The 72,089-nt window shown below is 31.6% G+C and overlaps 3 protein-coding genes across 8 annotated transcripts; 2 read left to right on the top strand and 1 right to left on the bottom strand.

Moving 5' to 3' along the window:
• The first annotated feature begins 4,241 nt into the window (after positions 1–4,241).
• Tao (Serine/threonine-protein kinase Tao) lies at positions 4,242–27,074 on the top strand. Of its 5 annotated transcripts, none has more exons than XM_065510178.1 (13): positions 4,242–4,844; positions 8,753–9,055; positions 11,585–12,089; positions 12,152–12,511; positions 12,614–13,210; positions 19,903–20,076; positions 20,153–20,515; positions 20,577–20,699; positions 20,756–20,872; positions 20,949–21,122; positions 21,192–21,413; positions 21,484–21,602; positions 25,930–27,074. In XM_065510178.1, exons 2-13 carry the CDS (start codon positions 8,826–8,828, stop codon positions 26,051–26,053), a joined length of 3,108 nt encoding a protein of 1,035 aa, XP_065366250.1. In that variant the 5' UTR covers positions 4,242–4,844; positions 8,753–8,825; the 3' UTR covers positions 26,054–27,074. The 5 variants fall into 5 exon arrangements, with proteins under 5 accessions (XP_065366250.1, XP_065366253.1, XP_065366251.1 ...); XM_065510181.1 differs by having other exon boundaries at positions 12,152–12,508; XM_065510179.1 differs by having other exon boundaries at positions 4,242–4,416.
• Positions 27,075–33,283: 6,209 nt separating this feature from the next.
• car (vacuolar protein sorting-associated protein 33A) lies at positions 33,284–35,507 on the bottom strand. The gene is made up of 3 exons (XM_065508185.1): positions 34,176–35,507; positions 33,933–34,064; positions 33,284–33,872 (listed from the first exon to the last, which is right to left on the bottom strand). The coding sequence occupies exons 1-3, from the start codon at positions 35,436–35,438 to the stop codon at positions 33,468–33,470; spliced, it is 1,800 nt and encodes a 599-aa protein (XP_065364257.1). The 5' UTR covers positions 35,439–35,507; the 3' UTR covers positions 33,284–33,467.
• Positions 35,508–36,665: 1,158 nt separating this feature from the next.
• Positions 36,666–57,051, top strand: Grip84 (Gamma-tubulin ring protein 84). Of its 2 annotated transcripts, XM_065508582.1 has the most exons (12): positions 36,666–36,822; positions 37,006–37,158; positions 37,226–37,376; positions 37,444–37,986; positions 38,194–38,322; positions 38,383–38,636; positions 38,820–39,310; positions 52,730–52,901; positions 53,009–53,183; positions 53,299–53,445; positions 53,731–53,835; positions 56,419–57,051. In XM_065508582.1, the coding sequence occupies exons 1-12, from the start codon at positions 36,752–36,754 to the stop codon at positions 56,653–56,655; spliced, it is 2,628 nt and encodes an 875-aa protein (XP_065364654.1). In that variant the 5' UTR covers positions 36,666–36,751; the 3' UTR covers positions 56,656–57,051. The 2 variants fall into 2 exon arrangements, with proteins under 2 accessions (XP_065364654.1, XP_065364655.1); XM_065508583.1 differs by lacking the exon at positions 53,731–53,835.
• The last annotated feature ends 15,038 nt before the right edge of the window (positions 57,052–72,089 follow it).

The following is a 72,089-nucleotide window of genomic DNA, read 5'->3' on the forward strand; positions in this document are numbered from 1 at the left end:
AAAAAAAACATACAAAAACTTTACAAACCTTTGTCTCAGTGCGCTGAATGCCAGAGAGCGCTACTCAAAAAACGCAAATACAAAATGAAGTGGTGTTAGTGTGCAAAGGCAATTTTACGATCTGCCGATGTCTGCTCTAAGCCGTGCTCAATGCAACCCACAACCTCATGCAGCTGACTCTCCACAGACTTACTCTTGAGGTATGCGTGCTAAGCATTTCTAATTAGGATGGTATCTATATTGTTCAGTCGCTCAAGAGTCTTCAACATATTACATAGCATAGCCGGAAAAACCCCGTTCGGACCCGGTGACTTGTACGGGTCGAAAGTATTCACCGTCCATACTAATTTTTCCCCTGAGACTATTTCCTCAATGCTACTAGAAATGTGACTGAGTGTCCCGTAGATGCAGTTTCAGTTGCTGTACAACCTGGAAAGTGTGTTTCCATATGAAGGGAGAGTGTCTTTGAGCTAGACTCTGTCCATGAGTTGTCTTCCCTTTGTATGTACCCTACGACTTTTGGATCTTTGGATAAAATTCGACGGAACTTGGACAACTCATTGACGTTATCATCGGATTCGCAGTATGATACCCATGAATTCAGTTTTGCCCTCTTGAGATCTCCTTTATACTTATTGAAGAATACGTTATAGTTGTTCCAGTCGCTCGAAACAAAAACCTTCTAGCCGTCGATATTTCAACGTCAAGTTCATTGGTCCACCATTTAGGTTACTTCTGCCTGCCTGGAAACTTCACCGGGCATGATAGCTCCCTTATTAAATGGGTAAACTTATTTACCACACTATCCATGTCAAATGGCGACAATTCTCGAAAATTTAGCTGCGTCATGCCATTCTGAACCTTGCTATAAAATGTTCCAATTTGTCTGTCTAGGATCCCTGAAGGGCTACCGTTGGGGCGCGACAAAATTCGACGAGAAGGTAATGCGACCGTGATCCGAATAGGAACAGTCGGTTTCCATCCTGCAATATCTTAATCCTAAACGTTGGTGTATTACCTTAGTTACAGTTATAAAGTTAAAAACAAACTCAATTCTTTTGTTAATGTCTACGCTACATCATTGACTATGATGTACGTTGGCATCACAACTCAAGATAAGGGTATCGCATCTCCTCCTATACGCCTTCAACTCCTGCACCTCATTACCTGGAGGATCTGTTGATTAGTATTTGTTAATTTTGTTAATCCAAGGTTCTTGGATTAGGGCCACGTCCGTCTTGGATTGGGTGATGAATTTTGCCAATACTGCCTCACAGTGGTGTAGATTTATCTGCACCACTAGCAACTTCTTTGGTCTTGTCATGTTTGGAGTACCGAAACCTGACAGTGCCAACACCAAAATTGACAACCCCCTTCAGGGTGCCCCGATAGTGTATACGGTATTGTGCTGGTCTATCAATCTGAGGGTAGCGGGTTCGATTCCCGCCAGAGACTCTGGGTGTATCTGTAGACAAGCAAAACGCTTCGCAGTTTGTTTTTTAAAAAAAAAAAATTTGCCTGCACTCTTCACCTTCTATCATCCACAGCTCTTGCCGACGCCCTGAGCGCTTCAGAAGTGGGAACACCGCCGATCTTATTTACACCTAAGCGACATTCTGACGAGGTCGCCGACCCTAAACCCCTACGAGTGCTTGTCTGGTCGACATCAGCATCTGCATGACACTCCCCAGAAGAGAACCAACCCAAAACTGCAGTTACAAGACCGTAAGTTCTTTGGAATTTACCTTTGGGGCCAGATAAGCTAGAGATTTCCTGGTTCCGATCTTTGCCTTCTCTTCCTACGATCGACCGGTATTCAAAAGTATCATGCTTGGCGACCTCAATGACGACCTTCTAATGATAGACTCTTTTGTATACCCTTGCCCTCAGGTAGTAGGTTATCCTTCTGGCTTCTGACCGTTATTGAATATTACAATGGTATCTAGGTTCTCGACAGGGAGCAGAGCCATCTCCTCGAAAGTTGCGTGGTACTAGATTCACCAAGAGTCTCTCGACAATCCCAGAAGCCAGTCCACATCCAAGACCCTAACATGCCCTTCATGCTCCATTATCCTGGCATGAACCTCCGTTAGGGTAAGAATCCCCTCTTAATGGCTATTCACACCATCCCCCACGGATTCCCTTTCGTCCCTGAAAGCCGTAGCATCAAACCCAGTTACCCCTTCATCAGTACCCTTAAACGGGCATATATAACCTTCCACTCATCGGTAAAGCCAATACGAAACCAGGAGGGACCTAATCTAAAGGATGGCCAGTACAAAATTCTATATATTGATAGCAGGACAGACAAAGGATGATATCACGACCGTCCCAATATCTATACACGATTTGTAACCTTTGGTCGCACACTGTTTTAAAATTCAGGGCCTCTTGTGGATCTGTTCTAAAGAAAAACCTGTATATAAACACAGGAAGGAGATCAGAAACACAGAATGCACTTCGCATCTTAACAAGATTGTAACCCAGGTGAAGGTATCGCTAAAAATCGTCAAAATTATGAAAATAATTTTTTTAATCTGGCAACAGTGCGCTCTGCTCAAATAATGTGGCACTAATTTAGCGATTTCTTAGTAAAATCCAGTGATTTTTAAATCACTTTTTTCAACAAAAGCAGTCAATCTGGGAACGAATTAAGATCCAAGTAACAGATTATATATAATACTACACAAATTATACAGATAATCAGCTGGTTTCAGAAGAAAAATAACAAAAGAAAATGTCAAAATGGTTGTGGTTTGAAAAGAGGGACAAATATATTTCACACTAGTTTCCTATTGAAATTATAATTTTTCTCTCGCTCTGCAAATCACAACCATTGAAAACTTTTTTGACAACTGTCATTTGTTTCATATCTGTAATAATCTGTGTAATACTAGCTGTCTCGGCAAACGTTGTTCTACCATACAAATTATTTCGAGTGAATATTTTGGTCCAGCTGTATGAAATATACTCCACGACCTATTATCATACTTACAAATTATACATACATAATTTCATAAAAATCGGTAGAGCCGTTTCGTTCGCGATTAAAAAATGTGTAAACTTGGGGTTATATGTATTTTTTGATGCCAACTAATGCGAAAAAAAAGTTTTTGTCAAAAAAATGGAAACAATTTTTCTGGATAGGGACCCCCTAATGACCTAGCAGTGTGAAATATACTTTACGACCTATTCTCATATCTACCGAACATACATACAAAATTTCATAAACATCTGTTGAGCCGTTTCGGAGGCTCAACAGATCGGTGTCACATTGTGACACGAGATTTTTATATATTTTTTTCAGTTCATATTCATATTTTCTGTATATCGAGCACCTGCTTCGCTAAATTTACTTTTTCTGTATATCAACATTTTCGAAAGTACTGTCATATAAATTGTAAAAGAAATTTTTGGTTCACAATGTTAATAAACAGTATCATATTATATATCATATTAAAGGTATTTGATACCCATAATGATCAGATTACTTTCCAAATATAGGAGAAATTTACTATTATGACTTTAAAATCCTATAACTCTTAAACTAAGAGAGAGGGGGCAAAAATGTTAACCTTTTTGTGCTTATAATTATGAGAGCTATCAACACCACAAAAAGATCTTTGAAACAGCTCGGATTTTAATAATTGTTTTGGTGTTGATAGCTCTCACAATTATAAAAACAAAAACGTTAAAATTTGTGCCTGCTCTCTCTTAGTTTAGAAGTTACAGGAATTTGAAGTCAATATATATAATAGTAAATTTCTCATATATTTGGAAAATAATATGATCATTGTGGGTATCATTGAATAGTGCGTCAAAATACCTTTTATATGATATATAATATTGTAGGTACTGTTTATCAACATTTTGAACCAAAAATTACACTATTAATTTATGTGACAAATTTTGATATACAGAAAAGTGATTTTAGCGAAGTGTTCGACACCCCAGGATTTTAAGTCCCTTCACCCGGCCGAATGCCGGCAATACAGAAAATGTCAATATTAACAGCAAAAAAATTATGAAAATATAAATTGTTACTGGGATCTTGATTTGTTTCCATAATTTATTGAAAGTAATTTATCTTAAAAATTTTGTTTAGATTTAAGATGAATTAGTGGAAAAGGTTATCATCATTGGAAAGAACATCGATAACTTTTGTAACGAACGACATGTGTACTCGGTAATTCAATTATTCATTACCTTCAAGAGACTCGCCATTTTGTTTTGCAAATTTCACCACTTGGGTGCATAGAAAAATTTCGGAGAAGGTTTTGTGTCAAGAAACGAAAAAGTTTTTTTAATGTGTTAAAAATATTTTTTACATTTAATTAAATCTTAATAAAGATAATTATTTAATCTGCGCTCGTGTAATTGTTGAAACACAATCGATGTAGACATGAATGTGAAAATGTAACAAAGTAGAATAAGTAAAAAACCAGATTTTATTTGTAATTGCATACGGGACGGTCTGTGATGTAGAAAAATCGTGAGTGTGCGTGTGTGTGTGTAGGAAAAATGTCTTCGCCTTTAGTGTGGTGAAAAAAAATTGTTAAAATAAAAAATATTTAAAATATTTGCTAATTTATTTTGAAAAACTGTAAAGAAAAAACATAGTTTAAATCTGAACAACACCGTCTCCTTACAAAGGTGTTGGTGACGAAAAAAACAGCGATGTTTTATATGTCGCATTGAGTCTTCCAAGTTGTAAACAATTTTGCAGTTTTTTTTATATAAATTTAAAACTAAAAGTATTAATTTTGTATATTATAAACTATTATTTAATTATACATAAATAAAGCCACAAGGATTTTTTATACTTCAAAATCGTTTAAAGTAATGTAAGTTATATAAAATTACAAATAACATTTTGACTATTCAACATTAACAATTTACTGAAATAAAAATTCATTATTATTGATTCTTGAAAATCTCATAAATGTTAATTTCTATGATACTTAGTTTGCTCTGCCCAATTGTATGAAAAAAGTGTCAAGGTGTCAAAAGGGTACATTTTCGTTCTTGTCTTGATTTTTTTTTCTATTCTCTCGTCTCATTTTGTTCGTAAAAGGGGGTTGAGAGGTGAATATTTTTTTGGAAAAATATTAAAGGTAAAGAAACGTAGAAAAAAATATTTGTTTATTTAAAAAAAAACTGCAATATCCATATAATATTACAATTAAAATCTAATGAATATTTATAATTTGAATGTGTTCGAAATGTGTGTACGAAATTTTATAAAGAAACAAAATTACTTAAAAACTACATGGAATGTTTATTCACCAAAATGTGTGTATAAAAGAAAAGAGAAGAATGAATTCAGTTAGGAGAGTATTGCACTTTGTGTACGAGTAATAAAAAAGTGTCTGCAAAAAGCAGCACAACTGCGACAAACTTAGCAGACGTCATTTTTTCAAGTCGTGAAAAATATTTTATCTTGTTTTATGGAAAAACTAAATCAATAAATTTTGCAATAAATTTCTATATACTCGGGTATAATTACAATAGAAAATATAAAGTGAAAAAAACTGAAATGAAAATATTCATTGCCAGAAATTAAAAACATTCGCTGTTTGTATTAATTACTAATCAATGCGGTGTAATCGTCGTACCTAAACGCCCGCACCCAAAAATTACAAGAATTGAAAAAAAAAACATCTTCCGTATAGCGTTTGGAGTAAAAAGATATTAACTAATTTTGCTACCGTAACCGGTAAGCTACCATTATCCCTATAATACTCTTTTTAGATAAACTACCGTTACCGCTAAGCTAATGTTACCTAAATAACTGCAATTAACGTTCCCGATATTATCGAAAATATTGTTACCTCTAAAAATCGTTATTCAATAAATAATTTAAGTTATAAAAATACAAAATTTTAAATTTAAATAATTGAGTTTAATGAAATCTACAAAATTTAAAATATTAATTTAAATAAATAAAAAAAATTTCGAAAAATTAGACAACAATATTACAAATTAAAATATATAATCACACAGATACGTACCCACTCTAAAATTGGAGTTTAAAAATAACCCTGTATTTCTGATCGATATTTTTACTTGCTTTTGCAAGGCATGGACACACTGTCAAAAACTAACTATAAAAATTCCGGTTAACTTTCCGGTTATTGCACTTTTAAGTTAAAACTTAATCTGCACAGATAATTATACGTACGATACCATTTGTAAGCAAGTTCTTAAAGAATGCAGTAATTCTAAGAAACAATTTTACGTTTTTGTTAAAATAAGTAAGAAAAGGTGGGAATTCCTTGAGTTCAATTGCTAAAATTGTTGGACGTGTCAAGTCTACAGTGCAGACTAATAAAAATTGTGTCTGAGTCTCAATCTCTAGCAAGCAAGCCAAAAACTGAACGTACACCCAAAATTTCACCACGATTTGAGCGATTTATAAAAAGTGTTGTTAGTAAAAATCCTAAAACAACAGTCGTGGAGAATCGAAACACTTTGGAAAATTACCACAATATTAATGTTCATTCAGAAACAGTGCGTAGTTTTTGGCGATAAAGCGGATTCCCTAGTCGCGTACCAAGAAAAAAACCATTAATAAGCGAAATAAACAGAAAAATAGCGACTAGACTTCGCATTTAAAAATGCGGACAAATCAAAAGATTTCTGGTTGAATGTGTTTTTTAATGATGAAAGCAAAAGTACAATTTATTTGGAAAATTTGGCGCAAACCTAATGAGGAGCTGCAACCGAAGAACCTCATTCCAACAGTTAAGCATGGTGGTGGTTAGTTAAGCATGGTGCCTGGTATTTCCAGCAGAACAACGACCCAAAGCACACGTCGCATGTTGTCAAGGAATGGCTGCCGTTAGCTCTAAAACCGTTATTCAATTAACAATTTCAATTATAAAAATACAAATTTTAAATTTAAATAATTCAGTTTAATAAAATCTACAAAATTTAAAGCATTATTTAAAATAAATTAAAAATGCTTCATATTGAAGATAATTTTTAATATATTTTTATTAAAAGATTTAATAAGTCTGATTAAGGTAAAAAAGTCGTTTCGAAACAGAAGTTTTACCAATCTAAAGCAATATTAATGCCATTACATATTTTCTTTAAATGCGAATATCCTTAAAAGTTTTAACATTGGTCATCTTAATAATTCCTTTAAGAACTTAAAATTTCAATTTGTATTAGAAGATCTACTAGAAATGTTAAGTTTCCTGTTTTTGTCATACAGAGAAAATAGTTTTTGCTTGTAATTAGGGTTTGGGGTTCGAGTATTCTCGGCCGGTAATTCCAGGAAAATAATTGTAGGAAATTCCCGGAAATTTAAAATTTTTGTAGGGTTTCCCGACAATTATTTTAAGTTAAATCCCGGGCGGAGATTCTCGAACCACAAATCCAATCTATTGGCGAATTTATTGGTAGTCAAATGATTCAGTCTAAAAAAACATTTTTTGTGAAATTCCCGGGAAATTGTACATGATACCAAATACCTTTCAGTGATGAATATCATCGCTTAGGAATGCATCGCTTAGAAATTCATAATTTAAATCATCTTAACGTAAATGAAGTACCCACGGCAATGAAGTACCCAGCTAAAAATAATTTAAATGAAGCTTAACAATCCCTTTATATCATATGAATTGTATAATATAATAAATTGTTTGAATTAATTTCCAGTTTATTTTCTTCTTTTTGTAGCATTTAATTAAATTTTTTGTTCCTATTATTTGTTTTTTATTAGAATTGTAAAATTTGTTTGCCGTGAAAAATACGCATTTATAATTATATTTCAGATGGGTTTGGTTAATTTAAAGATACCTACGGAGACCTATAGCTCAATCATTCAAAACAATTTTGTTTTTTGGGAATATGTCAGAACAATAATAAATCCATACGTATCCTATTATTAAGGTCGTACATAATTCTATATCTATCTAGATTCTAGATCCAGTAGCAGTCTGGTATCTGCCTTATTCAGTCTGGGCCACAAGGCCCTTGATATATGTTGCCTAATAAATACATTTGAAATACCTATACTTATAAATTAACCGATTAACCATTATACAATTGTATTTACGTCACTGTTTAAACAGACCTTTTTTTAACTTTTTGTTTTTGCAAAATTTAGCTACACCACAATAGCAACAAACACATGGCGATTTATTTAAAACTCATTCATTCATTCACTCACTCGCCACCTTTGTTTTATTTCTTACTTGGAAATACATAATACACAAAAGCATTTGAATCAACATTTTTTTTGACATTTAATTGACAGTTTGCGGTAAATGAGTAAAATACACAAAACACGAATGAAAATTGTAAATATTTTGTAAAAACTGCACCAGCCAGAAAAATATAGAATTTTATTTTAATAATTTCGTAATTTAGGCTGTACAATAAATTAATTCTTTTAAATTGTATAAACAAATATTCTAACAGTTGTCTTTAATTTTCAATTCAAAACACACGAACACAATTCAAATTGCGAGCAAATAATTTGACACACATGTTTTTACTGAAAGAAAGTTTAAACCAAAAGATTAAATAAAATAAACCATATGAATCATGCAATTTCCAATACATATGTACATACAATGTATTTTAAAAAAGAACAGCGAACATTTGTTATTTATGCGATAAGAAATACTTACTGTTCAATATAAACTGAATGAATATGTAAAATACCTTAAAATATACAGTATCTAAACCCTTGATGTATTAGTACTAATTTTTAGGTACTCTGTTTTGATTTCTTTTACAGGAAATACTATTGAAAATTTAGTTAAATTTGTTCAACCAGAAACCATTTAAAAACTAACAGAATAACATGAGCCATGCCTTCGGCACGTCCTGGCAGCCTCAAAGATCCGGAAATAGCCGAATTATTCAATAAACATGATCCCGAGAAGATATTTGAAGATTTACGAGAAATTGGCCATGGCTCCTTCGGTGCAGTTTACTATGCACGATGTAATCTTACCAAAGAAATCGTGGCCATCAAGAAGATGTCCTATACGGGCAAACAAAGTTTGGAAAAATGGCAAGATATACTCAAGGAAATCAGGTAAGATTTAAAATAAACACAAATGGTAAAATCCCAGAATTTTTTAATATTTGGGTATGAAAAAAATTTAGATTTTTTTACGGCGTCATGTAAATATCCTTTCGAGTGGACTAAATATTTTTAAAAGATTAGAAACTCATTTCTTAACATTTGTTAAAAAATATTTCAGAAATCAGTAGTACTACAAAAATGTGTAGATATTTAAAATGTCCTTTAGAACGTTTTGGCGAATTATATTGGGTTTATGACTTAAAAATGCGGATTTTTTTTTAAATTTTTAGATTTTATTTTAAAACATTTGTACAATATAAATTTATTCAAAGTATTGGCCATTGTTAGCTATGACCCTTTTCCATCTTTCTTGCGAGATATGGATTTCGCGCTTAAAGTACTGCTCATCTTTTGAGGGCAAGTACGAATCAAGCCAATTTCGGATAATCTGTTCCAAAGTGAAGCGTATCCCAGAAAGATCGTTCTGCATCGATCGAAACAAATAGTAGTCGGACGGGGCAAGGTCTGGACTATAAGACGGTTGAGACAAAACTTCCCAACCAACTCATTATGTGGCCGAGTGTTGTCATGATGGAATTTACGGTTTCAAGTTTAGCCGCATATTCTAGGCGTTATTCGAAAAATGTCAAGTTGCGTTCGGTGCAGGTTCCATGTGATGTTCTGGCCATATTTCAGCAGCTTATGCTCCCACCAAATATAGATCAGTACCTTTGCTTCATAGATATTTGGCTTTTGAACCGAACAAACCATTTCTCGCACGTTGAAACCGATGGACACATTTACCATAAGCTTTGGTGAGCAATCGGTGTGCTTCAGCGGCACATTTTTCAAATTAAAGAAGTAAAGCAAAACTTCCCGCATAAACTTCGACATTTACAAATCAAAAAAAAAAAACTATAATGTTCAATAACTGAGAATAAATGATAAGTAAAAGTTAATGCAATTCAAAGTGTTAATTTGTTGACAAAATTGAAATAATTTGTATGAAAAAGTGAATGTTTTTCTCTTTTATTTTTGAAATGGTAGTAATTATTCTGTATGGAATTTTAACAATTTTGTCAAAGGTGATTAAATTAGATATCAAATACCAATTTAATGAACAAAATAACTGTATTTTTGTCTGGTTTATGCACCATAATCCTAAAGGTAGGGCCACACATGGCAAATATTTGCTCAAAAAAGCGTAACCACTTTTTTTTAGCACAAATTTGTTTGACGTGTTTACTCTTACAATTGTTTTGTAAGATCAAACAGCATCAAATAAAATAAAACTAATTTTTTTTGTTTTAAATCATCCAAAGTAAAATATGTTTTTGAAATAAATGAAAGAATTCAAATATATTTTATTTAATGGTTACGTCTTTTTCGTCAAATATTTGTCATGTGTGACCCTACCTTAAGAAATACCGAAATCGGAAATTATAAGTATTTTTTTTTTAACAGAGTTAAGTTTGTGATACATAAATTTATCAACAAGTTTATGCATATTCAATGATATTCACTCAATAAAATTGCAAAAATTTAGTTTGCACTATTTTCCATCGGCTTTAGTGATAATGGTTATTTCGTAACTAGCACTAAAGCAAAATAGTGATAGTGATAATTTTTCAGTATCACTAAACGAAGATTTAGTGCAAAAATCTGCACTACAATCAATTAGTGCAAAATTTTAAATATTTTTTGTTATTTTTAATGAAGTATTAGTCTGAAGTTTTAAATTAGTGCACAAAAATAAACTTAAACCATTTTGAACTTAAAAATGTAGTGCACAATTTGAAGTTGCACAATTTGAAGTGCAGAAAAAAAAGTTTTTTAAATCAAATAATTTAATTTTGATTGCAAAATTTTTTAACTCACTATCACTAATGTTTAGTGAGGCTGCTAATAACTCAGCACTAAACATCAACAAAATGATTGCACTAATTTTGCACTATCACTAAGCAAACTGCAAAATTAGTGCACTACCACCATCTATTTAAAATCAAAAGATTTTGTTCCTCGCATTTGAAGATTGAGTAAATAATTCCTCGATATATTTTCCTATTTTCTAGATTATTTTAATTTTACTTTCTGAATACCCTGCGCTTTTTTTGTACTTTGTAAATTTATTTTCTTAAGTATATTTCAATAAATAACTAAATCCCTCCATATTCGCAAATAACCAAAATATAGGATGGAAATCGTAGCAGGAGTCACTAAACATATTTTTAGATGACCATTTTTAGTTTGCATTCTGATTTGGCTGAACATTTTTGTGAACGAGAATTATATCACGTGTCAGCGGTTTTATTCTGATATGTCTAAAAATATCGATCACGCGATGTTCTAGATCGATAACTACAATATGTATTATGAATGTGGCCCGCTAAAAAAAAGTTGCTAATTTAGAAATAATTTGCTAGTACATATAATAATTCAGTTTCATTGATGTGACAAGTGTCAGGGATTTAACCATATGTGTATATGTATCTGTGTGCTTAATTGTTATTTAAAATGTGTTCTCTATAATTCGCAAAGATTTCTACGTCAATTGAATCATCCCAATACGATCGAGTATAAAGGATGCTATCTACGCGAATCCACAGCATGGCTGGTAATGGAATATTGTGTAGGTTCGGCATCAGACATTATTGAAGTGCATAAGAAGCCACTGCATGAGGATGAAATTGCTGCCATTTGTGATGGTGTCTTGAATGGCCTTAGCTATCTGCACAGTTTGGGTCGTATTCACCGTGATATCAAAGCGGGCAACATTCTCTTAACTGACAATGGTGTGGTGAAGTTAGCTGATTTTGGCAGTGCAGCCATAAAATGTCCAGCTAATAGTTTTGTAGGCACACCCTATTGGATGGCACCCGAAGTGATATTAGCCATGGATGAGGGACAATATGATGGTAAAGTTGACGTTTGGTCTTTGGGTATAACCTGCATTGAGTTGGCCGAACGAAAGCCTCCATATTTCAATATGAATGCCATGTCAGCACTGTATCACATTGCTCAAAATGAGTCACCTACATTACCGGTAGGTTATACATATCATTTACACCCGGAAGTTTAATTAATTTGTTTTGGTTTTTCTTGCAGAAAAATGATTGGACAGATACATTTTGTGATTTTGTTGACTTATGTCTCAAAAAGAATCCCGCTGAACGTCCCTCGTCTACGAAACTATTAGCTGATCAGTATGTGACACGACTACGTTCGGATACAGTGCTGTTAGAGCTCATAGCACGAACAAAAGCAGCTGTTAGGGAATTGGACAACTTGAATTATCGCAAAATGAAGAAAATTCTTATGGTTGATACCTGCGAGACTGAAAGCGCCATTGGCGATACAGACGATACACAGGATGAGCATGCCGGAGGCGACAGCAGCAAGAGCAATAGTATTACGTCGGAACATTCTATACAATCTGTGGGTGTATCGGCGGCCAGTAGTCAAGTAGTACATAATCTCCAATTAGTGTCTTATAAAAAAACAAAAAATTCCCTTAGTAATGCGTTGTTTGTTTTTAATTTTATTTTATTTTCTGATACACCATTTTAGAGCTCTTCGTCTAATTCAATACCAGCGCAAAATCATCACGGCGGTGGTGGCGGTATGCATCAATACCAACATCAGCAACCCCAACATTTGGGTGCCATGAATTATCACCATCCACATCATCAACAGATGCATCAACATCAGCAGCAACAACAACATGGGCAACAACATCAACAGGCCATCAGCGGCGCTGTTTCGCGCAATTCATCGCGTCATCGCAATTTGCCCCCATTGCCCAGCATTATGCACAATATGAACAACAATGTTACACCCACAAATTCCACAGCTGTGGTGCCAGCACCCATGCCACACCAACAGCAAATGCAACAGCAGCAGCAGCAGCAACAACATTCGATCTTACCCATGTCCATGGGTGGAGGTATTAGTCTACAACAGCAGCAATCATGTTCGAGTATGTCTGGAGATCGCATGTCTCAACAGCAACAGCCACCACCAATTCAGCCTCGTTATCTATCCTCTCCGGCTGCAGCAGCGGCCGTATACGCAGCAACATCGTCTAATAATGAGCATGGTCCAAATAATTTTGCCACCATACGTACTACAAGCATAGTCACTAAACAACAAAAGGAACATATGCAGGTTAGTAATCCCACACTATATCATACAAATTCATTAATTCTACATACACAAAAACATTTTAAATGTATCAATATTTATCAAAAATGCATTTTAAATTCCAAAAATAAAAAAAAAATTACAAAACAAGTTAGGAACAGATTTTCTTAATGTTTTTTTTTTTGTAATTAATAAAAAAAGGCTAATTATTTTTGAAAATTTTCAAATATGTATTTTTAGCTGAGTAACTAAAAACTATAAAAAATTTTTACAAATTTTAATTGAAAAAGGGTTCAGGTACTCCAAAAACTATGTAGATTTAGAAGAAACGAGCTTAAAATATAAAATTTGAAATCCGACGACTTTTAAATATTTTCCTCAAAGAAATTTAAAAACCATTAAGAAAAAAACTTTCAGAAAGTAAAAACGCAACTTTCGAATTTTAAAGCAGATTCTGCTTCTCAGAGAAAATGCAAATTAAGTGAAGCGGTGCGGGTTTCATTGTCGTTTGTATTTCATAGAGTTATTTTATTTTTCTTCCTTGCCATTCACAAACAAACGGTGTTTATTCGTAAAATATATAAAAAGCATTGTCACTCTAACTGAGAGTGCTCGCAATGAAAATTAAATAGATTTCAATAGAGCGGCTTACTTCTGCGTTTTTAGTTGTCAAAACTTCATTTAAAAAAACAATCTCATGCCGGTCCGCAAGCTTGTGTTTCTACTAGACATCTGCAGCGAGTTAGTTTTTTCTTCATTTGTGAAACTCGCTGTCGAATGCAGTATATATGTATTTGTACTCTTACTCAGAGCACAAGGAGGGAAGTGAAGAGAATGTTTGCTTATTAAATACGAACAAGTATTAGAGTATCGAACAAAAAGAATATATGAAATGTGATCAACAAAAAAATAAGTACCTTAAAAACCATGTTGTGTATTATACAGCAGAGATTAAAGTAATGCATTAATGTAATTAAAGGCATTTATAATTTTAAAATATGCATAAGTGAATGAATGAATAAATAACTAAATATATAATAAACTTGCCTCATTTATTTCCATTTCTTATGAAGAAGACTTCACTGTTAACAAAATATTAAATTTAAACAAGTACCTCGTGAAGTTTGGTTGTCGTTTGAACAGGGGCACCTTTGAACAATGTTAATAAAATCTCAGTTAACAATTTTTTCCGACCCTTAACCAAGTTTTTCACATGGCAACCTTGTTTTCTAGCAACGTCAATAACTTTCGCTAGTTTTTTCAGTCGTCGACCGAATGTATTTGGGTGACCATGTTTTTGCAGTAAATTTTGTAAATTTTTTTATTTTTATGTAAGAGTTTTTTCTTTTGTGAAATAAATTTATTGTTTTTTATTTTTGAATGTTAATGTTTATGGTTTCATAAATAAATCGAATTTATTACATATAAAGAAAATAGAACTGTTTATGGTATTTTTGTACATAAACGCTACAAGATAAAAATTGCAGTTCAAAGCTGCCCCGTATGGGGGGCACATAATGACTTCATCCATTAAATAAATAAAAAAATATATGAATCGAACTAAAAATAAGTTACTTGTAGATTTAAACTAAAGTTAATTTCCATACATATTATTAGTTAAATTATGTAAAAAGTCAATAATTCAAAAACATAAATTTTTATGAGGCTTGAAATCAAAAAGTGTTCAAAGGTGCCCCCTTTCCCCTACTAGTAAACATAAAGCCGAGTAAAAACAAATACATATTCGATAATTTTGTTGATCTCAAAAATATGAACATTATTTTTAAGTATAATTCGAGTAAGTGCACATACTTTGCAAGTTCATATGTACTTCTTAACAACAAATCCATTCATGCAGAGGTTTAGTTTCTACTCAAAAGGAAATAAAGTTCTAAGTACAATCAGGTTTTCAAAATAAAACATAAATGCTATCTCTGTTCCAAAATTATGGAATGAATAAGTAATAGTAACTAAATTTTTAGATAGTACATATTTAGACGTACTTCTCTTATATTAAATATAATCTTATAACAGCAATAAAACAGAAAACGCTATATTTTTTCTAACGTTAAACCAAATAATATATAAACCTTTATAAAATATTACATTGTAATTTTATGGCAGATTTGAAGGATTTTACAAAAATTTACACATTTCAAATTCCAAAAAAGTTCAAATTTGAAACTTACAGAAGATTGATCTATATTCATAGATTTTTCTTTTTCACATTTTGAAATAACTAAATTTTTTCCTCCGTGATATCGACATTTTTTCAGTTGAAATGATGGCCCTTTTCAATGCCAAACACGACAGATTGTTCCAATCGTTGATAGTCGAATTATGTAATATACTTTTCGAAATAGTGTTTATCAAAAAATATTGTTATTGGATTAACATGTTTCGTGTTGTCTGATACAAATCACATACTATATCAATATTATCTCAAGTTAATAACTTTGATTTGCTGTAATATTATGTTGGTTTCGTTTCTGTTCCTTTAGAAGTGTTATAAAAAATGTACATTTCTTGTTTTGTATTTTTTTTTTCGTATGCCACTTAATGATTTCATTCAAATATCAACAATCACCACATCATGTGCATTCTTTATATTTCTGTCTTGATATTTTACAAAACACTAAACAATATCTATCTGTACAATTCTTTTTTCAACCTTTTTTTGCATTATTGTATTTATTTGTAATAGGAAAACTATGTTTTGTGTCCAACATTATGCGGAGACAGTAGTAATTGTACGATTTCATAGTCTCAGATACAAAAATGAATGAATGTAACTACTACTACCCACATTAAACAGTTAAACAAAATAAATTAGGCAACTTTACATGAAAAAGAATGAATGAATGAAAGATAACCCAAAACAAAACTAAAAAAAAAAATAAAATAAAAACAAAAACTCTTTTGCAGAATATGAACAATATATATGAGCAATGTTTAATGAAACGAATTGGATTATAATGATAAATACTAAGTAAATCTATTTTCCTAAATCTATTAACTATAATCAGACACACTGTTCATTTGTCAAATTATATATCAATCATAAGTCAATAGTCGTCCTGCGTTGTTAATTTTTGTTTTTATCAAATACTATTATAAATCATTTTGAAAAAAGTTACAAATTCCATTTGAATGCTGACTAAACATAATACATGCGTTTTTAGATATCAAACTTAATTTGAGTTTTATATGTTTACTTTGTTCTTGTACTCATCCGATTTACTGAGGCCGAATTACCGCATTCGAAATCGAAATTATAATAAAGTGTACATTTATTGCTCGATATCGAATGCCATAATCACTAATAAGAAAATTACGATCAGTTTTACTCGATATTGAATGCGGCAATTCGGCCTTCGCTGGTTCTACTCAGAAATAATAAATGCCAATTAGTAAAAACTACAAATATTTGTGTAAGGAAATGTTTTCCTGAAAATTTTAACTAAAGCCTTTAAATCTAAGTAGTACTGGAACAGAGATATAATAACGAATTTGTTTTTTTCTATTCTTTTTGTACCTCTATTTATATGTGGTTTATGGTGCTTCCTCATTGTCATAATAATGTGTTTTATGCATTTTTGTTTGTTATTATCAATAAATAGTATTTCTTCTTAAATTTAAGTATTGTGCATACGTACTTATTTATGTATAAACAATCATCCTTTCATTCATGGGTTTCATTGAAAATTATTTCGTGGTTAAAATAATTTTATAATAATTTTTTTGTTTGACTTGGACAAATGTTAATGTTTTATTCAGTTTTAGATTACATAATTGTATAGAATCCTTAGTTAATATGTGATTTTTTAATATGTGAGTGAATGAGTTTCAATTCGACTCAGTTCTCCAAGAACTTTATGTAAAACAAGAACATTTATTATGAATGCTTTTAACTAGGCTTTTAAAACAAGTAAAAACGCGACATGCGAAAGCCTCATTACGCTGTTATATGTTCTAAACACTGATTAGTACAGATATGCAACTATTTACAGATATAAAGTAAAAGTAAACTCAAACAATGGATGTAGGTATATTGCAGAGCAAAATAATACTTTCCTGTACCAATAATAAACAACTAGCGTGACTGTTAAATTTATTTTGGATATTTCTTCATAATAATATAATTAATCCACTAAACTTTCAAACAGTATTTTCTTTTTTTAAAATTGGAAAAAACTAGCACAAATTCTAATATTTTGCAATTATTGTATTGAAATCGTATGCCAAATATAATTTGTTCATTCTCGAAAAGACTTTTAAATGTTTGTGATATCCTTACAACCTTTTTGTAACATTTGACCATCTATTTTTAATAAAATTCTCATTTCAAAGGCCATCATTTTTTTGATTTATATCTAAGCATGATTTTATCAAGCATTTGATCATAAAAAGGGGAATTAATTATAGCACATATTCAATATATGTATGTATCGATTTCAGTGAAATTGGATTTATTGTTTATTCTACAGATCCTGTCATCCGACAATGTAATTTTATTTTTTTATTTAACTAAAAATTGTTTTGCTACTTGTATGACGAATAATGTTCGAAAAACATTGAACATTTTACATTTGATAGAGAATGATTTATTGTTATTAATGCAAATTTTCTAGGATTTAAATAATTTAAATTTTAAGGGAATTAACTCAAATTGTATTAATTTATTCGAAGCTCTACAGGTAAACCTATAACGCATTTAATTTCAGTTTCATAAACATACATACATTTTTGTAGAAATTTGCCAGTTGCTTTCCTGCCGTAAAGCGATAATAAAACCATAAACTGCTAATAAGTGCAGTCGTCGCTCATGACAAACAAGATTTTATCAAAAAGCGGAAACCCAATAGTTCAGACATTTTCTAAGACTAATTATATCCTTCACTGCATAAATTCGTCACTGCCTTTGTAATTTCTACAATTTTCATTTGCAACTTTATGTTCTGGATCATTAGAGACAGCGGCGTCGATTTTCTTTTGATTGAAATATGGTTTCCACGTACACATATATATCAATTTATCGAGAATAGTTAGGTGAATTTTGGTATTCAGCACAATTATGACAAAAACATTTTTTTTAACGTAGAATTTGAATATGAAAAATTGAGAAAAGGGAAAAAACACGGGGAATTTTTTCAAATTTGGGCTGACTAAAATTCATCAAAAACCCAAAATTTATACACGAAAATTTACTTTTGAAAGCTCAAAAATCACGGAAAGATCTAAAGTTCAAATCGGTACATAAATGACCAAAAAACCGTTTTTTGTTTACACCATATCCAATTGAATTTCAGAAATTTCTAATTGTATTTCTGAAATTTTATATTTCAGAAAATTCCAATTGAATTTCAGAAATTTCCAATTATATTTCAGAATTTTCCATTTGCGTTTCAGAAATTTCCAATTGTATTTCAGAATTTTCCAATTCTATTTGAGAATTATCCAATTGTATTTCAGATATTTCCATTTGAATGTCAGAAAATTCTAGAGCAATACCAATGGAAATTTCTGAAAAATAAATAGAATTGTCTGAAACTAGTCTCTTCAACTATTCTGTTAAGGTGAAGCATATATAAGATTCAGCACATGCCAATATATTACTGTGATTTGTTACATCATCAAGCATCGATGATTGAATTAAATTTTTATAAAATAACTCGTTGACATTTTTCAAAAATTAAACGAAATAAATTATTATATTAGAGAAAATTACTCTTCGTAGTATGTTAGCAAAATGTTTGGCATTGCGTGTATCAATCATATTGCAAAAGTATATGTTATTATTCATTTGTCACAGATTTTGCATGCTTTAACAGTAAGAAGAATCATTGTTTGTGTGAATGTTAAAAATAACGAAAATATTAAAGTTACATATTTTGTTTTGATGTCCCAAAATTGTATTCGTTTCATGATTTCTTTGTTTAATTTTATTTTTTTTATTCCATTGAATTAATTATAAAACTTCTTTGTTAATTTGATAGCGAAAAGAGCTCTGCAGTTTTGGTGTTGCATATTTGCAAGACTGGTTTGCAATAATTTTTAGTCGTGCAAAATTTGCTCAAGTGTAGTAAATCACATTTTGCATATACTTTGTTTAGTTTACTATGGAGGAGAGTGTTTTTTACAAAAGTCTTGTAAAATCTTTGAGTATTATGAAAATGTGAAGGTAATTTTAGAATATAATTTAGCTGTATCCCTTTTTCGCAGTAAAAAAAAACCAAAAAATCCTGTCAATAATGTTTAATGTGGCAGTAGGAGTTTATTTAGTTTGATCTATAGTCATTATTCAAAGTGAAATTAAATAAAATACATCAAATAATACAGGAATCTATTAACTTTCAACCGTTAGATTGATTATTCAATGCGGTTCACCTTCACCTTTTTTGAGCATATATTTATTCATTTATTTAACCGACTATGATGACACCAGCAGATCAAAATAAGTGTGATCTCAATAGTACGGAATGAAAATATATTTTTGACAGACAATTAAAGAGATAAAACAGAAAGGGGCATTTTAACCGGGTATCATTTGTTTCAAAATTGAATTGCACAAAACAACCATAATGTTCTTTCTATTTGTTTTTATGTAGTATAGAAATTCTAAAGCACCTAGTTATAAAGTTTGTTGCGTCCTTAAATTATTGAAAACTAAATAACTATAACTATAAAGAAAAACTTTAAATTTGTCTGTATTACAGGAGGAGATGCATGAGCAAATGTCTGGATACAAGCGAATGCGTCGTGAACATCAAGCTGCTCTACTCAAACTCGAAGAAAAGTGCAAAGTTGAAATGGAAGCGCATAAAAATGCCTTAGACAAGGAATATGATAATTTATTGCATAATTTCACAAGAGAACTAGAAAGACTAGAGGTAAGTGAGGAATGGTAAAGTGTACATTAGAATAATATTATAATCACATAGTGGAATTTGTATTTTGTTAAAACAGGCAAAGCATCAGCAGGATTTGGAGAAGCGTATGAAGCAAACAACAGCTGCAGAAAAGAAATTACATAAAGAGATTTCTCTCAAACAGGAATGTGATCGCAAAGCTTTCGATATGAATCGCAAAAAAGAATACAAGGCCAATAAGGAGAGATGGAAACGTGAATTGTCAATGGATGAGTCGACGCCAAAACGTCAGAGGGATTTAACATTGCAATCACAAAAGGACAACCTCAAACAAGCCGAGGCTCAAGAAGAACAACGTCTGTTGACATTGCAAAAGAAATACATTGAATTGGAAATGCGTAAATTTAAACGAAGGCGTTTAATTATGTTGCACGAATTGGAGGATCAGTTGTTAAGGGATGTAAGTATCAAGCATTCTTCCAGCTTGTAAACTAAAAACACTTATAGGTTTTGTCATTTAGGAATTATCCAAAAAACAACAACAACTTGAACAAGCTCATGGCATGTTGTTGAAACATCATGAGAAAACCCAGGAGCTGGAATATAGACAGCAAAAAAGTGTACATCAGTTGAGAGAAGAACAAGTAAATTTTTTAATTAGTTTTTTTAAATCACACTGTTTAAACATACATTTTTTTAGATTAATAAACAACATGATACCGAATTACAAAATCAAAAGGATTATATGGAACGTGTTAAAAAAGATTTATTACGCAAACATGCTCTGGAAATACGACAACATCCTAAGAGCCTTAAGGTAAATACTTGTTAATTCATGTTAACGTTTTTTTTTCATTTAAAAATCTTTTCTATGCCAAATTTTATATCATTAGCAAAAGGAGTTGCAAATTCGTAAACAATTCCGCGAAACCTGTAAAACTCAAACAAAACAATATAAACGCTATAAGGCACAGATATTGCAAACAACGCCAAAGGAGCAACAAAAAGAAGTCATTAAACAGTTAAAAGAAGAGAAACACCGTAAACTTACGTTGTTGGGTGAACAAGTAAATTGCTAACATAACTTATTTACAAATTAGGCTACTAAAATTAATAACTTTTTTTCTCACGTACAGTATGAACAAAGTATCGCTGATATGTTCCAAAGTCAGAGCTATAAATTAGATGAAAGTCAAGTGATCGAGTGCCAACGTACCAACGAAATGTTGGAATATGAATTAGAAGTGCTTACTGCCTATCAAAACAAGAACAAGAAACAAGCTCAAGAACAACGGGATCGTGAGCGTAAAGAATTGGAAAATCGTGTGGCAGTACGTCGTAGTGTTTTAGAGAGTAAGGTATGTATGGAATTTGAAATTTGAATTCAAATTTGTTGATGAATCATTTTGTAATTTTGTTTAATCACAGATGGATGCTGAATTGCAACAGTTCAATCAAGAACGTGCCGAAAGGTTAAGATTGATGCATGAGAAACATGTCAAAGAACTTGAAGCTTTTGATGAAGAATCAGTTACATTAGGTTTCAGGTAAATTTAATAATGTTCATTCATTTTTTGAGAGACGTTTCCCTTATTGGTAAAATATAGGAATAAACTTTAGTTGAAATAAGTTTTGCATCTAACGGACACTCGTATATTACAACTATAACTCCAAAAGTCACTTTAGTACTTATGATGAGGTTTGATCCACAAGACCTTCGGTTGTTATTGTAGTAGTTCTACTGGTGCCGAGAGATCTTTCTCAGGGACTGAGTTGAAAACATTTGACCGAGTACAACTCGGGTTGCTCCGGATTGTCGTAGGAACGAGGCCCCTTGGACTCATTTATTGCTTCCTCTCAAAAATTAATTATTATATTCTAAAAAAAAGTAGGACTACACTGTGCGACAAAAAATACCTAAAAACCGAGTTTTACTCTTATAAGCCAGTAACTTAGTTGAATAAAAACTGATTTTTGGAGTTGTTTTTTATTGGTGAAAAATTACAACAAAAATTGTTTGCATACACATTTCTCAAGGTTACTTAAATATTAATCAATTCAAAAGGACTCAATCAGTTTTTATTCAACCGGTAAACCGATTTTTTCATCTTTGTTAAATCCACCGGTTTCGGTTTTTTTTTAACTTTTCGGTTTTTTTACCCGGTTTTTGTAAGACGGTTAACCGGTTTTAATGAAATATGTTTTCAAAAGCTCATTCAAACATATTTATGAAAAACTTTGTTATCATTTTTAAAAATACTGATTTATTTTATAGAAAATTATAGCATTTGACAATATTTCAACATATAAAGTGATTGCATAAAGATAGAGCCTTAAGAATTCAAAAATGCAAAATTTCCGAAGATTTAGTACACAATTCTTAACACATTTCCTATTAGCGTCCACAAATAAAAATAAATTTAAGGAGACCTTTTTCATATTAAATAAACATTTAATATAAACCGGTTAACCGGGTTTGAAGATAAAAACCGAAACCGTTTAATCGGTTTTTTTAAAAAAACTTTTTTTCCAAAAAAAACTTTTTTTCCAAAAAAAACTTTTTCGGTTAAACCGGAAACCGGTTTTTTAAATTTGCCGGTTTTTTTTGGACACTATACCCATATCTTAAGATATTGGAGGTGTTTGGCAAATTAAAAAAAAATGATTTTTGTTATACTCGAGTGATCAAATATTCGACATATTCCAAAAACCGGTTTTCGAATAATTCAAAAAAGCGTAATTTTTAAAAATCGGTTTTCGGTTTTTTCAAGCAAAAACCGGTTCGAATAAACGGTCAATTTATGAATTGAGGTATAAATTAGCTTATATATTTTTTTTATTAAAACTAATTAAAAAATCATTCTGTCTTTTAAAAATTGATTTAAATTAAATTTATTTAACACAACTTTAAATTTGTTTAATATTTTAAATCAAAAGAAATGATATACAGTGGTTGACAAAACAATGGAAACTTTTCCAAATATTCATATGCAGCCCAAAATTTAAAATATTTTTTTAAAATAATTTTTTTTTTTATTATTTTACTTGTATAGTTTTTTTTCTTTTCTAAGTTTTTCGCATAATTGCTTTTTTTCAAAGTTAACGAAAATGGATAGAGTTAAGATTTGTGAAGACTTAAAAAATAAAATAATTAACGATTTTAAAGCTGGTTTAAAACAAAAAAGTATCTGTGACAAATATTCAATAAATAAATCAGCAGTTTCAAAAATTATAAAGAAATTTCGTGTGACCGGTTCTGTAAAAACTCAACATTTAGGTGGAAGACCTCGTAAGATTACTCCTAGACAAGATAATTTAATAGCGAGAGAGTTCAAGAAATTCCCAAAAATAACTCCTCGAGAGGTTGTTAATAGCCTAAAATTAGTTAGTCGCAGGGCAAATGAGGCTGGTCTTGGTTGCTATCGTCCTGTGAAAAAAAACACTCATTTCTAAAAAGAACCATTCTGCTCGTCTACAATCATTTAAATCATTTAAACTGGTCGATACAGAAATGGAATACTGTCCTCTTTCCCGACGAATCCAAATACAATTTAAGAGGCAGTGATGGGAGAACATTTGTAAGACGACCAAAGGGAAAAAGATTAAATGCAAAGTACATAAATAAGACTGTAAAGTTTGGCGGTGGAATATTATGGTATGGGGATGTTTTTCAGGGCAAGGTATGGGCCCAATTCATATTATAAAAGATACCATGACAGGTATAGGATACAGAACCATATTAAACGATGTTATGTATCCATACGCTGAGGAAAATATGCCCCTAGTTTGGAGATTCCAACACGACAACGACCCGAAACACACCTCTAGGGTTGTAACCGAGTGGTTACAATCCAACGAGGTACGTCCCAGCAAAAAAAGTGAGGAAGAAGATGCAGAATTTTCACAACAAATAGCATGCTTGATGTACTTCCAATTTTGGTGAAAAAGCTATGAATTTTACATTAGCTTGTCATTGGAGGGATGTTGTTCATTTTTGACAACTTTTTACTTAATAAATTCGATGCTTTCGATGCGATTAAATTTCGATTTTAAGGTGTTATTTTAATGTAGGTAGTGGATACCTAAATTTTTTGGCATCTTTGATGGAAATATAAATAATAGAAAAAAAGTGATGTAATTGAGCATTTATGAATTGATTTTAATGTAGTTATAAAATTTATGAAACAATGGTTGATTAATTTTAATGATTAAAAAATGTAAAAATTGTTTGTATACCAATTTTTACAGGTTTTAATAAATTTTATAAAATTCAAAAAATGTAGGAAACAATTACATCAACGAAATATTTATAATTCAGTGTCAAATACCCATATTTAAAATCACATCTTCAGAGGTAGAAAAGATTCATTTGCAACTTTAGATGTGATTAAAATGTCATATGTAAAGATGCACTTCCATTATTTTTTGCTGGGGTGTTTTGAAGTGGCCTGCCCAATCGCCAGATCTCAATCCCATAGAAAATCGATGGGAAATTGTAGATCGTAAAATAAGGACCCAAAAGGAAGATTTATCGGAGGCGGTTATAAGGGAATGGCAAAATATTTCAAAGGAGACCATTGACTCTTCAATTGGTTCAATGCATCGTCGATGTGTAGTAGTTATAAAAAATAAGGGATACCCAACAAAATATTGAGTTATTGCAAAGTTTAGACCATATATGTTAAAATAATACCTAAGTTTCCATTGTTTTGTCAATGCCGTAATAAAGAAGACTTTTAATTTTGTTTTCTCATTTTTAGAATTTAATTAATTATGTCCTTTGTTTTTTGTTAAATTAAGTTAATAAAAGTATACAAATAAAATACTACAAAAATGTTAAAATTTTTTAAAAAATTATTTCAGATTTTAGGCCACTAATGAAATATTTGGAAAAGTTTCCATTGTTTTGTCAACCACTGTATATTAATATAATATTAACACGTTCTAATAGTTTTTAAAATAATATTTCAAGAAGAGAATACAATTTAAATAATTTGAGGACTCACGATTCCTCAATTTATTTTTGATTAAAAAAGTAACAGAAATAACACGTTCATTTATAGTTGAAATTGCATTGTATAAAAGATTTACTTTATTTTAACTTTTTGAAAATTTGTCCAAGTAATCAAAATCTGGTTTTAAATCGCTAGTTGTTGCAATACTAGTTTTTTTGTTTGGATTTCGAAGTTCTTTTATTGTTAAACTGAGCTGAGCTTCTAAATTTTCCGAGTCACATTCAATATATTGTAAACCTATATCTACGTATAGGAAGCTGGAACGATTAAACCTTGTTATTAAAATCAGTAGTGACAATGGCAGTGCTACCTTTATTGGCAACATTTCCATTTAAAAATCGGTTTTAGTGTTGTATCAAAAGAGAATAACACAAATAATCAATATCAACGCGAATTCATTTGTATTTGTTGTAGTTCTAATTATACAACAATTGCAAGTACAAAAAAACATAATGGAAATTCCAAAAATACCTTCATACCAAAGTTCATGTCTCTCTCAATAACAATAGAATAATAATAAAAAAATATTTTTATAACAAGCTTTTATTGCTCTAAAAAGAAGTAAATTACCTTTCAATTAAATCAAACTCTTTTCAAACTTGTTTAGTATAACTTAAAGTTTATTTTTTCTCCTTAGGACATTTAAATAAAAGCTTGTTTTAAAAATGTTTTTTATTATTAATTTATTTTCTTCTTTTTAAGGGTCTTTTTAGGGTATTAAAGAAATATTGTTAAAATTACAAACAAAAAAAAATATAAAATTATGTTTTCATTTTAATACTTAAAGAAAATGGAAATTCGGAAATAACAACTTTAAAATGAGTTATAATAACATTTGTTTGTTCTATTTATTTAACAGCGCCTTAGCTATTGCGGAGGGATCACGTGAGACCTACCCTGACGAAGAGGGTAGTCTATCGGGTTCAATGATTAGTTTAGCGCATAGTAATAGTTCAACAAGTTTTCCGGCTGGCTCCCTATAGCATAGAAAAAAAGTTAATATTCTTACAACAAATGGATTTCATTTTTTTAATAATGATAGTGTAATTATTACGACTACTACTACTAATAATACATCCACCACCACCAACAACACAGCAACAACAACAAGCAACAGAAGAATAGCAACAGCAATATATAATACTACTACTACAACTACTTCTACTATCACAACCAACACTTCGGTAACAGCAGTAGGAACATCTACCACACCTACAACATTAACAAAATGTTTTCGCATTTCTAGTGATAATTATAAAATTCATAGTAAAAAAACTGATACTAGTGATGCATCTAAACGACAACTGCAACAACAACAACAGCAGCAGCAAGAACAAAAGCAAAAACATTGCAATAATGCAAATCACAAAATGCCTCTTACATCAATGTAAAATCATACAAAATTATTAAAGAAAACAACACACGTCGTTCGGTTAGTTATAGTAGTGACAAAGACGACGGCGATGATGATGATGTTAATGACATGATGACTGGACGACAATGAAGAAAAGCGAACAATAAACATGTTGTTGTGGGAGTGTTTGTTTGTTTATATACAATATATACATAAATACATATAACGTTTTTTATAGAATTATTAAGTGAAAAGAAAGAAACCCATACTCCACTCACTCACACATTGAAAAAAAATATAAATAAATACATATAAAATAAAAAAAAATATACAAAAAAAGAAATTGAAATAAAAAACAAAAAAATAATCCAATAAGTAATAATAAATCTCCAAAATTTTGTGAGACCAGGGATAGTGGAAGAGTTAAGAAAAATGGTTAAATAATATACATAAATATACATAAATAATGAAAAAAGAACAACAACATAATAATAAAAATAATTAATAATCTAATAATAATGATAATGATTATATTTAATAATTAACGCAAATTATTATATAATAATTTATGTTTAAGTTAAATAAAATAACAAAAACACAACAAAAAAAAAATAAACGCGTTATAAAAATATATATAAAAAATAACAAAATTCTTATTAGAATTTAAATTTTCTTTTCTTTTTGTTTTGTTAATTTTTAAAAAATTAGGCAATCAAATCAAATAATTAACTAAATATTCAGAATAAAAAATAATTATAAAAGAAAAACACTTGCAAAACACGTAGACGTACATATTATTCATTAGATATATAATTATACGAGTACATATAATAAATAATAACTTTGTATGTAATTTCTTATAGGAACGCTCTATAATTTTACAGGTAGGACAAAAGAAAAAAAAAAAAAACAAACAACAAGAACAACACAAACAACAAAACCAAATGAATGTATCAATTATTAGAGAAACATTTCTAAATAACACCTACAAATAATAATAATAATATATTTGCTACAAAAATATATATTAATTAAATTAAAAACAAACAAAAAATAAAATAATCATTATCGAATTTGTTTAATTAGACATCTTTTTTGTTATTTCGCAATGAAGAGGTTTAAAGTTATCGGAATTATGGGATAATTTCCAATACACATGGAGCGGAAACTATAAAAAAAACCTCAAACTAATACTTACTGAGTTAGGCTTTGGATGGGAGAGTTAGTGCTCCATATGTATATATATTTCACTATGTTTCTAAAATTTAAGCTATGCGAAAATTATTAATTTTTATCAAAATTCGTCGAATTACAACTAATTGTTTTCAAAATGTCTGCACATAATTTTATTACGGAGTTTACAATGGAAATTTTTCACACAAATCACGTTGAATTTATGTTAGTACACCAGTTGTACACATTCACTCGGAGACTTCTATTGTTTCATTTCTGTAAACGATAGGTTAGGTTCCATGGGCAGCCACTCGTTAAGCAGCTCACTTGAGTCCATTCAAAACTGATCCCATTGTGCTACCCAAGAAGTAAACAGCAGGATATTTATACTACATCCGTTGTATCAAAGGTGAACCAACCAGATTCTCTGATGAAGAAGTGGATGCGTGTCAGATTTATCCTTGACAACTCATCTAAACACGAGAGGAAGGTGGTTTTAAAGATACGTTTGTCATCTTGTAGCATGTGTTCCAATTATGCAGACTCTTCTAATAAAGGAAACAATTAGCCTTAACGACGAAATATGTAAGTAGATTTGTCCTGTCGGCATCGTATACGGGCCAGGTCGACTACGCGATAACACTGCAGAACTGCACCTGTCGTGTTAAGTAAGACCTCAAGTGTCTCCTTACTATTCAGAGTCCAACTACCACAGGATTTATGAATGTAGCTTGGTACAAAAGGAGAGGTTGATAGAATTTTACGTAATCGATTAGTCTCAGAGGATCCTTCCACATAAGTCCCTCCAGGCTTTCCTTGTAGCGTTTCTAGTCAGGTTCTTAAAATGATGCAATCAGGATTTGTATGCCGGTCAGTTTCCAAGCCTCCTTGCCTCGTTGAACAGTTTACGTACGACACGTCCTTCTGGCAGGTGCTATCTCAGGGTTCAACCAATAAGGCTTATTCCTACCTCTGCCGATGGTCGGATTACGGGCCATGCTTGTAGCCGATTGAAACGCTTCCGTCAATGTTTCTACAGCTATCTCAATATCGTCCTTACTTTCAATAGTGGGATGGCAATTGGTCTTTCGCCTATTTATAATGATATTATCACTCATGTCAATTACACCAATATTGAAATCATTATATTGATGCTCAAAAAAGGAGCAGTCGCTTGAGACAGCCTAATTAGTAATCATACTGTGGTGCTCAGCACTCACAAGTGTTAAGTGTGTAGCACCTCACTTCTATTTGAAAAAATGAAGGTTGGTTCTGAACCTCTATTTACCACTTCCAAACTACTATTAAGTATGAAATTGAAAAGATTCTCACCTCTTGTGTTGGTGTCGCTGCTACCCCATACAATGTGGTGCGAGTTGTCGTCAGCACAGGTATCCTGTACTCATTCGCCTATTTCACTACGCTGCGGACTGCATCATTTGTTGTATGCTCTCCGTGGCCAAGCGCCATCTAGCTGGATATCAGACATATCAAGCCGCCTTCATTGGTTTCTGTTACTGTATCTTCATTGCAGTAATCAGACAAAATGAATATATTCAAAGAGCTTCTAGCCAGAATTAGGGAGTAATCAAACCCCCCCCCAGGATCAAATTTTAATTGCGCCTTTATCGTAATAGAGCTTATAGCCCTTCAAGCATAGTCCATAGATATGGATCCAAGGTTCGTTTTCCATGACTAGCTCCTCCTCTCTGAGCAATTCGGAGGAGCAGTGCAGCGGTGCTGATTTAGAGTAGTGAATATTGATTTGAATCAACATGCTCCATCATCCGCCTCGTTCATCCTTTCAAAGAAGGTACCAACCATCTCAGAGACAGAATTGGTATCTTCAGTGTCGATTGGACCCACTGTATCGCTGCACTACATGGCTTCATCGCCTTTGTTGTCACTGTGGATCGTACCAAATTCACAGTAGACCTTCCTTTGCGACTTCCCAAAGGGTCCTTGTTGAGGACAATGATCGCCATTCTCGAAGATCCCTCAGTGTCCGTAATTTTCCAATTGTGAGTTGGAAGCTGTAGGTTACATCTCTGGAGAATGTCCAAGATCGCCTTCGGTCTAGATGATTCAGCTGGAATTATAGCTATGGATATAGGCTTTCGGGGAATCTTACTCACCGATACCACCTCAAGTCTAGATCCCGTAGCAACGCTCAGCATTTATCTACACAAGACATCAACTTCACATGACCATGGTACCAGCCAGCATCACGAATTGCGGAGGAGTGTCTGGGATTTCTTTGAGAACTTTCCAGAATTCGCCTACCAGTTTATGCTTCACGGTTTCTGGCTCTTGGCTGTTGCTTCCTCCCCTGAACGTTGGCATTTAGCCACCGCTAATGTATCAGCGTTACATCAAACTACCCCTCTCAATTAGGGGAACATGGGACAATGGAACGTCTTATAGCCGCCCCAAAGCTCATGATCAAAGTGTGTTCTTCTGGAATGGGAGACAGTCAACTCAAGTTAAACACAGATCATCGCACTTCAGCCTCTGCATCACGTCAAAATGACTATCCATCGCTGAGGACAACGCTATTGAGGGTTCATGATTCCCGGAACATCGTGTCCAAGGGACTAGATTTCGTGTGTAATCCAAGAATAACCTTCCTGCATAATAGTGTTACGAATTTGCATTAGCGATTTTAATTTAATGGTCTGTAGCAACTGCCAGCAATATTTATCGTGTTTATAAACATTTCCATTAGTATAAGGTTATACTCATCAACAATGTTGATAGTATGATATTCATTAGCATTGTTTATAAGTATGGTAACACTAAATGTTTAAGCTGATAACATTAATATCGAAAGCTCTAGAATTAGAATTTACGCGTTTTGACCATTAAGAACAATCCAGGCTACTCAGATGCAGATGGCACTGTATATAAATAGTGGCAGAGGTTGCAGTCGTGAATGAGTTTATTATAAGCGATGTTAGAGTTAACCTCAACTGTCTTGTACATCATAATGTGTAATTTAAGTGTGCGTGTGTGTACTAAAAACACATACAGCCCAATTATGAATAAAAAATTTCGCGAGAGTTTGTTACCCGGGGGTTTTTTCCCATTGAATTTGAATAGGAAAAATGAGAAAAGGGGGAAAACTCCCGGGGAATTTTTGTTCATAATTGGGCTGTTGTACATTTGAATAAATTAAGAGTTGTTACAATTTTAAACTACTTAACTGCTTTTATTTGCAATTAAAAGTATCCGGTTTATTTACAGGAAATAAACCCCCGCTTTTAAAAGATAAAAACGTAACAATAGTCTTAGCAAGAGTCTTGCAACCTCTCCAGCTGCATGTACCTTAATAGGTGCCGTTAGATGTATACTATACCAATGCTTCTAACGGCACCAATGCAATGATACAAAGTGTTTTAATTTGCTTTTTTGGTATTTTTCAATACATTCATAAATTACACACTGTTTTCTAAATAAATCGACACAATAAGTTTGTATAAAATTCCCCATTGATTGTTTTACCATTTAGGCACTACTTGCAAATTTGTTACTATTGAGTGAATTTTGTTGTCAATAGTTACCAATTGTTATCGATATTGACGAAACACGTACCATTTTTGTTTGGTTTCGACGTGACTTTATGTAGACAACGACTCATATAATAGGGGTGATTGTAAAATGGATACTGCAGGTCACACAAAAAAGCGGTCAAATTAAATATATTAATTAAAATAACAATATTTTTTTTTTGGAAATTGATAGTATTTTTGAAAAGTTTCGGTTTCTTTCGGATTAGGTCCGACTCTAGTATTTTGTTGATGTATCAGATATATGATATAATAACACAAATAAGATGTCTCGTGTCTAGATATAATTCTCTATAGTATTAGATTTTGCTCGATAAAGAATGTCATAATATCAAATAAGAAAATCCAAGTATTTCCCGCTAATAAGTGATAGGTTCATTCTATAATAAACCAACGATACTTGAGAATTTTTTTAACAAAAGACAAATTCATGTGTGCACAAGAAATTATTGGCTAAGTGGACAAATTGATGACACGGGGTGTTATGAATATCGAATATTTGTGGACGTGATTTCTGATCGATAAATATAATTGAAGGTGAGTATTATTCATACAAAGATATTAAAGTTCGATTTTCAGATTTTCGAAATTTTTACCTTTTAAAAACGGTGTTTTTTTTCCTTTAAATAAACCGGATACTTTTGATTGTAAATAAAAGCAGTTTAGTAGTTTAAAATTTGTAACAACTATTTATTCATTTAAATTTACACAACAATTTAAATAATCACTATTTTAATACGCACACATGCAGTTAATGTTTACTCTAACTTGCTGTACCTAATTATTTACATAGGGTCATATTCTAGAAGCTTGGCATTGTGCTGCCACTTATGACAATGTTTTTTGGTTCAATATCCATTAAAACATAGTGGCACAACTCAAAATAACACTGTTTAGTTGATCGAGCAGAAGCAATGCAATTAACAACAAGTAAGAGAGCTACATATATTCGGCTGTGCCGAATCTTATATAGCCTTCACCAAATTATATTTAAAAATTAATTTTCTTTTAAATATTTTTATTTAAACAAAAATTTTTTTTTAATTGTTTTAAATTTTTTTTTCCAAATGATTTTTTTTAATTTTTTAGAAAATAATTTATAACAAAAAAAATTTTTTGATGAAAAAAAAATTCGGGTTAAAAAATATTTTTCCCGATTTTGACTCATTGTAGGTCCAACTTATATACATCGTTGCAATGGACTTTAAAAGAAATCCCGATATATTGATGTATAAATCAAGTAATTAAGTATATACTTTATATACATATTAATTAATATATCGCACTCATTCAACAATACTGTATTAACTCAAAATTTTAAAATGTTCAGTAGAGGCCAAAAACTGTTTGTGATTACATTTTAAGAGAATTTGAAAATGGGAATACATCATAGTAAGCAAATTCCATTTGAAAATATATTTACATTGTTTTTCTTTAAAATTTTTGCAATTATTGCAAAATAAATCTATTTTTTAATTACTACAATTTTTCTGGAACTTCTCGAACAAAACAGCATCAAATCAAAATACAACCAAATTTAAATAAAACAATTTGATTATTTTATAACTTGAATAAAGGCTCAATTCAAAATAATACATTTTTTTATGAAAATATACGATGTATTTCTATTTAAATTTTTGTATTAACTCAAAATAATACTTTTTTTGTTGATACAAGGTAGTCACTAATTATCACGAAAATGGTCTCAAATGTGGTTTTCGAGATTAAAGAGTAATCGGAATACGTTGAAATTTTTACAGTAGATAGATATTGACGTTGTTAGTTGATTTCTTGCAAAAAGTGGATTTTTAAAGATTTTGAGTTATATACTTTGTGAAAAATGTAGAAATTACAAACGGAATGACGAACTTATATATACCCTTCCACTCATGGCGAAGGGTAAAAATATCAAAACCACTTAGAGATTTCATTCCGAAAAAAATTTCGTTTTAATTTTCTAAAGAAGCAAAATACGGAATCAATTCTTTCAACACTTTCGATCTTAATGGAATTCTGTGACAGGGTGGGGACTGTTTTAACGATATAACAGAATTTACACCAAACAATCGGTTTATACCTGCAAGGCAAAACAAGATAGATATCCCAAAGTAATCAACACATTTATTTTATAAATACGTATAAATAAGTTTATTTTTTGTCGTTATATTATACTGTAGTAGTAGATGTTTATATAGACAAGTACATAAATTATTTAAAATAATGATAATATAGATTAATTTGTTTTATAATTAATATAAAAAGAATATTTGAATGTTTAGTCGTTTTGCATGTATGTATGTACGTTCATTGTATTAAATTTTCCAAGAATGTATGCTTATTTATTATTTTAGTAGTGGCTATAAGAATCTCAACATTGTTGTCCTCTTCCTGGGCCAGGAAACGTAAAGCAGCGATTTCGGCAAATGTACAACCACCAACAATAAATACTAGAACTACGCGTGGAACGTTAAGCATGGATCCTTCACTAGGTGTGGATGAATGACGGCCGCCAATGCCAACAAGCTGAGCTTGAAAATCTTCAAATGTTGGTCCTGGTAAATTGTTAATTTGGCTTTTCAGTGATTGCCATCCCAAAGGCTTTAGAGATTGTTCAACAATGCGTGCAGTGAGAGGGGCATAGAAACTATGAACATAGCTTATATCTTTGGGGTTTACTTCGACGGCATCATCAACTGTTAAATTCAAAGTCTGCAAAAATACGACAATAAATACATGTTGATGTGTTTGGAAATTTATTTGTGTTCGTACCTTTCTTAATACAGCATACGCTCTCGATTCTGATTGAGTATATAAAACTCCAGCTTTTTCCAGATTGCTTATTTTCAACAGAATTTCAATGCCATAAACATGAGCCAATTCTCGTTTGTAATAATTTAAAACCTTAAAAATTAAAAGATGTGTTAGAAAATTGATATGTACTAAAAGTTCGTAAATATCTTGTGTTTAATAAACTGGCCGAATCCATTAGCCATAATTCGTTGAATTACCTACCTTCTCCTTAAATCCCGATGCTGCAGCACATTGTATGGCCATCAAACGAAAAATATTATTCAAATCCGATTTTTTACCAATCAAATCCTCTATATAAGAACTGGGTTTATCGATATCTTCGCACATCATAAACTCCTGTTCAGCAGCCAAATCGTCGGTGAATTTATACGAATCCAATTGTTTACGTATCAATTCCCCAATTGTGGTATGATTGGATACAGATTGCTTTTGTGCCAACAAAGCTGGTAATTTATCCACTAAACGTTTCATATCTTGTACGGATTTTTCTTGAGAACTCGCATCTGTCTGAGCACTTATCTCCTTGGCATTGCGTGCCAAAACCTTACCAACTTCATTAAAATTTTTATTACGCAATTCTGCGTACAGTTTATCACCCGAATTCAGTATAAACGTTTTCTTTTCCGCACTCAAATGAGCTGGAGATGAATCATTATCGGAGCGTGTTGCAAAAAGTTCGGCAGACATGGTCAATTGATTTTGACGTATACCAAAGAATTCATCAACTAGACCTTCGTAAGTCAATTGGGTGGCAAATGCACTTAGAAGGTCAATTGTACGATCCAATAGTATGATTTGATCTATCGTTCCCTTTTCACCATTCGATAATAGTTTCTCCTCTGCTCCCAGTTGCTTGGCTCTTTCCCAAACTCCCTGCGACATACTGCCCTTACCATAGATCTTTGGTATTCTACCGTAGATACGCTGCAACTGCACTAATCCAACTGCTGCCTGATACAAAGCAGTTGGATCGCCATCAATTGCAACATCGCGAAATGCGTTGGGCCATTCCATCGAAACAACATCGTTTTCGACCGGATAAAAATTCCATGTTAACTCCTCAAACAAACCAAAACTTCCATAAACGCCTTTATGTTCTAAATGCTTTAAGCACAGACATGAACGTCTGGGCACAAAGAATATGTGAAATGTACGCCCTTTTTCAGTGTTTTTCAATACCTGTGCTGCCACCTCATCCATTATCGCAACCAATGGTCTGACTATATAAATAATATTTGTGACATCTTTGGGTAATCTCGTATCATTACCCAATTTCAGCAGTTTAATACCCCTGTCGGAAAAAAGACTTGGTGCCGCTATCAGACCAATTGTTCCCAATAACGCATCATCGAGTACGATCGATTTATTTCCTTCAATTTTTTCAAGTAAATGCACCAGTTCACGACATGCGGACTCCTGCAGTAACTGCAGGTTGACCCGTTGTCCCTGTAGATATGAAAACATTAATTAAAATTCGGTTTTTACTGTGAAATTGTAAAAATGCACTTTTCGAATGATTTAAAACAAAATTGTATTATTTTTTGATAAACAATGACAGCTGTTTGTAAAAAGAAAAACAGGGTTGGTATGCAGTTTAATTCACAATAGTAAGTATAGTGACGGTATTTTTATTTATAAATAATCGGTTAAATTTGATTTGCCCGCTATCATTTGTTTAGGAAACCATTTACGTCGCTAAATCATTAAAATAATAAATATGTATCTCCTAAAAAAATTATTCTATCTCAAATATTTTGATATAATTTAAAAGGGCTTGAATCATTGAGAAATACACCATGAGCGGAAACTAGAAAAAACTCCAACAATAATATTGGAAAAAATCACACCTCGAATGTGGTGTGATAGTTTTTGTATTAATACATTATCACCACTTAGTTTTTTAACAACTGATTTAGGTCTTTGACAGGTGAGTGTCCGAGCTGCTTCGCATTATAATTTTTCTCTTAATAGCTGGTTTTTGAATGAACGAAGGTGTTTTCATCTCTGACAAGTCGTATGTTTTATAAAATAAATGGTCGGAAAAAATATCTGAATGTGAATTTCATAATCACTTCTTATGTCAAGCATGTCGTCATCTTAAAGTGACTAAGATTTATGTTGATATCTATATCATCGACTTAGCATGATTTAGAAATAATTCGATATATATAAAATAAAATATATTTAGAAACTTCCGAATTATTAATTTCTGAAATACAATTAGAAATTGTGTAATTTTTAATAAAAATTATGAAAAACTTTATACGATTTTAAAATTGACCGTTCATTTAAAAACATGAGAACAAATCGAGATCCCAGTAACAGTTTTTATTTTAATTTTTTTCTGTTAATATTTTCTGTATTGCAGGCATCTTTAAAATACAAGCTTTTGTCACAATCTTGATTTATACCAAAACATGAAAATTAAATTCACATCTTAAAAAAATATTATTTGTATTAATTTAAAAATACCTAAACTATCATCACTAATTTAACAAAATTTGTAGCTTTTGGTAGTTTAATCGACAAAATTAAATTAAAAACACAAACATTCAACGGATTTTCTTCATTCACAAAAAATTATGCAAACTTTATTGTGATTGTGTAAGTTACAATAACGTTCTAAGAGAATTTGACAACTTTTAATAAAAGAGACAGAAAAATACAAGAGAATTTTGCAAATTAATTTTTGTTTATAATTGGAATAACAAATCGACGAAAAAGTTAAACAGTTAAATTAAGCAAACAAATTAAAGGCTGACAACATTTTTTGGAATATGAATGAACCAACAACAATGACAAAGGACCCAATAAGGGGAACGCTGACAAAATTAATTAAACATTCGAAGTAAGTGGAATAAGGAAATAACACAACAGATGTGCCTAAATATTGAATTTGCTAAATTTAGCCAGAAGGTGTGGTAGCTAGTTGGAGTGCACCGCGCCAATAAACAATTTTTAAATAAAACCACAACAAATGAAAAACCACAAATTGTAAATTAATAATAAAATACCATATGATTTTTTACAGCGCAACGTTTAGTGCAGATGATGTTTTAAGGGAGTTTCGCATCACCAAGGAGAAGCGTAACAATCGTAAATTGTTGAAAATCTTGGAAATAATATCAAAACATCAACCAAAAGCCATTGAACATTTACAAGAAGCCGCAAAATTATTAGAAAAGTATGTAGATTATAAAAATTGTTCTAAAGTACTTGTTTGTAATTGTAATAAACATTTTTATTTGCAGAAAAGATCCGTTTTACTGCCTGCTGAACTTTTTGAATTACTATTCAGACACAAATATCATGCAGTCCATGCGGAAAAAAGATTTATCTACTTCGACACCTTTGCTAACCAAGAATATTTTTGATGCAGTCACTCCCGAAAGTGTATCAGAAGTAATGTTTTATCGTTTGCAAGGTAGAATCTAATAAATAACGCTATTTCATAATTATTTCTATGCAGATTAAAGAACGCGTTGTTCAAGCAGCCTCAAGTGGTTTAAGTCGTACCGCCCAAAATAATAATTCCATTATTAATGCAGCTCTAATGTCTACAACTACAGCTGCTTCCACCTCCAATCTACCCAATTCGATGGGAACCACTCTATTCCCCTCCACGAAGGCTACAAATCATAGTTCTGATTCGTTATGGGAATTCCATAACATTGACAACTTTCAATTTCAACAGAGCAACATCGCTGCTATTCCAATAACGAGTCAAGAAAATCTTTTGCTGTACGATTTAATATATTGTTTGACGGGCATGCGTGGCTCTTACATTACGCCCGAGGGTTGCTCTAGTGTTGGCAAACAAACGTTTTCAATGAAATTCAAAATTTCCGATCAAATTCACAGTTCTTTGCGTGATATTGCCCAAGAGATTTTACCATTAGCATCACACTACACCTGTATACAGAAGTTCATACAGAAGGCTACATTTTCCAATTGCAGCCAAGTGTTGCAAGCTTTAAGTGAGGCATTAAATAATTTAATACATGATTATTATGTGAGTATATGTTTGTTTTTATTATTTATTATGATTGCGGGATATCGGTTGACAGTGTCGCATCAGACCTGTAGTAGTTTTTTAAATTTTTTCAAATATATGGGCGACTTTTCTGTTCGATAATAAAAATTATCTTAAGAATGAGCTGACTGTGTATTTGTACTACTGGACGTACAATATAAGTGAGAAATCTCTGTTTATTTTTAGTTACTCTTGGCTCAATTGGAGTCGGAGCTAAATGCCGGTAACTTAACATTACACAAAATGTTATTTTATGTAAGGCCCACTTTAAATACCATGGAAGTATTAGCAGGTGCTGTGTCGCTTATAGTAGTCGTAAGTTTGATGAACAATAAAATCCTGAAAACTTAAAGCTTAATTAAACGATATTTACAGAATGAATTGCGCGGTGGTCAGGCTTTGACTCTGTTATTCAATCAAATTAGTGCCTTGACAGGCGATGAAGAATCTCAAAAATTCATGATACAATTAACGCAGAGAGCTGCTGTGCCCTACATGAATATTTTACAATTATGGATACAAAAAGGTGTCATCAATGATCCGCAACAAGAATTCTTAGTAGAAGATAATGAAGTGATAAGAAGAGAAGAATTACCGGAGCATTATTCAGCGGATTATTGGGAAAAGCGGTAAATTCTTATTTTGAATACTACTAAATAATTAACACAAACGGTGATGTGTATAATTAAATTATATGCTAAATAACGAGTTGTAAACTTTTTTTTATGTAAATTTCCCTATGAGAAAGTTAGCAGTTATTTAGAATAATCATTTATATTATATAAGTTTAAAATATCTTATGTTTGTTCTAGTTACACTATACGCCGCGAACGTATTCCCTGCTTTTTGGAAAAAGTATCTGATATTATTTTACGCACTGGCAAATATTTGAATGTCATAAGGCAGTGTGGCAAAAAGGTGACACCGCCTCAAACAATGAATTTACAATTTTCACCAACTAATCAAAATCATATTACCGTTATACAAAACGCTTACCGTTTTGCCTCCAAAAACTTGCTGGAAGTATTACTGAAAGAGAACGATTTAATGGGTCACTTAATGTCGGTTAAACGTTATTTGCTGCTGCACCAAGGTGATTTTATCACACAATTTATGGATGCGTGTGAAGATGAATTGGCCAAAAATGTCGATAAAGTTTTGCCCATGACATTAGAAAATTTATTGGGTTTAACTTTACGTTTGTCGTCGGCCAAACACGATCCGTACAAAGATGATGTTCACTGTGAGCTTTTGACATACGATTTGGTAACACAAATGTCAAAGATAATGAATAATGAAGAAGGTAAGTTTCAGACGGTAACATAAAAACAGGTCAGTCGAAATCATTATTCCTCTTATTCGTAATGAATTTTTTCATTAAAGGTTTCATAAAAGAAACAATTTTCATATAAAATTTGTTACAAATCTTTGAAAAATAATAAATTCATTATGAAGAAGAGTTTTATATTCGCCGAATGTATACCCACCACCAACATAATACGGGCATCGAATTTTGTCCATTTTCTTCGGTTTAACCCAAAGTATTTAAAAAATTCGCCAAATATTGTGTAAAAGTGTAATAAAATGGTTCGGTATATATTTAGTCGTAAAATCAAAGTTAAAATTTCTAGTATTTTGAAGTATTTAATTCTCTCACAAGGGTGTTGAATTCACACCGTACCCGTTTAACCTAATTGGTTTATTTTGGAACATACATATAAGTTAGTTATTTGTACCAAATTTCGGACTTATCGTCTAGACTATATCGTGTTTTAATTATTTTTAAATGTCGGATGCAGATATTTTGCTCAATATATTTATGGGGACCCATTTTGCCCATATTCAATACCAAACATTTCAAGAAATAAAATGGATGTTACGTCATTTTGCATTTTATGTGATGATATGTAAGAAAACGATATAAAACCGTTTTTATACCCTTCACCATCAGTGGCAAGTTTGTCATTCCGTTTGTAATTTCTACATTTTTCATTTGCGACCCCACAAAGTATACAGTGACGGACATTACAATAGAATCACTACCAATATTTCATTTAAAACCAGGAGCAATCATAAGGATTGGTGTGGGCCAGAACATATAAAAAAGTGGCAAAATGTGTTGTGGACGGACGAAACGACCATTAATTTAATTGGTAGTGATGATAAGACATGGGTTAGACGTCCAAAAAATGGCAAAAACCAAAAACGTTTAAACATGGTTGGGGAAATATTATTATATGGGGATGCTTTTCTTGGTATTGCGTTGGTCCAATTTATTGGATTAAAGAAAATATGGATAAGCACTTGTATGTAAATATTTTGGAGAATGTTATAAAGCCACATGCAGAATGGAATATGCCCTTAAAATGGCTCTTCCAGCAAGATAATGACCCAAAGCACACGTCAGGTCTTGCCAAAAAATGTTTTTTATATAACAAAATTCATGTTATGGAATGGCCGTCTCAATAACCAGACTTAAATCCTATGGAAAATAGTAAAAGTCTTTTAGATTTGACATCGTTTTTAACATAAGAATGTGTTATTTATTTATTTTATTTTTTTCTATTTATTGTTTACGTTATGATCATTAATATATAATGAACAAATTTTAAATTTTGAAATCAAATTTTGTAGTTTTACAGCTTTAATCGAATTCATATGTAGTGATTCTATTGTATTGTCCGTCACTGTATATATTCTGGATCGTTATATACACCGGAGTCGATATAGCCATGTCCGTCTGTATGTTGAAATCAACTTTCCCAGCCCCCATAATAAATTACATACTTAATTCATACATCAATATATCCTCTATAGACCCGGACAACATCGGTTTTTGGCCTATATTTTATTTTGATCTATATCTGGCTTACTAAGACATTAATATGGACAATATGGATATCTAATGATAGATATTTCTATATATAAAAAGCATTCTGATGATATTGAATCTGTACAAAAACAGTTCCTACTCTTTTGTCTTCGTGGATTAAATTTCAACCCAATAAATCTACCTTCATATTCTGCAAGATTGGCTTTAATTAAACTTCCAACCCTGAAGAGCCGAAGATCAATGTTAAACATTTCATTTATTTGCAACATAATCAATGGTAGTGTAAGTTCCGGGTTTTTAATCCAAAATATCTCATTTAATGTGCCTCAAGTGAAATTTATAGAGCGAACTTTGCCAATGCTGATCCAATAAGGAGAATGTGTATGGAATTTAATAAATTTTACATGTTAATTGATATTTCATTAACTAACAATATAATTAAAAACAATATTATTGCTTATTTGAATTCATAATTTTTATAATAAGTTTTTTTTATTACATTTATACAAATAATTGTTAATTGCCTGTAAGGATAATTTTCCATAGGCTAATAAATAATAAATAAATAAAATGTACTAAGAAACAACCAAACTCAGAAGCAAGTCCGTCAATCACAAAACCAAAATATGCACCCAGAGGTAAGAGAGCAAACGCCAATTTTCAATTTTACCAGACTAGAATCTACAATAGAAACTCTTGTGCAATCGGTAAATAACTTTACAAACTCAATGAGTAACACGATGCAAGAAATGCTTAAGATGCAATCAATGTTATTGCAGGCTGTGCTTAACAGACCATGAACTGCCTAAGAATATGTTTTTGGAACGCAAACAGCATTCGCCAACATAAAAACGAACTCGAGTATTTTCTAAAAAGTCATGAAGTTGATATAATGTTAGTTTCGGAAACCCATTTGACGTCTAGAAGTTTATTTAAGACAAATGGATATGTTTTTTATGGCACAAATGATCCAAGAGATAGAGCATGTGGAGGCTCTGGAATTTTAATTAAAACCCATATCAAACACCATTCAATGTGTGATATTTGTGAAGATTATCTTCAAGCTACGACAATCTGTTTGGATGATTGCTACAGAAACCTATTAATTTCGTCGATATATTCACCTCCAAGGTTTTCGATTACTGAAAACAAATATGAACATTTTTACGAATCACTAGGACCCCGATTCCTGGCAGCTGGCGATTATAATGCTAAGCATACTCACTGGGGATCAAGACTTGTAACCCCGAAAGGTCGCGCTTTGTTTAATACAATTCCTAAATTGAATTTGAATGTGCTGTCGAGTGGAGAACCAACATACTGGCCTACTAACCCAAGCAAAATACCCGATGTCATTGATTATGCAGTTACAAAAAATTTACCAATGGAACTAATGCAGGTTAAATCTTCATTAGAATTATCCTCGGATCACTCACCCACCTTCGTTACTCTATTGAACCCCCTAGAAATAGTATCCCCGACTGGTCACTCTGCAATATCAAGCACGAAAATAAATTGGTTGAAGTATAGAAAATATATTAGCACACACAGAAGATATCGATATCTCACTCAAAAATTTTGAACACGCCATTCAAATAACCCAACAAATAAGATACAATAGACTCTATTCTGCAGACATTGAACAGTTATTAGCTGAAAAAAGAAGAGTTCGTCGAGAGTGGCAACTCTACAGATCCCCTCAACTTAAAACGGAGCTTAGAAAATGTCGCAAACTCCTCAGTATGCTTTTTCACAAACGCAAAACTGACTCAATTAATAAATATCTGGAGAACTTAGATGCCACCCAGTACTCAAATTACTCTCTATGGCGAGCTACAAACAAATTAAAAAGACCTGTTAAGAGCAGACCTCCTCTACGTAATTCTAGTGGAGGCTGGGCGAGAAACGATACTGAAAAGGAAACCTGTTTGTTAGTCATCTAAAGAATGTATTCTCCCCAAACGAATCAAACGACATAATAGAGTTACCACCTACTTTACCCCATATTACTGCAGCTGAACCACTTCGTTTTGAGATTTCAGAGATTGTCAAGGCTATTGTTGATTTAAACTCCAAAAAATCACCTGGTATTGATAAAATCAGTAACAAGATGCTCCTCGAGCTACTCCAAATTGCATTAAGAATAATCCTATTTATTTTTAATGCTATATTACGCCTTGAATATTATCCACCAGAATGGAAGGTTTCTTTAGTTACAATGATACCTAAGCCGGGAAAAGATCACAGTAAAGTAGAATCATATAGACCCATTAGCCTATTGTCAAATATATCAAAGCTATTCGAAAAACTGTTAATGCACAAGTTAAAGCCGATAGTGAATCATTTTGATTATATTCCAACTCATCAATTTCGAGAAAAACATAACATAGAACAAACTCACAGGTTGGTAGAAATCATATCCAAGAAGAAAAAAAATATTGTTCTGCACTCTTCATCGACGTTTCGTAACCCTTCGACAAAGTATGGCACGATCAAAATAAAACAATATTTACCAGTGAACACACACAAGCTTCTAGAAAGTTATTTAAGTCATCAAAAGTTCGTTCTTAAAGAGGGAGACCTCATATGTTCACCACAGTCTATTGAAGCAGGCTTACCCCAAGGAAGTATACTGGGTCCCTTCCTATATTTGCTATATACTTGTGATATACCTACAAACAGTCGAACCCACATATCTACTTTTGCTGATGACACAGCTATACTGAATGGCTAGTATAGCTGTGTCATCAGCAAAAACCCCCATGAAGCATCTGTACTTTTACAAGACCATATACTCGACATAGAAAGGTGGTTAAAACAATGGAGGATAAAAGTAAACGAGCAAAAATGTATACATCTTACATTCACATTGCGTAGAGAATCGTGCCCACCAATCCTAATAAATAATCATATAATACCTCAACAAACTGAATTTAAATATCTAGGTCTGCATCTAGACCGACGTCTTACCTGGAAAAAGCATATAGATACGAAATTGACTCAAATGAAGTTAAAATTACTACAAATTTACTGGCTAATTGGTAAAAACTCGAGATTGAGTTTAGATTGCAATTTTGCTGTACAGCTCAATAATAAAACCCATATGGTGCTATGGAATCCAATTATGGGGCACGGCCTCAGCTTCTAATATTGAAAAAAGTTCAAAGATTCCAAAATAAAATATTACGAATGATAACAGCAGCGCCTTGGTATGTGAGAATTATTAACATTCATAAGGACCTAGGTGTCTCCCTGGTGAAAAATGAAATAAAAAAACAAGCGGAGTCATATTTGAAAAAGTTAGAAGTTCACCTAAACCCACTTGCACGAACATTAATGAGAAGTAATGGCTACATCCGACTAAGAAGAAGGAATCCAACAGACCTGCGCTGATGATAGGATCTATAAATTAAACATAATTTTTCGTCCAACTGTGGTGGGACGTAAATAAAAAATAATATTTAGATTTAAGATTTGAACAAATTATTGATAGTTCACATTATTTTGTGAAGATACAATAAATAAAATATGAAATAAAAAAAAAAATAAAAAATTGCAACGATGTATGTATGCCATATTAAGTTGGACCTACAATGGGTCAAAATCGGGAAAAATATAACCTGTATTTTTTTCTAATATATGGGCATTTCCACCGAAAGGCCCACCGAGACCAGAAAATTGAAAGTGTTTGAAAACACTTTGTTTTATCCCATTTTCATAGGGAAACAATCAAATTTAAATAATGTAAACAAATTTTCCATTTATTCATAACCCATTTCGAGATATTCGAATGCACAGTCGACCAAGTGCAACTTTTCTGATTTGTTTTAATACAAGTTCTTAAAGAGAGGCATTATGCATTGACTTTTATCTAAAATCTTCCTGAGGGTACAAAGAGTCAAAATAGAATGCATAGCACAGTTGGACTACTTTTGTTGCAATGAGCAAGAAGGAAGAGCAGATATTCCTGAAAATTAAATTATTTTTTTAGTGTTATGCTTCGTTATGACAAAATTGTTAGTGTTTTTGCTCAGACAACTTTGTTTTGAAATCAAAAGTCATTTATTGTTATGATAAATATTTTTCAAGTATACACAGGGGCTTATTCGTACTAAATATTTTTCTTAGGTTTTTAGTTTGTTAATATTATATTGAAATAAATACATTGAATACTTCTATTAATTTAAACACATGTATACAAAGCTTGTTTACATATTATTTCGTAAAAAATCAACAGAAACTACATAAATATCATGATGGAAAAAATGTCCCGTGCGACATTAATTTAAAAAAAATGTATAAACAAATTTTGCGTAAAATCAAAACCATTTTTAACAGACATTAATGCACAATATTCTAAAATTAGTCACATTGAAATATTGCCTCTGGTTTCGCTGAAAATTGGCATTCGAATGGTTGACCGCGAAATTGACTTCTGTATTTGTCCCGTGCGAATGACTCGGTTTTTTGCAATTATCTTGAAAATGAAAACTTGTCCAAAATCAAACATAGCATATGGGGCTAATTAAGAGCTATAAATTAACCCCTATATGCATAAAAAACCTTATTGTAGATTTAAAACACAATTTTGTTAACGAACACTTTAGCTTTAAAACCCATTTATAAAAGTATTGTATTCATAAAAGTTAAAGTTAACCGTTAATCGGTTAACCGATTAATTTTTGTCGGTTAATTGTTCGAATAATTCAAAATTGGCGATTTTCAAATAACAAATAAACCGATTAATTTGTGTCGATTAACCGATTAAGCGAAATTTATTTTTTTTGCACTTTAACATATTTGTTTGTATTTATTTTTCCATTTTAATTCAAATGTCAAAGTAAAATTACATATTTGTTTGAACATCCAAGAATCATGTTTAAGGTATTTATAGACGGCAATACTGATTATTAATATTTGTCAAAAACTCAAGTATCATACTACAATTTCATCGTCAAAACAAAATTTGATTAGATTTTCAAAAAATACAAAAAATTTGTTTAAAAGAATTCAAAAACTTTTTATTTTCATATATGTATATCGGATATCGCACTTGATCAACAAAAGGTATTATTTTGAGTTAATACAAAAGTTGAAATAGAAATACATCGTATATATTTATAAAAAAGTTAAAATTAATCAAATTGATTTATTTAAATTTGGTTGTATTTTGAGTTGATACTGTTTTGTTGATAAAATTTGTTTTACTTTATGATTTTAATTTTACAAAAAAATTGTTCACATTCAGAAAAATCGTATTTACTCAAAAAATAGAATTTTTGCAATAATTGGAAAATTTTAAGAGAAAAACAATGAAAATATTTTTTTAAATGGAATTTGCTTACAATGATGCATTCGGATTTTCAAATTCTAAATATTTGTAATACTATCGTATAAACAAGAAATGTTTTTTCGAAACGATTTCTTGACATACCGAATGATTTCAATAATATTTTCAATTTGAAAAGTGTTAATACTTAGTATTGCCGTCTATATATAATATAATATATAATATAATACCTTTAGTGAGTATAAAAACTGACATATTTAATTTACATGTATTTGTCGGTTGAGAACATGATAATAGACGAAACTGGAGACACTACGGAAATAAGTTTTTATCAGAAATATCGAAATTAGTAAAAGTATTTAAAATCTAAAAAATCCAAAAAGGACTTCAATGGTATAATGGAGACTTTATATGGTTAGAAAAAAACTAAAAAAATAATTGAGAAATTTCACTAACATCTACAAACAGCGAGAGAGTTTTTTCCAAGTCGAGTTTTATTAAAACTAAAGAAAATTAATTAGTTTTTGGTTGAATTGCTATGTTTTGTCTATTTTGTATTTAAGTACAGAAAATTCGTGGATATATTTTCAGTTTAAAATTTAAACAGAAATTATTCGGTTAATCGATTAATTTAAAATTAACCGATTATTAACCGATTAAATCCTAACCCCGATTAATTATTTGCTCGATTAACCGATTAAACCAGAAACCCGATTAATTGAATACCCTAGTACATACAATAACTAATGTACTGATTTTTGTCTAAGCTGGCAATGCTTCTCATTTATTTCCCCTTTTTTGTTGTTAGAGTTGCTTTCAATTAGGATAAAATATTCGTTAATTTTATTTTTTTCATTAATTGTTTTTAGTAATAATACATTTTTGAAGATAACAACTAATTTTTAGATAAAAAAATGTATATCTGATTCTAGTAAATTTATATTAAGCTAAAATGTATTAATGTACAAACTTTTTTATATAGTTTATTTCAATTATTATTTAAAGTATTCGAATGACGAATATTCTGTGATAAAATAAACATCACTGTTTTATAATTTGTTTTATTAATTAATTTTTATTGACATTTTGTTAAATTTTAACAAAAGTTAATGAATTTCTATGTGGAAACACATAGTTTTAATTCCGGAGTGGGTATATTAGATTGTGTGGACCTTCTTCCACAATGTTTACACATTTTATTGTCATATGGCGTTGTTCACTGCCGGAGGAATATCAAACAAAATCATATACATACTATTAAAATGGAACTTATTCGCCAGCGGGGTGGAAATTGTGTTTAGCAATTGCACTAATATCGTATATTATTCCAAATTTATCTTTAAAATCCTCATACGCCAGTATTTTAAAAACGGGTTATCAAAAGCCAAAAGTCCCCCAAAATATGGGAGGGTTGGAAAACCTTATGCAAACACTTACTGAGAATATTTCCTCTCTTAATCAAAATATGACTAACTTCATGTCATCCATGCAAAACACAATACAAGAGCTTCTGAGAGCACAGAACCAAATGATTCAAATTCTATTAACAAGAAAATGAATTTTTTGAAGATATGTTTCTGGAATGCAAATGGTTTAAACCAGCACAAATGGGAAATTTCCCATTTTATGTTAAATAAAAGCATCGATGTGATGTTAATTTCGGAGACACATCTTACAAATAGATATAACTTTAATATATCAGGATACTCATTTTATTACACAAACCATCCGGATGGTAAGGCACATGGCGGTACCGGTATCATAATTAGAAACCGATTGAGACACTATGCCCTAGAAGCGTTTTCAAAGGATTATATGCAAGCAACATCTATTCGCCTTGAATACCCAGCTGGAGACCTAACTCTGAGCTCTATATATTGCCCACCACGTTTTTCGATGACCAAGGAAAAATTTGAAGAATTCTTTATAACACTAGGAGATCGGTTTCTGGCATGTGGAGACTACAATGCCAAACATACATATTGGGGTTCGCGATTGGTAAATCCCAGAGGTAGACAGCTGTATAAAGCTCTAGTTGATCGCAAAAATTGCTTAGATTTTGTGTCTCCTGGACACCCAACTTATTGGCCAACTGATCCTAGAAAAATTCCTGATCTAATAGACTTCGCCATATGCAGAAATATTATTCGGAATGCAATATCCACAGAAATATCCTATGATCTATCTTCTGACCACTCTCCTGTAATTATTAATTATTGTGAGAGACCCAACACCCCAAGATTTCCTAAGGACTCTTTGTATTTTAAGACAAATTGGCTAAAATATAGGAAATATATCAGCAGTCATATCCACACAAATCCTAATTTACAGTGTGAGGAAGACATAGATAGGACCGTTAATGACTTCACGTCATTGATTGTTTCGGCTCTGGAACACTCTAGGTGCCAGATCCCTCCAAAAACTAATACGCCTATTTCAAGTTCGGATATTGAAAGACTTCTTCTCGAAAAGAGAAGAGAATGGCAACATAATAGATCACCTGCTGCAAAGCAGAGGCTGTCCGCAGCAGTACGAAAACTGAAAAGAGCCCTTCATTTAGAGGAGGATCGCATAAACGAAAAATATATTAAAAGTTTGACGAGTACAAAATACACAAATTTCTCTCTTTGGAAGGCAACGAGGAACATTAAGCCACCGGTAGAGGCACAAAGCGCTTTAAGAAAAGCTGACGGAACCTGGGCACGAAGTGCTATAGAAAAAGCCTCAGTATTTGCTGAACATTTAAGTGAAGTATTTCAACCCAACTCCACGGCAAATGAGTCTGAACTAGAAGAACTGCCAGCTTCAACAATGGCTAATGCAGCCCAATTCGATATTAGTCCTGAGGATGTTAATAGAGTAATTAAAAATAAATTAGACTTGAAAAAATCACCGGGATATGATTTAATAACGCCATCAATGATTAAGAACCTACCAAATGTGGCAATAATTGTGCTATCTATATTGTTTAATGCGATCTTGAAACTAGGAATTTATCCAAAAAATTGGAAAATTTCTCAAATAATAATGATACCTAAACCGGGTAAAGATTTAACCCTGCCATCTTCTTATAGACCTATTAGCCTACTCCCTTGTTTGTCGAAGTTATTCGAAAAAATATTCCAGGAAAAGATAATACCTTTTTTGAATGATGGAAACATTATCCCAGTACACCAATTTGGTTTCCGTGAACATCATGGCACCATTGAACAGGTCAATCGTTTAACTGGAGAGATTCGAAAATCTTTTGAATTAAAGAAATATTGTTCTGCCATCTTTTTAGACGTTGCTCAGGCTTTTGACAAGGTATGGCATAAGGGTCTAATACATAAAATCAAATGTTTACTACCACTATGTACTCATAAATTGCTGGAGTCTTATTTATCGAATAGACTTTTCAGAGTTAAGTACAATGATTATGTGACGAGAGAATGCAAGATTGGAGCTGGCGTTCCACAGGGAAGTGTACTAGGACCTACGCTATATTTGATTTACACCTCCGACCTCCCTACGTGCGATAAACTAACAATTTCAACATTTGCTGATGATACCGCCATTATTAGCTCAGACGAAAACCCACTCATGGCATCTAGTCAACTACAGAATTACCTCGTACGTGTGGAGTCATGGTTGAAAAACTGGCGAATAAAAGTAAATGAGCTGAAAAGTAAACATGTTACGTTCGCTCTAAGGAGAGGAAATTGCCCACCTGTCACACTCAACAACGTTAATATACCGCAGTCTGATTATGTCACCTACCTTGGTATTCATCTAGATAGACGGCTTACTTGGCGCCGACACATAGAAACCAAGAGACTTCACATGAAGTTAAAAGCCTCTAGCTTTCATTGGTTAATCAGTGACCAATCAAAATTAAGCCTTGAATATAAAGTCATCCTGTATAAGACCGTTTTAAAACCAATTTGGACATATGGAATTCAATTATGGGGAATGGCTAGCAACACCAGTATTGATCTTATACAGAGGGCCCAATCTAAAATTCTTAGGACCATGACGGGAGCACCATGGTACATAAGAAATGAAAACATCCACAGAGACTTAGAAGTGACATTGGTAAAGGAAGAGTTCGAGAAAGTCCGTGAGAAATATATTGTGAAGCTGCGAAACCATCCCAATACGCTGGCAAGACAACTTGTGCAGACCCAAACCCGATCCAGGCTCCGTAGAGCAGATCTACCACCCCGCTAAGATGAGTGACAGTTTACCATAATGGCTCTCTTGCTGAAGAGCAAATAGTTTTAATTTTAGTTATAAGATTTGAATACTTATTGTAAGGTCAAAATAGACAGATTCAATAAATCAATAAAACGTTAACAAAAAAAAAAAAAAAAAATCTTTAAAATCCTCTTTTTTAAGATAAAAAGTTAAAATAATTCCTTAAAGTAGGTTTATAGTAGGGTCGAACCTACTTTAAAATTTGTACATTTAAAAATTGTTTATCAAAGGTATTTTATGCTATCAATCGTTTATGAATACAACTTTATGAAAATTTTCCTATAATTGGTTTATAAACCTTTTTTAAATTTTTATGCATATGGCTGTAAGCCTTTTGTTATACTAAAAATTCTATTTATTTTGACTTATTTTTCACTTTAAATGTGTACGAATGTCCCGTTCGACATAATGGAATTGCCCATATGTATGTGATTAAAATATTATATACAGTAGTGGCCAGCTAATTAGGGACAAAATTGTTTGCTAAATTTTATGTGATTCTCAATTAATTTTTCAAATATTTCCACAAATATACATACAGTGGTGGCCAGCTATTTAAGACAACTAAGGGTATGAAATTTATTATTAATATTTCTAGTTTCTCAAAAATGTTTGGAAAAATCGGTACAACATATATGGACAAAGATATGTGGAAATACGTTGAACCATCTCAGCGAACATCCGTTGTTAATAACATGATATGACCGAAACTAATGGAACTAAAAATACGAAATTTGGTCCGAATATTTTATAATAATAAAAATAGAATGATATAAATGTTAGAAAATATGTTTATTTAAAAAAAAAATGTTGGTCAAGTTGTAGAAAACCGTATGTGTTCATGGTGAATATGTATGAATTGACACAGTTGAATAAAGCACACTTGTGTGTTAAAACAGTCCTCATGCATTCATATTTGTGGAAATATTTGAAAAAATAATTGAGAATCACATGGAATTTAGCAAACAATTTTTGTATTAATTACCTGGCCACCACTGTATATGCAAAAGCTCTGTTTTAACACACAAGTGTGTTTTATTCAGCTGTGTCGATTCATACATATTCACCACGAACACATACGGGTTTTCTACAAATTGACAAACATTTTTTTTAACACATTGACTGCCACGTCGGACACATATGTGTGACACTGCAATATGCGGTTTACGCCACGTCGGACACATATGTCTGACACGACTTTTATTCTCTCTAGCCATCTCAGACAATAGTGCTGTATTTTAAGAATTTTTTCGATGTTGTCTGGAAGTTCCTCATCAAAACTGTAATCTTCACATTCTTCATCACTTTCTGAACTTGTACTGAATATTTTTTCTAACTCAGTATCCCATAAAAAATTCCATTTTGCCATTTCGTAAGACCCTCTTATTTATAAAAAAAAATAACTGTTTCTATGCAGTAAATATTACTGACAGTAGCCTAAATTCCAATATTGACGTTTTCGAAGAGATTCCGCAAAGAATATGCTGTGGCCTCCAGCATCTTATTTGCTGAAAGTGCCTTGGCAGTCAATGTGTTAATAAACATATCCTAACTTTTATATAATTAAGGTTATTCATTTCAAAAAAATGGAAAATACACTCTGATTTTTTTACACCTTTACACAACGAAAACATGAACAAAATTCCACAAAAGAAATACAACTTTTTTTTGATTTTTTTCTTGTTTTTTTTTTGAAAGTGTTAAAAAATCAGAGTGTAAATTTCCATTTTTTTTAAATGAATACTTATATTACTTATATTTTTATTATTAGAAATTATTCAGACCAAAAATATTATTTTTAGTTCCATTTGATACGTCCATATCATGTTATTAACAGCGCATATCTTTGCCTAAAGAGAGTCAACTCAAAATTTTAAAATTTGGAGTAGAGGCAAAAAACTGTTTTATTTTTTTAAAACGTGAAAGTTGAAGACGAAAATGATGTAAGATTTTTACAGTGTGTAGATATGACCACGTACATCGATTTCTTGCAAAAAGTGAAATTTTTTGCAAGAAACCGATTATTTCCAAACCTTTTTGAGCATCTAAAAATATTAATACTAAATTTTATAACCTTAGGTGCTTTTGTTTTGGCATTAGAAAAAAACTGCCACTACGACATATCAAAAAAAAGCATTTTCGAGGCGTCCAAATTTAAATATTTTGAATTTTTCTCAACTAACAATGTGTATTTACGTTAGATTCGATTTATTTTTAGATTAACCAATCTGATTATTAGTTGGCATTTAATCTACAAGCAAAACCCCTCTCTTATTCTACTTATATTTGGGTTTTTGTGATAAAAAGTATTTTTTTATGGAAAATAATTAATATACAAATATTATTTTTATTTGATTTTACAGAATATTGGCAAACGCATGATCGTTTAGATTTAAATGGTTTGGAATGTTTTGCCTTTCGTTATGAAGTCAAGTGGCCCGTATCTTTAGTATTAAATCACATTGCCATCTCCAAATATCAAATGTTATTCCGTCAACTCTTTTATTGCAAGCATGTTGAGAGGCAATTATGCAAGTAAGTAGTCAGTCAGTCAGTGAATCAATATTTACTCATTTTTCTTTTTACTTACGCATTAATTGAAAACTTACCCCCATTTTATGTATATTTACGTTTAAAAACAGAATTTGGAAAGAAAATTCTATTGCTAAAAAGTTTTCACCGCAGGCGGCAGAACTTTATCGTTCGGCATTTACATTACGACAACGTATGATGAATGCTGTACAAAATCTTGAATATTACATGATGATTGAAGTAATTGAACCCAACTGGCATATATTTATACAAAATATGAGTAAGGTGAGTGAGGAAAACTTTTACACAACAATCTTAAGTTTACACCATTTCGAATTTAAAGTTGATGTTATTGATTATTTCTTTTTATTTTGTAACTTCTTCTACTAACGAATTGTAGGTGGAAAATGTAGATGAAGTTCTATCATTTCATCAAGATTTTTTGGATTCTTGCCTCAAGAATTGTATGCTCACGGATACAACTGCCTTAAATCGGTCCATATTTAAAATGTGCAACATTTGTTTGAAATTCTGTGAATTTATTCAGGTAAGCTGTAAAACAAATTAAAATTAAAGTTTTCTTTTTAAATCTTATGTTAAACTTTTTCATTAGTTAGTTAATAAACAAAACAATAATTTATTTGTCTTGCACTTGTTACATGTCAAACAAGTTTGTGTGTTTATTTTTTCCCCTTTCTTAAACATATTAAAGTTATTAGTTTTATTGTGAGATTAATTCCGGTATAATATTTTTAAAATTAATTTATTTTATTTGTTGTCTAAATACTGTTTATCAATATTGAAACTCTACTAAAATCTACGTATAAAAAAGAAATCGCAACGTTTCTTTCTTGATGCCGAACTTACGTGTATGATGTGCGATAGTAATGACGAGGATAATTCAGATTCAGATCATGACTTCTCTAGTCAAAAACAGGTATTTCTTAAAAAAAGGTCTCTTATTTCAATGTCGTACTTTATTTCTTTTTTTTTTAATTAAATAATTTCATAGAACAAATCATTAAATATTAAATTGTTTTGCTGCACTCAGTTGTTGAATGTTATTAATAAATATCCATTTGACAATATGTAACAACATCGTATATATATTTTTTGCATGAATATCAGTATATTTTTTTACAAGAAATAAACAAATGTTTACATAATAATTAGTTTTTATATCGTAGTTTTTACTTACAAAATTTTAACTCTAATACAATTAATAGTAATGTTTATAATTATTAATTTTTTATGCTAAAATCATGAAATTTCAATATTCTGAAAACCGTCTCAAAAAATACAATTTCAAATTTAATTTCGCTATTAAATGTTTTACAAGATCTAGTAAAAATTTTACGAAATCTCTAATTAAAGTTCGGACTAACGTGTACGGTATTACAGTTTTTACTTAGTAGAGTGTTATCTCAATATTGACGCTTTTCGCAGCTGAAGCAGTATGTCTTGTAGATGAGCATGATGATATCCGATTTAACGACCCTGATAACCCAAGAATCAGCCAGAAACTGAACAGCGATATTAGCAGGTTGGTAAATGAGGTCAACTGGAAGAAATGATTTCAGTTGACCTCATGATCTTTCAATCTATGATACACCTCAACTTTATGAGGTCAACTGGGAGAAATGGTTTCAGTTGACCTCCATGATCTTTCAATCTCGGAAACACTTCAACTTTATAAGCAAACTGAAGTTTTAGAAGCCAATACTTTAAAGGTCATAGGTGATTCCGGTGCATAAACCCGAGAAAAATGCAAATTTGAAAAAAAATCCTACAGGTATTCAATATCCCCCATATATTCGGTCGCGAAGACAGTCAAAGATCATCTCCCAAGATCTTTCTTATTACCAGCATGTATTCCGCACGAATTACAGTATTATCTTTAACAGTCTTACTCGCTCCGATATCATAAGAATCTTGTGGTGATCGACATGTCGATTTTCTTTACAGCCTAAGGCCTAGGCCACGCAATGAGCTGCTAAACGACGAGCGTCAGAGCGGTGAGCGCCAAAAAATTTAAACATATGAAATACTACTGAAGTGGCCACGCAATGAACTGCATTTCTGAGCGGCTAAGCGGTAGTATTTCATGTTTTAATTTTTTGACGTTGCCTCGGCCTAAATCAGCAGTCATAAGCAAGACTTCATCACCTGGAAGGTGGTAAAATTCCAACAGTAAAGCACCCGAAAATTTTTGGCGATCATTCGGCAGCGCCTGATCCAGAGGTCACAATTCGTTGAGAATTAAATAGTGGAGAAGTATTCAAAGCTGTGAATATGGCAGACTTATAGTCTCATGCACCCTCTACATATGTATGCTAGGGTATGACAGCTTTATACTACATTCAATGAGACGATTATACTGTGGAGAAGAGTTGTTCTGCCACAACTGAGGTCATCATGGAGCAACAGGCTAGTTGTCCCCCAGTTCCGCATAGACTGTGTCGTCCCCAACTAATGCCCAGCATGTGGTCAGAGTCCCCATTATACCCCCATATATTCTACTGTTTAACCAACCTTAATTCACTGTGTCCTGTGGTTTTTGAACTCAGGCAGTTAAAGTTGCACAATTCCTTGTAAAACCTGCAGATAAATAATTGAATAGTTCCTGTACACAGTAAACCACCCGAATCATTCGGCTCTGAATATGGCAGACTTATAGGCCACTACAGGGTGCCTTCAACTATGCTCAGAAAACCGCGTCGGAAAATCGTCTGAGGTGTCATCTAAACATCGACATCACACAGTCTGATGCTCCCTCTAGATATGCACGGATATGACAGCTCTATACGACATTCAATGAGACGATTCTACTGTGGAGAAGAATCGTTCTGCCACAACTGAGGTCATTATGGTGTCCAGCATGTGGTCCGAGTCCCTATGATACCCCCATATATTCTACTGTTTAACCAAGCTTACTGCAATGCGTTCTGCGGATTTTTGAACTCAGGCAGTTAAAGTTGCACAATTCCTTGAACTTGACTTCCATGTAAAACCTGCAGATAAATTATTGTACATGGGCTTTAATCCAAACTTGTTTTTATTGCACCCTGAGAGAGTTATAAGTTCAACGAAGTGTTTATAAATTTCTCACTTACTAACCCCCGAATAAATGATACCATATATATTTTTCGGATTATACCAGATGTTTGGAAAATAGTTAATATCTTATCGGTTAGGAACTCAACATTATAATTGTACTTAAATTATTTCTAAACATTCGATTAAGGACATTAAGGAACTTCATATGTATGAAGCCACCAAAATGGTGGCGTCTCCTACGGAAAATCAGAGACTTCGGGATTCTGATCGATTTAAAAAATACTTAAATCCATATTATGAAATTGAAGTAATTTATAAACATATTTTCAATCACTCGCAGCTAAATAAATTCATACATATCTTTTTATATTTTCATATGCCGCTTATTAATTTGTAAAAGTTTTTTTTATACATATATATTAATTTTTAAATAAACTTTTATTTTATTTCTTTTCATTTACAGTCTGAATCTTCTTTGGCACCGACCGATACGTTTTCGGAGCGCGTTAAACGTTTTGATCTTGAATTCACCGGATTGCTAATTGGTCTGCTGAAGCAAATAAACGATGTTGCATCGGATAATCCATCAGATCGTTTTATTAATTTAGTGCATCGCATTAATTTCAATTCATTCTATAATGAACAAATGGATAAATTATGCGCTAAGGATTCAATGATAACAACAACAACACACCACTGAAAATATTAAAGAATTTTCATTTCAACATATTAACTATAATAAATAATAATGATAATAAATACTCAAACTCTCATCCCTTCTGCAACTCAACTCAACAATTTTGCATTATTTAATATAATTAAATTTGAAATGCAATGTTTATCTTGCCATTTGTTTGTAGTCTTCTCCGCACATCCATAATGTGGGACGTTGAATTTATCTACAATTTATGTGTATGTACGGAGATTGAGATGATGAGAATTTTTTTAAATTGTTTGTATTTTTGTTGTGTGTTACTGCTGCACAAAAAATTATATTAAACTGAAATCAATATGAACGACTTGTATTTAGAGGAATGTTTCGTGTAAAACAAGTTGAAGTTTTAAATAAAAATAATTGCAAATTTTACCAACAAAACTCTACTTACTACTAACCCTTTTTGAGTCATGGATATGATGGAGAATGTTTTTAAATATACATAAATGAACATGTAGATAGATGTGTATAAACCTTTGAACGAATATTCCAATATACGGCATACTAAATACACAGAATGATTAATGACGAATAGTTATTGGTCCTTCCAATATAGAAAACATCTACATAATGGGTAACTTAATTAAAAGTGTTATTTTAATATCTGTTGGAGTAATTATTGTCTTATAACCATATTTTTCACAAAAGATTAATTTTACAAACCTGCTTTAACAAAAGCACTATTGTATTTTTTTTTATTATGTATTCACGAAAGATTGTAGACTATTTTCTGGCTCTCTGTAAAGGATATCGCAAACAATTATGTATTCAGAAAATATTGTAGATTATTTCATGGAAAAAACCTCGAATCAGCCCTTTGCTTCATTCGATAATCAGTAGAGGTACCTGCATGCCGACGAGCAGGGTGACATCCGAAGTACTAATGCATATGACACAAAGATTGCCCAGCTCATTCTCGACATCAGTAGCTTGGTAAATGACAAATGGTTAGATCATTTGAATAATTGCAAATTGTGGTCTACAATTCGGTCTCTTTCCAACCCGAGCAATTAGGATTACAGGATAAACTAACCAATGCTGTTGTCCCTGATGGTATTTCCATATGAAATAATATTAAAATACCTTGGCGAGCGAGGAGCTGAGTACCCAACAACAGTTTTAAACTTGTCCTGTGGTGCCTGACCATACCAAATGCCTGATGAAAAGCTAAAGTCATCCCGATACTCAAACGTGAGAAAGTCGATATTCCTATTGTCACATATCGGGAAGACTCTTGAGGCTTTTCTCCTCTCCCAATTAACTCGTCATTAACCGCCATTAAACCAGGATAGGCATTATAAAAGACAAAGACTGTGTACAAAAGCGCTTGTGTACACAGTCAGCAACGTCTCATTCTTCCGGAATATCCGACTGTTCACAATGAAGTAGCCAAATGTTTGTAGAGTTTAGAAACATACATTCTACAGCTTCCAAATCAGTAACTTTTTTTGCTGGAATCCTAACTACGACACCATACAGTTGGAATCTCCCCTGATGCATGTTAGGAGCACCATCGTTTACACGAAGAAAACAGTGTCGGATAGCGTATAAGAATGCTTTGAACGACATTTATAGAGGCGTCAAGATGAATAAATTCCGCGGTAGCAGGATACCGTATTAATGTCGCCCATAGCAGATACAGAGAAGAACCTGCCGAGGAGAAGAAGCGTCGTTTTGGCGCAACTGAAATCAGGACGGAGCAATAATCTTAATGGTCCCCTATAAACCATGCACTTACTCACAGCTCCACCTTTGGGGATGATACCGCATTTGTAAGCATTAAAAAAACTCCCTTGGTAAGAAATTGTTACACAAATGGATAATAGGATTAATTTCACGAAATGTATACACGCTATGTTCACCCCAATACAGATAATTAATATCAGAATTGTCGGACAAAATCATGTAAGAAATCTTGGTATCCATCTTGATCGCCGTCTATCATTCGCCCACAGTATCGAATCTAAAGCAACACAGATCAAATTTAAGTCTGCACAAATGCACTGGCTCATTGGTCTACGGTCAGCCCTAGACCTGAACTACAAGGTCCTCTTGTATAAAGCAGTTATACTACCAATTGGCTGCATGACATTCTGCCATGGGGAACAGCCTTATCTCATGGTATCAAAAAGCTACAAAGAGAACAGTCAAGACTCCTTAGGATAATAACATTATGCACGAAATTTAAATTTTTTTCCTGTCAAGAGGGGCAACCAGCGGCTTAAACTAATTCGGGAACGCTGAATTCAGTGGTGCTAACCATTTTTTTTAGGTTAGCTCGTATTACGAGGTTTAGTTTATTGAATAAACTGAAAAAAAAAACGAAATTCCGCAACAAAATTACCTTCAAGTAAAGCTTAACATGTTTATAATCTACGCAGTCGTTTTAGAAATATACATTTTTTTAGAAAAATTTCGAAATTTTTAGCTTTTAAAACGGCATTAAAAATTTAAAAATGCATATATGATCTTAATTTACACATTTAGAAAACGAAGTTCCAAATAAAATAAGCTCTAAATAATTAAATTCTGTCCACAACTTTTCATTTTATTCACAAAAAATAATACAAATTCACCTAATATTTTATCAAAATACATAACTCGTAGTAATTAGCTACATCGTGCAGTGCACAGAGGTATAGACAAAAAAGAGGGAAATAAATCTAAACCCTTAGTCCGATTTGAATGAAATTTGACATGTGCAACGAGTTTAAGGTTTGAATTTTGACCGCATGAGTCTACCAGAGGTGCGGCCAGGGGTCCCCAAAGTAGGACTCGGGTATGATAAATTTTTAAAACGATCCTATTTCTTTCCCATTTCAAAAAGCTTACACATATAGTATGTCAACTATCTCTTACAGCTTAGGAGATATTCGCATTTTAAAATTAAATTATCAACATTTTTACCCACCATATTCCAGTTTTTTGATAACAGCGGGTCCAAATATTTCCCGATTTGCTCATTTTTTCTTTTATTGGACTAACTACAAATGTATATGTCAAACAAAAAAAGAATTGTTTACAAATCGTGACTGACTCCAAAGTTATATGCATTTGAATTTAAAATTAAGAGCGTATATGCATTTTCCAATTTTTAAAACCAAAAATTTCGAAATTTTTCTAAAAAAAAATGTATGTATGTATATTTCTAAAATGACTGCGAAGATTAAAAACATGTCAAGCCTTACTTAAAGGTAATTTTTTTGTGGAATTTCGGTTTTTTCAGTTTGTTCAATAAAATAAACCGTTTTTGAGTTACGCGAATATATTTTGTGCAACCTCCTTCATTTTCGAAATAACGGTATATCTCGAAAATACGAGCTAACCTAAAAAAACGGTTAGCACCACTGAATTCAGCGTACCCGAATTAGCTTAACCCACCGGGTGCCCCGCTTGACAGTTTTTTCAACTAGCACAGTGTAACAGGTACATTAGGTACATGGTAGATTAGAAATCGTAACATCCATAGGGATCTTAATATTCCTACAATAAGCACAAATTTTTCCGGATAGAAAATTGTATAGTTTTAGCTGATTCAAGATATACAGAGTATCGAGACAAGTTACAAGGTTTTTGTGATGAAAATTTTTGACGTTTTCCTAAAATAAAGTAATGGTTTATGTTTTAAAATTCTGAAACATGCCCATTTATTTATCTGAGAATCATGACCCGCCCATTCGCAATTAGCGTCATTCCGAACTCTCACAACTTTACAAAAACTCACAAATGTTTATTTGCAAATGTACAATTGTTTTTTCAATATCTTGTTGTAATACCCTTTATGTACAAATACATACATACTATTATATGTATGGCCATTAGGGTGGGCTTGTTCTTTTGTAGCCAAAAAAGTAGTCAACGTACCCAACTAAAATACAATTTCTTTAAATGTTTGTATCAGCATTATTCGAATTCGAATAATAGAAAAACACTACTTCGTTAGAATAATGTGTGGATTATTCAATATGTACTCCTAATAATTCTATAAAAAATCAAACAATTTCATATTATGCTAAAATTGAAAATTGTTACCAAATAACTCGTTGTTCGAAATTGTCCTGGGCCAATATGTAGGTTCTTCCTTAAGCATTTGTTTACGAAAACTTGTATGGGTTGAACATCACGTGATGCTGCATTCCACGTTTCGCATCCATACAACAGTGTGGATTTTACGTTTGAGTTAAACAGATGTAGCATCAAGCCCAAGGCGAATCTATAGAAGGTGACGACAGAAGAACAGCTGATTATTTTTTTATTCAGTTGTTTAGACAAGTGAACTGTCAATTCACTTGTGTTTGATGTGGCGAAAAATACAACAAACCCAAAAGCAAAAACAACCACAGGCAACTTTGACAGTTCACTTATCTTTTTACAAAAACAAAGTATGTACCTGTTGTTTTTGTATATGTTGTAGTTCTGTCGTCACCTTAATTCGCCTTGCATCAAGCCATTGATTCTGCATGGGCATTATTTGCTCATTATTATAGTTTATTCGCATTGTTTTAGTTTGGCCGTGTTAATTTTCAGGCCAGCGTGTGATGCAGTTTCTTGGACTACTGACAACTTAGTCAGCATGTCTTAAAATCATCTACGTAGTCGATGTCCTCTAATCTGCCTTGGAGACCCCAAGTGATTCCCCTTATTTGGCAAGTTGCATTATTCGCAAATAAGCAATTAAATAAAAGCGAAGATAAAACACACCCTTGTCTTAACATATAGACCTTTTATGAGTCTTATTAACTTAGCAGGTACACCTTTACATTCTAAAGCTTTCCATATCGCTGAGTGGTTTAATGTGTCAAATGTATTTTCGAAGTCTATGAAAGTGAGGTACAGCTGTGATCTCCATTTCACAGACTGCTCTACGACCACACTCAGGCTATTTACATGGTATAGTTACATAGGATTTGAAGACGCGGAAACCGGCTTGTTCCTTTCTAAGCTCATGAAGAAGAGCAGTTGATAGCCTTTTGTTAAGTATGTGAGCAATCACCTTGTTAATCATACTTAAAAGTATAATCTCTCTCCAGTTTTTACGTTCTATGAGGTCAAGTTTATGATTACGCCTTCAGCAATTTCCTCTGGAACGCAACTTATTCCAGAATTTCCGTACAATATGCTGGAGTAGCCGAGCACTATTTGTTGCCACAGTTGTTAGCATCTCTGGAGAAATGTCGTCTATACTAGGCGAGTTTAATGATTCGCATATCTCAGAAATATCTGGGCAATTGATGGGGATATTCGTGTTTATCAGATGTGACGTACAGCTGTATATCGGTTGTTGTGTGGGAGCTGATGAAGGCAACATTTTAAAATAGAAATATTCCCAAGGTTGCAATGTTTTAAGTTCCCAATGGTTTTCCTGAGAGTTTTGTACTTCCGGTTAATTTCTTTGTCGCACGATAGAGATCTCGCGTTCGGTACGTTTCGGTAGCAGCTTGAGCTTCTTTAGCGATACTGTTGATCCAATTTCATTTATCACGCCGAGCATTTCGTTTTACTTCACGATTGTGCAACTACTGTTGCAAGGTTTTGGTCGATCGCGTTCTGATAGAGTTGATTGCAGCCTTAGCTTCCTTTCTCTCCAATACCAGTCTCCAAGTTTCATCGCTAATCCATTCTTTACGAGAATTTTCTTTATATCCTAGGTGATTGTCTGCGGATTGATTGAAGATTTTCTTTGTTTTTTCCTAACCCGTGAAGGAGTTTGAAACTGTTGGCTCTTTGAGATATGTACTCGTGCACATACATACCTGCCGTGTACCATTGGTCTATTCACAAAGTATCCTATCATGTCATAATGTTCTAATATTTCACGGCTCTGCGGATCGGCTTAACCGACTCATAGACGGATCTCTGCTGGTTAGTTATGATAATAATGACAATAAACATAGCGTATAGAGTAGTATTATTTTAGGACATGTACCAAATATGTATAGGAGATGTCCTGGATTACACCAGCGGGTATTTGCCGACGTGAAGAGGTCTCATCTTTTGACCTTATTTAGAAGATTTATTTGTTATTTAACTTTAAGCAATTTGTCTATTATGGAATGATTTCCAGATAAGGGTTGTTATTTGATGTACCTGCTCGATAGTAGTGTGCTTCCTTTTGGTCGGGTATAACACTATTAGTGTTCAGATGTAGTATCAGGCTTTCAAGCATCAACTTTTAAAAGAATTTATAAAATATTGGATGCAGCTCAACAACGACTATCCGTAAACCACAAATTTTCAGATAAGTGATATCTTAAACTCTTTTTGTGCCACCTTTATGTACATAAGTTTATGTATGTATGTATAAAATGGTTGTCAAAAGTACATGTAAAATAAATTTAAAAAAAAAACAACATTTCAAAAGCGAACATGATTATGGTTTTAATAATTCTCTTGCATTTTTAAAAATTTTCGAAACTACAGAATCAATTTCATGTTATGTGCATCTATACATATGAGTGAGTGTATGTTTCACATGAGTAGTTAGTAAAATTGCCAATAAATACCACAGATACATTAAGGATTGAGGTTTATAAAAAAAACTAAAGTATCTACTACATAAGTACATTAGACCGGCTCAAGTTAATAAATAAGATACTTTGAATATAAACCTTCAGTTTAAACATAAATTTATTTGATTTGATTGGGATGAGAAAAATTGTCATAAATATTTTTCAAACAAATTTTTCGAAACAAAAACAAATCATTAATAAAAAAATTACGACATACAACGATACAACGCTACGACACCAATTGTGAATAGGGCATATGTTATTATTGATTACAATTAAAAATTTTACAGAAGTTGTACGGGAATACAAAATTAATATTTTAGTAAGAATTATGCTAAATTTCCCAATTATTGATAAATTCACTGACATTTATTGTTGGGGGATAAGTTAATTCTTATGCGCAATTCAGTGGTTGCTTAGGCCAGATCTATAGATGTTATACAAATCAAACTATAGATTGAATGAGAATTACAGACACTCAAGCTTTATTTGTAAAAATATCAAAGCTTAAACAAAACTTTTTCTCTGTTGTCGCGAAAATTATAACTGATACAACTTATAAAGGGTTCGCTTGTTTCAAAATCACCGCCTTTTTGTTGCAGCAATAGTTTCATAAACTTTGTTGCTTACGTGCATTTATTACTTAATTTTATCTAGTGTTTATGATAAACCGACTTTTTAAAAAATCGGTTGGTCGGTTAACCGAAAATTGGCCTTTTTTAAAAAACCGGTTTTTCGGTTAACCGACTTCGAAAAAACCGGTTAACCGATTTATATGCGAAGAAAACATAAAATGTCCAATATAGTATTTACAGCTTTAAAATTTTTGGTTTTTAGTAGTCAGGAATGGTTAATATTAAATAACTATAAATACGCAAAAGTGCTAGGTCCATTTAATTTTGTAAAAATTTCAAAATTATTATATCAGTCAAATGGAATTGAGTATACATATGTTACTAAATATATAATACTTGTTTTAATTATTGGTTTATTCATTAAATTTCAACCAAAAAATGTAAAATATAATTTTTTTAATTAAATATTTAATATGTAATTTTAAAAATGTTTATAACCTTGACATTCTGATATGAAAAGATGCAAACGCACTTCTTCTTAACTGTGATTATTTGTCATTATCAGGGAAACCAAAATATGCAAATGCATGTTTTTTCTGGTGAGTCTAATGAGTCTAATGAGCACATGGATAAGATAATTACACGTTTCAGAACTATTTAAGAATTTTGGCATCGATTTGTTAGTGCATATTTTTGCATATTTTACCCTTAAATGCATATTTTTGCATATATTTGTTTTAAGAGCATATTTATGTCATATTTTTGCGTTTTTAGAGCATATTTTAATGTTTAATAGCATATTTTGACTTTATCAAAACCAAATTTTGTCTTACTTATTTTTCGCTGTTGTGTTACAGGTTTTTACTTGCTTTGTTTAAAATTCAAAATTGAAAAATAGATGGCTTTTTTTAATATAAAATAAGCACTATTTTAATAATAGCGCCATCCAAATATCAAATTTTAGTTCTAATTCAAACTTAACCGTTCTAAGTGTTTAAGAAATATTGTCTTTTAAATTTGCTCCTATAACATCAGTTGATGTCGAAAGAAAATTTTCTATGTATAAAAATGTTTTCAGATCCTATAGACAACGATTTTTATTTGAAAATTTAAGTCAATATTTTGTAATTTATTGCAATAATAACCTTAATTGAAGAAGTGACTTTATATTTATATAAAATATCATTAAAAAATACCTCTCGAGGCCTTTTCATAGCTTATGTTCCTTCCTATTGTTTTTATTTTTTGTTATATCATGTTATTTTTGTTTATTTTATATTACTTTACCATTTTAGAAATGAATTGTATTGATTTTTTTCAAATAAAAATATATTTTTTGGTTAAAAATTATGTAAAAGTTTGTTTTTTAAGAGCATATTTTTTAAATTTTAAGAGCATATTTTAAAGTTTTTACTGCATATTTAAAGTGCTTAAAACGCTTTTTTTAGAGCATATTTCCGGTTTCCCTGGTCATTATAAATCTTGGCAAATAATTAAAAAAAACTCCATTATCAGATTTCAAAAATTTTTCAAATCATGGATTTTAGTCTGTTTATTTCTGAAAAGGAACTTTGTACATTAAGCTAACGAAATGATTAATAAAATACAGTTTTAAGAACAAAACACTCTAATGAAGTCAAATCTATTGAAAGAAGGTATGTACATCAAATTCAATTTAACCTTCGGTAAAATCATCCCTATGTTTATGATGAATCATTATTAAGATTTAGCTGAACTTCTAGAATTATGCGGAATTTAATTTTTAATAGTTTCATTATGTGTAATTTGTTCTGAAAAAGTTTTTAAGTAAACTCATCATCCTCTACTATTTTGAATCATTTTAATTCTTAAAAAAATTTATCTAAAGAGGTTTATATTGTAAATCAGCAGTTTTGGTTTCAAATCAGACCAAATGTTTGATATAATGTGTACACAATGAATATAAAAAATGCACCAAAATATGAGGTTTATTAATTTTAGTCCCCAATTTTAAAAACCGGTTAACCGAGGGATATAAACTGGATAAACCGATTAACCGAAAATCAACATTTTAAATTAACCGGTTCGCAAAAAACCCGGTTTTCGGTTATCCGGTTTATAAACACTAATCATATCTCATATTTCAATCAAAAAAAATCTAGACGATAATTAAACATTGCTACAAAAGTAAACGAACAAAATATGAATGGCTTCTCATATAGCAATTCTGTTTTGTTGGAGTCCAAAGAGCACGAAAATATTGGTAGTTTTTCTTAATCACTTCGTTTTATTGAAATAACGGTATTCTTAAAGTTGTAAATGCAAAACATCAGAAAATATATTCTTTTGAGACTAACTTTAAAACTATCTATTTGCATATTTTGTTTGAAAGATATGAATTTTTCCATTTAAACAGAAAAGGATTTATAAAAATCGGTTGGAAAATTATTGTTTTTTTTAAACATGAAATATGAAAATGTCGAAAACTATAAAAATAAGCATAACTTAGGTATACATTTTGTAATAGATTTTTATTTACTTACGTATTACTAAAGGATATAGTAATAAACATCGATACAGTTAGAAGAATCCAAGCACTACCTCTGTGCAAAGTCCCTAAAAACATTTAGTTAACATCCCAGTTCCATTGATTTAGATTATAAATAATATTGAACTTTTAGAACAAGATTGCTTGGAATCAAGATCATCAGACTCGCAGACTGAACTAAATGATCTTGCAACAGATTTAAATATTTCTAGACAAGCTTGAATTAAATCATTGTTAACCAAACTCTCACAATAATAGATTTGCTTCGTATTCGTATAGTGTACACTGAACCAAATGTCTTATGAAAATATCCATCACTGGCAACAAATGTAAAAAAAATCATGTTCGTTTTTATACCCTTCACCTTCGTGAGAAGGGTATATATAAGTTTGTCATTCCGTTTGTAATTTCTACATTTTTCATTTCCGACCCTATAAAGTATATATATTCTGGATCCTTATAGATAGCGGAGTCGATTAAGCCATGTCCGTCTGTCTGTCTGTCTGTCTGTCTGTCTGTTTGTCCGTCTGTCTGTCTGTCTGTCTGTTGAAATCAGTTTTCTGAAGACCCCAGATATCTTCGGGATCCAAATCTTCAATAATTCTGTCAGACATGCTTTCGAGAATTTTGCTATTTAAAATCAGCAAAATCGGTCCACAAATGGCTGAGATATGAGGAAAAAACCAAGACAACCTCGATTTTTGACCTATGTTTTTACCTATATCTGGATTACTAAGACATTAATATAGACAATATGGATATCTAATGATAGATATTTCAAAGACATTTGCAACGACGTATATAAGACCATAGTAAGTTGGACCTACAATGGGTCAAAATCGGGAAAAAAATATTGAACCCGAATTTTTTTTTAAACAAAAAAAAAATTGAAAAAACAAAAAAAATTTTTTTAAAATTTAAAAAAAAAAATTTTAAATTTGAAAAAAAAATTTTTAAATTTAAAAAAAAAAAATTTTAAATTTAAAAAAACAATCGAAAATTTTTTTTTTCCAAAAAATTAAAAAAACAACTGGAAAAAAAATTTAATTTTGTTTACCTAAAAATATTTCAAATTTTGAAGTATAATTTGGTGAAGGGTATATAAGATTCGGCACAGCCGAATATAGCACTCTTACTTGTTTAATTTCGGTTTCACATGTATAAGAAACTCACACATACAGCGCTGCCAACTTTGACGATTTTTTAAGTCAAATTTTCCCGCGAACAAAAATGGCGATTTTTTAAAAGCAAAACATATGGTAACCTTTTTTCCTAAAATTAAAATATTGTAAGTCTCCTTTTGCAATGTACAAATTGAAAGGCAGACAGCGTCCAATTTTATATTGAACTGGTTTCACAAATTTTAAAACGTTTTGATTTTGGCGATAAACTATTAGAAGGATTAAACTCCATTGAACAAAAAAAATTATTCAATTTTAAAATTGGCCAATATTATTCCAAATTTATTAAATGGAAAAGAACTTGATAATGAAGTTCGAGAATTACGTAATATGAAATTCACTGAACTCCAAACATTGGAAAAATATTTCTATTTTAAAGAGTCAATAATCCAAAGCCTTCCCAATTTTAACACAATTTGTTTCGAGTTTAATGACACTACCACATTCGTCGGCCAACGTTGAAAGAATTTTTAATATTGTAAATTTAAATAAAACAAAAATCAGAAATGCTTTGGATTCTTCAACATTACAATCAATATTGTTTTCAAAAGATTATCTTAAGTTAAATAATTCTCAGTGTTTTAATATAGCAATTAAAAATGACTTATTAAACAAATGTCAAACAGAAATGTACCAGAGTAAAGTCACATAATACCAAAATTAAATTAATTATTTTTTTTATTAAATAATAACTTTATTTACATGTAAATAAAATAAAAATATAAAAAAATGTTTTTTGTATTTTTAACGTATTTTTGTCTTGACGATTTCTTGACGATATTTTTCTTTACGATATCTCCAAAAAAAGTTGGCAGCACTGCACACATAGACGGTGCCCGCGGGCGTACTGCTGGAGACCAATGAATTAAATATTTAGACAGAATTTAAATGTGGTGCAAACTTCCTTGGAAATCGAGAAGTAGAAAAATATATGGAACAAGTTTTTTTTTTTATTAAAAAAGACATTTTGGCCATTAAATTCAATATTTACACAAAATTAATTAAATTACAATGATAAAACTATAATATTAACAAAAGTGCTTAACAATTTTCAAATATATAGTATATTAATTATAATTTCTTCTACATATTTCAATTTATTTTTATACCCTACACCACCATAGTGGGGAGGGTATTATGCGTTTGTGCAGATGTGTGTTACGCCCAAAAATATTAGTCTAACACCCACCTTAAAGTATACCGATCGACTTAGAATCACTTTCCGAGTCAATTATAAGTTTTATATATACAAAATTCATGTCACCAAATTTTGTTACGATCGGTCCATAATTAGTCATAGCTCCCATATAGACCCGCTTCCGAAAATCACTTTAACGTGCATAAATCGCTTAAAAATGTTGGTATACTCACAAAATTCAACATAGTAAACTTTCATATAGACATAAATCACACGACCTAATTTCATGGTGATCGGTCCATCGGTCATAGCCCCCATATAAGGCCCACTTCCGAAAATCACTCAAAAATATAAATTATTGAAATTTTAAAAGAAAAATTTTCTGCTCTTTTACTTAGTGTACGGTATTATATTGTCGGGCTTGACCGACCCTACTTTCTTACTTGTTTACTTTTTTATATGAAAACTTTTCGGTTTTTTTCCTATTTTACCCCCTCTGGATCCACACCTGTTCTAAACTAAATTCTTAGCATTAAAGTATGTTAAAGATAAAATTATCTGAAAGATACATGTTTTGTAGAGCTTAGGTCACAATAACTGAATTTAGAATCCTGAGAGAGTGAATCCATAAAAGAGTACTTATTGGAACATTGTAGCCTATTTGATCCCAACAGAAATTGGAACACCTAAAGAAGGAAATAATAAGATAATAGGTCTATTAACAGGAAACTAGACACTTTTGAACCTGAATAAAGTGAGAACCGACAAAAGTGTATTTGGTTTGGTATTTTTATTGTCTAACCATTTCAATTTTAAATTAATGAAACATAAAATAATGCATCCAACATAAGGAGCCTAATCGTTCTACTGGAAAATTATCATAATCGAACTTTAGAAAAAATATTTATTTTATATTAAAGCTATTTATTTATTAACATATTTATTAACAACATTGCAATCAAAATAAAAATTACTAAATTTAACGGAAAAGTGCTCTAATGTTGAACGTGATTTAATAAATAATGAGCGCATTCCATAAATATTAACAATATCAAAACATCATTTTATATTTTTTAAAAAATATACATATGAATGTATTTTTATACCCTTCAGCTTCGTGAGAAGGGTATATATAAGTTTGTCATTCCGTTTGTAATTTCTACATTTTTCATTTCCGACCCTATAAAGTATATATATTCTGGATCCTTATAGATAGCGGAGTCGATTAAGCCATGTCCGTCTGTCTGTCTGTCTGTTGAAATCAATATTCTGAAGGCCCCAGATATCTCCGGGATCCAAATCTTCAACAATTCTGTCAGACATACTTTCGAGAATTTTGCTATTTAAAATCAGCAAAATCCGTCCATAAATAACGGAGATATGAGCAAAAATCCGAGACAACCTCTGAAAATTTCATCAAAAAACACAATGTATTGCATGCTTTGACAAAAAAACAACAAAACGTATGGTTGGATGTGCAAGCTTTGCGTATTTTGTTTTTTTTTTGTGTTTTGTTTCTTTTGGCGTTGTTGTTGTTTTTTATACAACTAAACTTTTGTTTGGTTGTGTGTTGGTTTTTTTGACAAAAAATCAACAAATCATATGTTTGAATGTGCATGCTTTGCGTATTTTGTTTTTCTTTTGTGTTTTGTTTCTTTTGGCGTTGTTGTTTTTTATACAATTAAACGTATGTTTGGATGTGTGTTGGTTTCATTGCCTTGCGTATTTTGTTTTTGTTTTTTCTTTTGGTGTTCTGTTTCGTTTGGCGTTGTTGTTGTTTTTTGTGTTCTTGATAAATTTAGGATGCTGTACGCTGAAAGTGGGCAATGTACATACATACCTATATACTAATTATAAAAAATAATAATGCATCCACAACAAAGTTGAAGGGTATATAAGATTCGGCATAGCCGAATATAGCACTCTTACTTGTTTATTTCTTAATTAATGCAATTGTTTACTAACTCTGAATGCGAATGTAAAAATTGGAACAATTTAAATATTGTGGGCGTATCCAGGCACTTTTTTAATAGTAAAAATTAATTGAACAATAAAACAAAAATTACGTTCACAAAAAAATGTTTTTCGCACACTTGGAAACACCTTTAAATTTAACTTAAAAATCAAATAAAGGTCTCCTGTTGTGTACAATTAGGATGCTCTTTGGTTGGCAGTGGGAATACAAAAAAAGAAATGAAGGTGTGATTATGTCTCTACCTCCTGCTCCAGTTTAGGAATATTAAAAGCAATAAAAAAGGATGGCTCATGGACAAAGGATATAAAAAGAATAAAGCCAAACACATACCGTCATATGTATGTGAGAACACTTAAATCGTACGTAATAGTTTGTGTGGAATTCAAAACACTCGTATGCAGCATGTGACACAGTTTCATAATTAACTTTTGCCACTCAGTAGGCTGTAGAAGGTTGGTAGGTTGTTCTACAAAATTCACAAGGTGGCTTACAATTGCTTTTGGTTGCTCAGATCTACTAATGAATTGCTAAATAGACGGATATGGTTGTTGGGTGTATAAGGATGTTGTTGTGGATGGTTTTTTTGTTTATCATACAATTGGAAACACGTGTCAACAACAAATGGTTGCAAATTGTTGACACGTGATCATAAAATAAGCTGTTTTAAATAAATTTTATTATTTGTTTACTTGTTTGTTTGTTTGTTGTCAACTTAATGTAAGTACATACATACATGCATACATATGTATGTATTTGAAAATGCATTTTCACACAAATTATTGCATAACACTTTTTACACTTGCACTTTTTATACCTTCGTGAGAAGGGTATATATGTATATGTAAGTTTGTCATTCCGTTTGTAATCTCCACAATATAATTTTCCGACCCTATAAAATATATATATTCTGGATCCTTATAGATAGCGGAGTCGATTAAGTCATGTCCGTCTGTCTGTTGAAATCAATTTTCTGGAGACCCCAGATATCTTTGGGATCCAAATTTTCAATAATTCTGCTTTCGAGAAGTTTCCTATTTAAAATCAGAAAATCGGACCACAAATGGCTGAGATATGAGCAAAAAACCAGGACAACCTCGATTTTTTACCTATATCTGAATTACTAAGTCATTAATATAGACAATATGGATATCTAATGATAGATATTTCAAAGACCTTTGCAACGACATATATAAGACCATAGCAAGTTGGACTTACAATGGGTAAACAAATTTTAGAATTAAAACATTTTTTAAATTTAAAAAATTTGAAAAAAAAAATTAAAATAACAAATCGAAAAAAAAATTTCCAAAAAATGATAAACAACTTTGGAAAAAAAAATAACGTTTGTTTACCTAAAAATATTTAAAATTTGTATTTTGAAGTATAATTTGGTGAAGGGTATATAAGATTCGGCATTGCCGAATATAGCTCTCTTACTTGTTTGTACTCATTTTTTATTTTTTCGAAACATCAAAAAAAGTAAATGATTAATATTCATAATATGGATAATTCTT

Source organism: Calliphora vicina, chromosome 4 (genome assembly GCF_958450345.1).
Source record: "Calliphora vicina chromosome 4, idCalVici1.1, whole genome shotgun sequence".
NCBI classification, from domain to species: Eukaryota; Metazoa; Arthropoda; class Insecta; order Diptera; family Calliphoridae; genus Calliphora; species Calliphora vicina.

Coding starts and splice junctions, on each gene's coding strand:
- Tao (XM_065510178.1), top strand. CDS start 8,826: ATGCCTTCGGCACGTCCTGGCAGCCTCAAAGATCCGGAAATAGCCGAA. Junction 12,512..12,613: donor CGGCGGCCAGTAGTCAAGTA/GTACATAATCTC, acceptor ACACCATTTTAG/AGCTCTTCGTCTAATTCAAT. Junction 20,516..20,576: donor AGGATCAGTTGTTAAGGGAT/GTAAGTATCAAG, acceptor TTTGTCATTTAG/GAATTATCCAAAAAACAACA.
- car (XM_065508185.1), bottom strand. CDS start 35,438: ATGTTTTCATATCTACAGGGACAACGGGTCAACCTGCAGTTACTGCAG. Junction 34,065..34,175: donor CATCGGGATTTAAGGAGAAG/GTAGGTAATTCA, acceptor TTAATTTTTAAG/GTTTTAAATTATTACAAACG. Junction 33,873..33,932: donor CGTATGCTGTATTAAGAAAG/GTACGAACACAA, acceptor GTATTTTTGCAG/ACTTTGAATTTAACAGTTGA.
- Grip84 (XM_065508582.1), top strand. CDS start 36,752: ATGAATGAACCAACAACAATGACAAAGGACCCAATAAGGGGAACGCTG. Junction 37,159..37,225: donor GCCGCAAAATTATTAGAAAA/GTATGTAGATTA, acceptor TTTTATTTGCAG/AAAAGATCCGTTTTACTGCC. Junction 37,377..37,443: donor CTCCCGAAAGTGTATCAGAA/GTAATGTTTTAT, acceptor ATTTCTATGCAG/ATTAAAGAACGCGTTGTTCA.